We start from the raw sequence: 70552 nt of genomic DNA, 5'->3' as shown, positions 1-70552 counted from the left end.
TTTCACAGCAACTACACAGTAGTCATGGACATGGCCCATGACAGCATCTGCACCCAGAATACCTGCTGGCAGGACTGGACAGCACCTGTACAACAAGAGGGGAAGCTGCTGCACTCTGATTGATATCAGGGCTCTAGGAGAGCTTAGTGAGGGGCCCAATGACCTGGGAAGCAGAAAGCAGCACATTCCCTTCCCTAATATGGTTCCTGCCATTGTTCCTGCCTAACATTGTCATCTTTTCGTCAAATGTGTCTCCAGAATTCAACCATTTCTTACAAAAGTTATGGTCATGCAGGGATTTCAGCCACTGGTGGCAAACCTCTAGCTCTTCATACAGAATTCCCAGTTCAGTCACCAAGAGACTGTCATTACCTGGCTAGGCAGGGTGATGTCCTGGCTCAGCATGAAGAAGACATAGAAAGCTGGCCTTCCTGCCTCAAGTGTCCACAAAGCGGGGGATGAAACCTTGTGAAGGAGGAGATGATGTGAGCCAGCAGAAAGTAGCTGCCAGTCCCACACCAAGTACCCTTGACCTCCCTCCACATCAGCCCAGCAAGGCTGCAGGCTTGGCACATCTACCCTCCACCGTGTACCTGGACCCCACTATGCCTGAGACACAACGATCCCTTGCCTGGAGAGACTACATATATGCTTCAAACCTGCAGGAAAACATTACAGCATCCCTGAGATTAAAAAAAAAAAAAGCAGGAGGGGTGGGACACAGAGGCAAACTCCACCTGCATCTGAATGTTCAGCTAGGGCGCCACTCCCAGTTCCATAAAAGGCTGCCCACACTCACAGCAGAGTGTGCTCCATCCCTATAAATGAATCTGCACACAGGATACACACTTGCACAGCATGCCCTGCTTTTGCCACGCAGAACTGGAAGTCTCAACAGCAACTGGACAAGAAAAGGAAATGAAAGGTATCACACCGAACTGAAAAAAAAAAAAAGAAAAATGTATCTAGCAGCAGGTAACATGATTCTACACAGATAAACGTCCACAGAACAAGCACGCAAACAAACAGAAATCCACAAACTCAAATATTCACAGTGCAAGATCAACACTCAAAAATTAGTTGTGTTATCTATGCCTCCCATAAATCTAAAAATGAACGTTAAAAAGCAATTCCACCTATAATATCATCTGAGAGCACTGAAATAAAGTGAAAGACATGTGCTCTGAAACTGCATGAAGAAATTAAGGAGATAAATACATGGGAAAATATCCCATGTTTATGGACTGGAAGGCTTACTCTTGCTAATACAGAAACACTCCCCAAAGGAATTGACAAAGGAACTTCAAAAAGTCTATGGAAAAGTGCAATTAAAAGGTAAGATTGTTTTTGGTGCAAAAAAAAAAATGTAAAATCTATGCATAGTTTTTCCATAATGTGTATTTCCCATGAAATTTCAAAGACACCCTCATACATTTTTCAGCACTGTCTCAAATTTTCAAGGCTTTTTTTTTTTAACAAAAATGAAAATTTTGATCCTCAAATCCACATAGAACTGCAAGGAGTCCATGACAGCCAGAATAAAGTAGAGCACCTGTACTTCCCATTTTAACAGCTAGCTGCCAATCCACAGTGGTCAGAACAGTGCGGTGCCAGCATTGAGAGACACACAGCCCTAAGTGGGTGGCCAAATGCACACATGTAGTGCCAGTGACGCCCATGCCACATTACTGCCTCTTCCACCAGTTGTGAAGGACAACTGAAGAGTTAAATCCCCACCTCACTCCACATGCAGAGGCTCACCTAGACAGTGCAAGGACCTGCAGATAATAACTCAAACTGGAACTTTTCAGAGAAAGTGTACAGGGAAAACTTCTTATATTTTCTAAGAAATTCTTAGCTTTGACACAAACAGAAGAAACAATAAAAGAAAGATAAATGTGGCTTCATAAAATTTTAACCAAATATCAATTACATCATGAATAAAGTGAAGAAATCTATAGAATGAGAGAACATATTTACAAAATTATTTACTTGATAAAGGTTTAATTTCCAGAGCAAACAAGAAACTCTTAAACCTCAGCAGCAAAAAAAAAAAAAAAAAAAAAAAAACAATCTATAATGAGCAAAGATTCTACAGACATTCCTCCCAAGAAGATACAGCAATGGCCCACAAGCATCACTAAGGAAATGCAAATCAAACTGTGCAAGATGCTGCTTCCTGCCTGCTGCGGGACTTTAGTCAAGAAAAATGTTCAGGGGCTGGCATTGTGGCGTAAATACCACATGGACACTGGTTCCTATCTCAGTGGCTCCACTTCCCATCCAGCCCCCTGATAATATTCTGAGAAAACCAGGGGAAGGTGGGAAATACTTGGCCCTTGCCACACCCAAGGGGGAGGGGGGTCCAGATGAAGCTGTGGCACGTGACTTTGGCCTGGCCTAGCCCTGGTCATTACAGCCATTCAGGGAGTGAACCAGTGGATAGAAGACCTCTCCCCAACTCCTTCTCTGTCAGTAACTATGTCAAATAAATGCATCTTTATAAGAAAGGGGAAGGGCCCGGCGCGATAAAGTAGTGGTTAAAGTCCTCGCCTTGAATGCACCAGGATCCCATATGGGCACCAATTCTAACCCCAGTTGCCCCACTTTCCATCCAGCTCCCTGCTTGTGGCCTGGGAAAGCAGTAGAAAGTGGCCCAAAGCTTTGGGACCCTGCACCCACTTGGGAGACCTGAAAGAAGCTCCTGGTTCCCGGGTTCAGATTGGCTCAGCTCCAGCCATTGTGGCCGCTTGGGGAGTGAACCATCAGATGGAAGATCTTCCTCTCTGTCTCTCTTCCTCTCTGTATATCTGCCTTTCCAATAAAAATAAATAAATCTTTATAAAAAAAAAAAGAAGGAAAAATGTAAAGGAAGCTGTGGCGAAGTAGGAATCCACACAGCTGAGAATGTTGCATTGGGTTGTAGAGAACATTCTGGAGCACCTCAGAAGCCTCAGCATGAAGTATCATGTGACTCACTAGTGCCTGTCCAGCCACCTGCCCAAGAGCAATGAGAAAATGCGTCCATGGGACATAAGTGTGTCCAGTCGACACAGTCAGGACAGCCAGAAGGCAGAGATCCACGAGAGACGAACAGAGAAAAGAATGGGTTGTAGTGTCAGCCTGCCATGACATTTGTGCAGCCATGAAAAGAGTGACATGCTAATGAGTGCTGTGCTCGGTGGCCCTGACAGCACAGGGAGCAGGCGCCCTTCTGCCTGGGATGTGCGCCCGCGGAGACAGCGAGTGGGAGTGGGAAGTGAGTGGGAAGGCTCATCCTCATCCCTTCGCCTTTAGCTCTAGCTTCCCAGAGATGTCTTCAGTGCTTTCCAATTCTTTTTGTCACATGCTGTTAACTCCAAGAGTTTGCCTCTGTCACCTGCCGTTCCTGAGAATTTGCTTCCCTTCATGGTTGGTACCACTTGCAGTTTCCTGCAGAACATTGATAAGCTTGCTAGTTTTCTTCTGCTTGCGATGTTTTTAAATTTATATATTTTCAAGTTGTTTACTTTGTTCTCTCTTTCCTTTCCTCTCTTTTCTACTGTATCCAGTGTCCTCTTCGAATTAGAAGAGGGACGAGGCCCCTACAGTCATGTCCCAGGTAAGCCCCAGCCACTCACACACTCAAGATGGCTGCAACACCACGAGAGTCTATTTCTTGGGACCTCACACACTGCCAGTGACATCACCCATGGTCCCAACCTCACCCTGCTACAACCGGTGCCTCAAAGGCGGCACTAGTGAGGGCTCTGAGTCTGACAGCCTCCCTGCTCCTCTTGGGCCATCTCCAGGCCAGACGGGGTAAGCACGGTCTGCCCCTCCTCCGTGGAGACTGGTGACCTGCACAGCAGCATCAGCAGACACTCCCTCTTTCCCTAGCCTTGGTCTTACCCCAGCACACCCAACAGGGAGCCCAGGATCTCTGTCCCAGGTAGCTGAGTTGCAGCTGCTAAAGGAGAAAAATGCACATTTAATCTTTCAAAAGTGATTGGGATGGCAGAGAGCTGGAAGGGTGAACAGCAAGGGTGTCCGCTGTGCCAAGTCACTGGTTCAGGGTCAGCCAAGCCCTTCCCATGCTCTCTATCCAACCCCTTCTTAGAACAATCTGGCAATGTACAAATCGCAGGCAAGCACCTGCAATAAGAAACAGCATAAGGAAATGTCTAATTGTGTGTAAAACGTAAAATGCATAAAAGCAGCTTTGGAGTCCGGGTGTAACGTCCCACAGAAGTAATTCTGTGGGTTCACATCGGTACTCCCACTTCACACAGTGTCCAGTGAAGGCTGGACTGAGGACATGTCGCCCTTTGCCCTTTGTTCCCAGTTCCAGTAAATGGGGGAGGGGGACCTCAGCTCCAGTGCAGAGAACGGGTACAGCAGAGCTCCTGAGAGCGACAGATTGTGTATCCAAAGCAATTATATTTTTAAATATGTGCAACGTTATTTTTAACCTTTTATAGTCCTCTTCAATTTTTCCTCTGCACAGGCTATTTTAAATCTTTCCCTTCTTAATGAAAGTTGGAGAACCAGGGAAGGGCGTCTATGGCAGCTTGTGAATGAAAGAGTCACGGCCCTGACCAAGCAGGGCAGGTCTGCCTGAACCAGCAGGGTATCTCCTCCAGGCAGACACGGGATCCAGGGAGAAAAAGGAACAAGTCCTGCTAACAAGCCCCGTGTCTACCGCCAGCCCTCTAAGGCCTCCATGGGCCACTGCCCCCACCTCTCCTGCCAGGGCTCCCACTGTGTGCTGGCCTTGCTAGGTCTGTCCGCAGTAAGGGTCCCTGTGACGGGGCCAACAGGCTGTACCCTTTACAGTCCCCAACTCTTCAGGCCCTTTGCAATGTGGACACCTGGCTTCTGAAGGGGCCTTTCAGGCATCCCGTGCCAGGCAAAGCAGTGCTGTGTCCCCTTCTTGCGATGACAGCTGTGGACAAGCGTCCCCCACACAGACAAGCCTCTTCTACACAGACAGGCGTCCCCCACACAGACAGGCTTCTCCCAAGTGGACATCATCCCCCACATAGACAAGTCTCTCCCACACAGGTGTGTCCTATGTGCACAGGCCTCTCCAAATAGATAGGTGTCGCCCACATGGACAGGTGTCCCCCTAGCAGACACCTTCCCCGAAAGTCCATGGTCCTCCTGGGTCTCTTGTCCTTCTGCTGTCTTTCCATGTTTGGGCCTTGGTTGCTGTCTCAAACCCTCTCCCCTGAAGAAGCCACTTCTTCCAGCTCCTACCGGCCCACTCTGGCACCCATTGCTCTCCACAGCTGAGCGCCAAGGACCTGGACGTCACAGCAGCACAGAATAGCCAGCGGTGAGGCTGCATGGACGCCCAGCTACACAGGCACAGGAGACATGGACAGGGACATGAGTACCCCAAGGGGAACCCCTCTGTCCTTGAGACTAAGCGCCCCAAGATTTCCCCAGGTCCATGGACCTTGCCAAGACCAGGAACCAAAAAGGCATGGGAGTAGCTGAGCACCCTCGGAAGGGGCACATTAAGTGTCCTGGACTTCCATGGTGCATGAGCGTGTGCAAGCCAGTGCATGCGTGTAGATGTGTGTGCCAGTGGACAAGCATGTGCACATGTGTTCACTTGTTTATGTTCACATGTGTATGTGTGTTCCTCTCTGCCCTCAGTGCTGAGCCAGGATCCATTTCTTTTTAGTTCCTGGGTTGTGTGAGTGACTTAAATTTTCACTGTACGAACCTAAGTGGTATGTGGTATTTTCGCAGTCTACCACTGCACGCAACCATCACCCCACACGTCATGGGCTTCTCCACTTAGCGGGATGTCCCCGGGGGCCCGCCCTGCTACTGGGCACTGTCCTACCCAGCAAGGTCACACAGCCTTTCCTACAGGTGCTGTGGTGTCCCAACCTCTGTCTCTCAGGGCTGGGCTGGTCTGAAGCTAGGAACCTCTTCTGGGTCTCCCATGTAGGTACAGAGGCCAAGGCACTTGAGCCATCCTCCACTGCTTTTCCAGGCCATTAGCAGGAAGCTGGATGGGAAGTGGAACAGCCAGACTCAAACTAGCTCCTGCATGGGGTGATGTAACTGCAGTGGGCAGGTTAGACCAAAGGCCACTTCTGCAGGCTTCCCCTGCATGTGTCTACAATCCTCCGTTTTCATCACTGGGCCCAGGACAGCTCTGAGACCAATGGGCTCTTCCTGTCTTCATCTTTCCCATTGACTGCATCTGGGTCTTTCCCATTTCCACATAAATCTTAAAATTATCTTGTAATTGTCTTCAACAGCAGCCAGCTGAGGTCTTCATTAGAGCTTGTTCAGAATTCAAACACCCACCAGTGGATACTTGAACCTGGAACAAGCCGAGTCTTCAATAAAATCTCTCCAGTGGCTTTGGTGGTGAACATCACTGTACACCTAGCTGTTTCTGTGAAAGATGCTCCTAATTGTTTCAGATGTTTTGCTATATTATCAAGTTTTAGTTCATTTTGCACTTGATGGATGCTAGTATATAGAAGCACAGTTAGTTTGCAATTTACCTTGTTCTCACGGCCTTGCTATCTCCTGAGGTTCTGTGTGTATTCCTCAGCATTTTCTGCTCTCCCAGTCCCTGCTCCTTCCTTCTCCCATTTGCCTCACTGCACAGGCTCAGCACCAGGGAGGCACAGCCTGGAGCCAACAGCAGGATCCCTCACCCTCTCCCTGTCCTCAGGGTCTGTATTCTATCATCCAGGGATGCCAGCCCAGGAAGAGCTTCTTGTCCCCACACTCCTGGCATATGGCTGGGGACGTCAGGTGACATTCTCGGGGAGCACCAGGCTGCATGCTTCTCTGAGGACTCCTGTTGGGGGTTGGTAGCAGGGTGGCCCCAGGACGTATTGGAAAGTTGTGCTGTGCCCTCAAGCACTGTGAGGGTCTGGACCTCTGCGACCATCCCCATCATCATTTTGATCCTTCCGAGCTCACAGCATCTCTTTGGAGAGGTCTTTAAGAAACTTCAACATCCTTCAGTAAAAGGACCAAGAGCTGAATCAGACACACAATCTCTCAACTGCTTCATTTCTCGAATTTCTTCACTTCCTCTGACTCATCAAACCTGTTGTAGCTTTGTTCCTAAGAATTTTCACAATTCTCTACATTAGGTAGAAATTATTGGTAACCTTTCAGTTCTGACTTTAGCAATTTGTATTATCTTTTTTTATTAATTTGTGGAGGTGCGTACATTTTATTGTCCTTTTAAATTACCAAGTTAAAGCACTTTAAATTGTTTTTACCATTTACCATTTTCTGCTTACTTATTTTTATCTTTTCCTTCATTCTCTTTGAGTTGAATCTACATCAGATGTCCAGTTTTTTAGGTAAAAACAGAACAAGTTTATTCTTCTTTTATATCACACAAAGCTACAGGTTTCCCTCCAAACATGCTGTCTACTTTCCTAGAGTTAAAATATTTTCTAATTTTCATGCTGTTTCATTCTTATAAGTAATTTACTGTTTAATTTCCAATGGTTTGGATGTTTTCTACACTTTCTTGGTTCTTCAGTTGTTAAGGGTGTTAAAATCCACTAAGTTTCATAGTTCTCTATTTTCCATTTCCTTCAGCTCTATCAAAGGGTTTCTTTTTAATTTTTCCTGTGCTCCATGGTAAGATTTTTTGTCATTGTCAGTGATATTGTATCTTTCAGAAACTTTGGTACTTTTTAAAAAAGATTTATTTATTTTTATTGGAAAGTCAGATATACAGAGAGGAGAGACAGAGAGGAAGATCTTCCATTCACTGACTCACTCCCCACGTGGCCGCAACGGCCAGAGCTGCACCCATCCAAAACCAGGAGGCAGGAGCTTCTTCCGGGTCACGTGGGTGCAGGGTCCCAGGGTTTTGGGCCGTCCTCGACTGCTTTCCCAGGCCACAAGCAGGGAGCTGGATGGGAAGTGGGGCAACTGGGATTAGAACCCGCCCAAGAGGGGTCCTGGTGTGTGCAAGGTGAGGACTTTAGCCACTAGGCTACCACGCCAGGCCCAAACTTTAGTTCTTTTATTGTTAAGTTCCCACTCTATCTTTCATAACAACTTTGTCGTTAAAACAGAATTGTTTGGCAAGAATGTAGCTGTAACCACTTTATCGCACTGACGGCCTGATGCATTTTCCCGTATTTTACTTTCAACTTTTGTTTATATATATATATATATATATATATATTTTGGAAGAGTTTCTATAGGTAGCATATAGTTGAACTTCAGTTTATATTCACCTTGGAATCTCACATCCTTCACACGCCACATGGTCATTATAAGCAAGATTTCCTTCAGGATAAATCCCAAAGCCTGCTTACAGATGAGGCCAAGGTATCTTGACAAGTGAAACCAAAAAACCTCAGCTGTCAATCATCTAGGCCTGGCCACCAGTAGCTTTCCAACTGCCTATGTGTCCTCTAACCCATAGAAATGCCCCCTAAGCAAAGTGACCACTGTCTTCACTGCTGACCCTTAGCAACACTTGTTACACAGGCACAATTAGCATATTATCTCACTGACTATTGCTTTTTTTAAAATTTTTAACTGCCCACAATGGTCAGGGATAAGCCAGGTCCATGCAGGTCTCCCCTGTGGTGACTGGAATCTAATGCTTAAGCTACCACTGCGACCTTCCAGGATCCACACTAACAGAAAGTTAGAGTCAAACCCAGGCATTGTGGGAGTGGCATGTTGCCTCCCATGACTACTGTTGAGAGCATCTATTCCTCTAAGCACACTCCTTCCAAGAACCCCACTTCCAAGTCAGTCCCAATCCTTCCCCTGAAGCTTTTGCCACCGTATGGGTGTGTTAGCTCTCCAGGAAGGCCGCTTCTCACTAACAACAGCCCTTGCTGAACATCCTTTGGTGCATAGCCTTGAAGCCCTCTTGACTTCTAAGGACTCCGTCCACATTCTAAAGACTATCCAGACCCAGGGACATCTTCCTGTTAGCTTTTGGCTCTATTGACTCATTCTTGGCCTTTCCCTTCTTTCAAAAACACAAAGATCTTCAAATTTCGGTCAATCACAGCATCTTTAGTGGGTAACCAAAACCTTCACCCATGCCTTCTCTTCACTCCGTGAGTAGAGGCTGAGATGCCTGAAAAGTTACTGGTGTTCAGGTCAGAATATCTGGAATTGTGTTGGTTCTGGACGGACTGCAGGATGAGAACAGTTCCCATGAGAAGCATGGCTGGCCAGCAGCCCACAGGTATGTCCTGATTGCAGTCTGTGGACGAACCTCATGGATCCACCATCAGAAGGCTGTGAGTGGCCAGTGGTCAGGGCCCAGGCTTGTGATCCAGTGCCCACAGTGCCAGCAGCAAGCCCCATGACCTTGCAGATTGCATCGCAGACAAGACCTGAACAGAAATATCTGCAACATTTCATGGTAAATATAGCAGCCCAGGACCCTGAGTAGTAAAAAGCCTGGAGTCTAGAGTATTAGGTACTGCCATTAGCTGACGGGTATTTGTTTTTGTGCCCTCACATTCTCAAAGCACAACGTTTTATTTATGGGAACTCTATATAAAACTTGGAAAATTAAACAAAAACAAACGGAGATGGTTTGCATTTGAGCTGTGAGAGTTGAGAAGTTCCCAGCTCAGCCTTGTGTCTTTGGGATCCCCACGACTCACCTTATCTTCAACAACACCAATTGGACCAGACAGCCCTCCACACCAACACACCTCCTCAGACACATGGTGTTGCCTGTGGACACAGGCTAGCGCTTTCCCAGCTCAGCAGGTGTCCCCAGGATGTGGCAGGGAGCTGGCTTCTGATCCTGATGTACAAACCATGCCAAGGCTGCATGTGGAAGATGTGAGCCACGTGTTGCTTTTCAAAGCCCTCTACCACCTCTACTCCCAGCAGCTGCCACACCAGGGTTGAAGCCCAGGTTGATGATCAGAGAGCTCCGGGCTCCAAAATGCTCAGCACATGCTGTTAGAGTATTTCCACCACCCCATAAAGCCTTGAGATAGTACAAAAAGGACCCAAGACCACCCACTCACTTCCCCTGGTGGGCTGAGCCTGGCTCCAGGGAGTGCAGGAACCATGCTCAGCCACACTCAGCCATGCAAACATCCACACCTTCTGAAGGAAATGCTGCCAAGATGGCAAGCACTGCTGCTCCAGGAGTGACCAGCCCCCAAGGCAAGCGAGTGTTCCCCTACACACACACACACAAATGCACAAACATAAACTACACAAACATGCATATACAGACACATGCAAGCACACACAGCATGCAAATACAAACATACACATGCATGTAACACATACAAATGTGCATATGCATGTACAAGCACATATACCCACAGATGTGCACAGACATACACATACATGCACACATTTACATATGTAAATGCACACTCAAACACACAGACACATGAACATATGCATATCCCCATGCTCTAAAACCAAGCAGTGAGCAATTTTTGTTTTTTCTGCTCAGCTGTTAATATTGCATTCTTGCAGATTGTCCTGTCTGGGGACTAGAGCAGAGCACCTGGCTGGGGTCACGAGGTGTGATGGCTTTCTCAGCACACACAGTCAGTGCAGTCTGTAATAGACACTGTCACTGTCCCACACATGGTCATGGAAAATGCACACAGGCCATAAGGCAGCTGTGGGAAAGGGCAAAATTCTGACTGGAAGTTGGGGCCTCAGACTTCAAGTGCTGGGTCTATGAGGTAAACTGAGTCCCACTAGGGATGGAAAGGGTCTCTGCAGCACTGGACTCCAGAGATAACAGCGCAGATCCTGCTAGGATGGCGGTCAGAAATGGTCTGCATGGGAGTTTCTAGAAGTTTCTAGATCAGGAGCATACAGCGTCCTCTACACTAACACCAGCACACACCATCCTCTATACGCTAACACCCATAACACACCATCCTACACACACACACACACACACAGCACACCATCCTCCACTCACACACTCACACCAGCATACAACATCCTCCACTCACACACAGCACACACCATCCTCCACTCACACACTCACACCAGCATACAACATCCTCCACTCACACACACAAACACAGAGAACACACTATCCTCCACTCATACACTCACACCCAGCACACACCATCCTCCTCAGACACAATCACACCAGCACACACCATCCTCCACTCACACACTCACACTAGCACACACCGTCCTCCACTCACACACTCACACCAGCACACACCATCCTCCACTCACACACAGCACATTAGCAACACACCATCCTACACACACACACACACACACACACACAGCACACCATCCTCCACTCACACACTCACACCAGCACACACCATCCTCCACTCACACACTCACACTAGCACACACCGTCCTCCACTCACACACTCACACACAGCACACACCATCCTCTACTCACACACTCACACTAGCAACACACCATCCTACACACACACACACACACACACAAACACAGAGAACACACTATCCTCCACTCATACACTCACACCCAGCACACACCATCCTCCTCAGACACAATCACACCAGCACACACCATCCTCCACTCACACACTCACACTAGCACACACCGTCCTCCACTCACACACTCACACTCAGCACACACCATCCTCCTCAGACACAATCACACCAGCACACACCATCCTCCACTCACACACACCAGAATATATCACCTTCCATACTCACTCCTCATGGCAGGAAACAGAAAATGGAAGTGACTGAGTCTTATTTGCACAGACACTCTGTATCCATGTGGGAACTGGGATCCCACTTTCCTGAGCTGTGCACACTTTTTTCACATTAATAAAAATACCACACATGTTTAAAGCTGCAGATAGCACAGAGAATGCTATGTGTGGAAGCCTGGGTCTTCACACAGCTCAGCTTCTTATACTGCCCCCTCCAAGGACCCATCCTGACCAGGAGAGCCATCTGTTCCCTGGGACTTGCCAAGGTTCCCTGGTTCACTCACACACACACACACACACACACACACAGAGTGTCACCACCTCCATCTTACGGGCCCTCAACATTCTAGCACATGTCTGCTCTGCCTTTCCCAAGTGTGGCCAGTGGAGTGTGGGGCGCCGGCCGAGCCCAGGCCGGGCTGGCTGCCCTCCAAGCTCCCTGCATGCCTGGCTCCACTGTTTATATCTTGCTGCTTTCCCTGTCACTTCCTAAGCCACCACGGGAAGGATGAAAAATGGTAGCCCTGGTGCTGCCTAAGTCGTTGGCTGGAGGCCAGGCGTGTGGCCACAGTGTGCAGAGCGCATGGCAGGCATTGCCTTTATTTGGCAGCCAGAGGAAGGCAAGGAGCTCGTAAGAGGGGTCAAGAGTGTCCTTGGTCACTGAAAGCCAAGCGTACCTAGGTTGGAGTGACTGGGGTTCGTGCTTGTCCTTGGGTGCTGGAACATACCCAGTGGCTCCTGTTCCCACACAGGGTGGTGAGCCCATTGCTGTAACTGGGTTACCGAATCACCATTCCCTGAACAGGGACATATAAGGAAGATAGCACCAGGCACTCATGCACTTGGCTAGGCTGGGGTCGTGCAGGATGAGGGTGTCCCCACTGCCCTGTTGCTGGTCACTTGCAGGGGAAGGGAGCATGCATCGTAGTTCTGCTGTTGGGAGCCAGCTGGCTGTGTGGCTAACACCAGTGTCTACAGGCATATGGTTGTGGTTCCATTCTGAAAACACTTTGGAAATTAGGTTTCTTTGTCTTACATTGTCTTCATGTTGCCACAATGGCAACCACAACTTGGATTTGAAGCTCATGCTTTTCTGAATTTCAGGGTTTCTCTCTTGTCAAACAAAGCCAATGCATTGCAGGGCAGCTGGAAATCTGAGTCCTAGAGCATTATCAGCCAAAAATAAATAAACAAATAATGTGGGTTTGGGTTTTTTTTTTTTGTTTCTTTTGTTTTTGTTTTTTCTTTTCACAAAGATGGGAAAACTTTCGCCAGAATGAGAGGCAGTCTCCCGGAACTGACAAGGGTTTAGGTGCCAATCTGATGCAACTTCCTGTCTGACTCGTCAACCATTCCAATGAGATTCTCCCATTGGAAAGAAAACATGAGGAGGTAATGCAAAGGTGATGTTGAGAAACTGGGGGCTGAGAAACTGGCAGTGGTTGCAGGGGGTGGGCGGTTCTGCCAGGCATCCCAGAAGCTGTGGCCATTGCAAGGTGTCACTCCAGGCAGCTCCACACAAGCCATGGGCCCCCAGCCAGGCCAGGCCAAAAATGGGACTTTGCAGAGATCAGCTCCATTCAGGCTCCCAGCCCTATAACAGCATCTCATAGTTGAAGAACCTGCCCCACACGGCCAGGACTGGCTTCTCTTCCATCCCTACAAGACATTCACTAAACCCTGGGTGGGTGGACAGCTCTGACCACACAACCCAAGGAAACACTGCTGCAGATGAAAGGTCACCTATGAGTGCAATGAGTTAGCCCAGCCACCACATGCGTGTGCAGGAGCTCATGTGCTAAGGCAGGGCCCAGGAGACAAGTGGTTGCCCAAGGTCAGGAGCTGTGGGTGCACAGCTAAAATGAGGACCCTACTCTGCCCACCTCCCAGCACTCTGCACCACATGTGGCTCTGAAGTTCTGAACTCACTGGGCTCAATCTTCTTGCTATTTGGGAATTTAAACTAAAGCATCTTTCAGTGCTATCAAGCCAGCCAACAGCAGGAATTCTACATAGCCCCACTGTAGTGGGCAGGGCACTGAGTCAACCCCTTGAGCAGCCTCTGCCACATTCTTCTGTTCCCAAGAGGCCAGGGACCCCCGGAGCTGTTAAACAACCTCCAGAACACAGACAGACACTGTGGCCTGCAGTGTTGGGCCTGGTAGAACATTCTGGAACAGCAGGGTGTCAGCAGACGTCGTGGGGCGCCACTGAGTGTATAAAGGCAGCTGCACAGCCCGTGCAGTTTCTGCCACATGCAGGTGTCGTCTTCCTCAGTCACAGGCTGTAAGCAATGGCAAATTTGTTGTGGCAGGCATCAGGCATACTCCATGGTGTGTGCACAGAACAAAATGCATTTTCTGTCCACAGTTCAGAGACACCCTTTTCAGTAACCCTGGGGGAGGAAGTGAGGAAGCCAGCAAAATGTTACAGCAGTGTGCCAAGGAGCTGACAGCTCCAGCCCCACACTGCAGCAGCTCCCGTGGTCCACGGTGCAGGTGAGTTGGCCAGAGGGCAAGGGGAAGTAGCAGTCCAGCCATGGGTGGCCCTGGCCTAGGACACAGAGCTGCCCTCAAGGCTGTGAATAAAGAGGCCACCCCACCCATTCATCAGGAAGACCCTGGACAGCAACCACTGCTCTGGACCTCTCTGGGAAGGCTCAGGTGAGCAAGGCAGACCTGGGCAGGAGAGGAGGCAGGAGTCGCCCCCCTGCTTGGCTGCTGCCCCAGGGAACAGGGGGCATCTTCATCTTGCCTTCAGAGGCCCCAGGACCTGGAGCGGCACCTTGCATTCCTCCTGTTTTCTTTGGCCTCCCCGAAGAGCAGGGTTGCTGTGTGGTTTTGAGCTGCTGCTAAATGCTACTTCTCCCAGTAACAACCCTCCCAGGATTAACAGATGCAGGGAAGCCAAATGGCTGACAAGCTCCCAAATTAAAACAGACCTGCATGCATGCTCCCCTCCTCCACTGTCTCTGCTCTTCTCCCTGAATTAAACTCCAGATGTTTACAAGCACAAAGGACCTTCTTAGTGCTCTTGTCGGAAACGCTGTGCTGTTTGTGTCAGAGCCCAGATACGAGCCACAGGCATTTACAGGCTGGCTTAACCCAGACATAGAAATCCAAAAACAGCATCTGCACATGAGGACCAGGCCAGTACTCCTGAGGTCACTGGGGCACTGGGGCTCAGGCGCTTGTTGATGCCTTCTCTTCACTCCCTCCTGATCTTCTTCATTCGGTGTTTTTAGATGCCAGATGTCCCAACAGGCCTATAGAACTGAATCTCTATTCTGAGCCTTAGTACTTAGTCCAGCATGATGACCCATGTAGACGGTGACCACAGCCTCCATGTGAAACCCAAGCCCATGGCTGGCCCCACTGAAGTCTCAGCAACTGGTCCGACTCATGTCGCTTTCTAGAATTGCACAAATCCGCTGTCCTCTGCCACCCTAAACACATTCCAAAGAGAGCTTCTGAAAAGTTTCCTGCACCTGTATCGAGGCAGACCAGCACTTGTTCTCAGTCCTGCAGGGGATTGGCATTGCATTGGCCGCCCAACCATGTCACTGTCCAGCTGTGCTCGGTGGACACTCTGAAATCATCACAATCATATTAGTGGCTCATGATCTCCAGAGAGTACAGGAAATTTTACCAGAGAAAAAAACTTCTGAGTGGACTCGGGTAGGTGGCCTCAGCACACACACGCTTTTTCCGGCCACGCACCCTAGTCCTACCTCGCACAGTCATTTGGCCGCACACGCTCCCTCGGCCGAGTATGTCCCTCTTACTGCCCATACTCACCCAGCCACAGGATGCTCTTATTACTTTGCTGCACTTACTCTTGTTCCTGTGCTTGCTCACGTGGCCATGCATGCATGCCAGTGGAAGGCACCTTGAGCACACGCTGCGTGTGTGGAGGGCAGTAGGCCAGCCACTAGGCGCCAGCCCCTGCAGGACATGTGAGCTTAATTCTGGCTGATAACAGATATTTCTACAGCTCCATGCCTTCCCTCAGTTTCTTTTCTGATTGCTAAAGTCTGCACAGGAGCCATGAACACTGTCACCACGTGCTCACAGCGTAGATCTACTTCTGTGTCCAGAATAAGGGGACAGTGTATCTGATCCTGATTTACAAAGTCACACTGCTGGCTTCCTTGCCCAGGTGAGTACTCATGACAGCTCCACACAGGTTTAATACACATCTGAAGTACCCAGAGCTCTTGAAGGATGGTAGGTAGGTCCTTCACCATGGGTGGGCTGAGCCTGAAGAGGCATAGGGTATCCTGTCCTCACCCTTATCAGGGCTAGGCACCAAATGTGGACCTTAGCTCACTGTTTAGATCACTGGCTTACCTCCGCTAAGACTGCCGTGCATGCTTTGTTTTTAATTACTTAATTTCAATTTTATTTGAAAGGCAGAGACAGAGAAGTCTTTCAGCCACTACTTTACACCCCAAATTTCCTGCAACAGTAGGCTGGGCCAGGTCAAAGTTAGGAGCCCAGATCTCCTCCAAGGCTCCCAGGTGGTTGGCAGGGACCCAAGTACTTGAACCATCACTGCAGCCTCCCAGGGCACACAGAGCAAGCACTTGAAACCAGACACTCAGATGCAGGGGGCAGGGACCCTGAGTGGCAGCTCAGCCATGTGTCTGCACTACCACTCCTCACTTACCCTAAGCTTTCCCTTTCCAGCTTTGCAGGCCTGGGCTACCATGCGTGTGCTGAGAACAGGTGCCATCTGTAAGCACAGCATTCTGAAGGATAGCAGGAGGCGAAACCAACCCTTGTCCTGGCTGTTGAGCACTGCAGGGTCCCCAGTCCCCACCCCTTGTTCAGACCCACAGAATTCAATGAGCTGGCTCATAGTGAGTCATTAACACATTTCTCATTATTTTGAAGTTTTTATGGGATTGTCTTGGGAGAAATTAGGCCTGTAGAGGAGTGAAATCCTGTGCATCAAAGATGTGTTTCCCAACTGAGTGATGCCTTGCAGCTACCATAGATTTCAAACCAGGGTCTGAGCCACAGCCTCTAACAGATATATATATGCATAAAGTGTGCAGTGGGAACATGGAAAGGAGATGCATCTCTCTCTGTTAAAGATCCATCAGAGCCAGGAGCTGGTGCTTGGTAGAAAGGACAGATAGAGAGAGAAAGTAAGGAGAGAGAGCTGTGTCCCCACCGTCCAGATGCATGGCCAATGCAGACACCATAGGGAACTCCAGGCTATTCACGAAGCCATTGGGGGGTGGGGCAGGGAACAGGTCCTGATTTATCCTGTGTAAGTACAAATCCAGTGCTCTTCTCCAGAGAAAACACACTCTCTGGGCTGTTGGCAATACCCAATGAAGCATGAAAAGGAAGACTACCACAATGAACTCTCTGAGGTATAGCTTAAGCGAAGTTTGACCACACTCACAGCTGCTGTTACAAAACGGAAAACTACAAGCAGGGAAAATGGCTACCACTCCCATTGCTACTTTTCCCAGAGGAGGAGCTGACTGAAATTCCCAGATCATGTTCACGGTTAGCAGAGACGGAGATGTAATGCCAGGTAAACCTGGGTTTAGTGGGAAGGGTGGGCTGACCAAGTGTTGCCTTAGCAACACAAGGTACTCCCTTTGTGGCTACACTGAATGCATTGATTTTGATCCATCGTTCAGAGCCCTGCCTCTCAAAGAGACTGGGCCACTTGGACCAAGGCACTGTCAAACTACTCAGAAGTGCACATATGGAGACTAAAACAAGCAGCACCGATTGAGCATGGATTGTGTCAAGCAATGGCTTACAAGCTCACTCCCATCACATGAGATGAAAGATGACGAGCCCGGGAATGTCCCAGCTCCTTTCCTCCTGCAGCACAGGCTCAGTGGCACACTGAGACCTTTAGCTCTTCCTCCTGCTCCTTCCAGAAGGTCTGAGAGCCGCTGTGCAGCCCCCTCACACATTGGACCCAACTGGATCCTGAGAGCACTGTCATACTCCATGCCCACCTCAGAGCCCTCCTACCATGATGCCATTCATCAGCATGTTTACCTGGGTCCCCAACCGTGTTGGAAGAAGATTGACAGGAGGGGACATTGGTATAGATCTCTCACAACATTCTGTCTTAGGTCTGACCAAACATGTCAGCGTTTTGGGGAATAATAGTGTGAATTGAGGGAGAACAATCTGGAAGTGGTCTCTGACCCCCAGTGGAGACTTTACCAAAGGAATGACGATGCAGACTGAGCAGGTTGCTTAAGACCATGTCTTGTTCTTCTGGGGTAACCTTAGGAGCTGCTGCCCAAGCTCGGGGCTGGCAGGAACCCCTGCCTGGCATTACTGAGGTTCAGAACTACAAAATCCCACAGCAATAAACACAGCATCCATGTTGCTAGGTAGCCATTAAAACTTACTAACATTCAAATAACTACAATAAGCTACTGTCAGAGCAGGCGTGGGTGCAGTGGTCAGCACACAGTGTGAGACACTCATTTCCCACTGCTCTGATCCTGAGCTTGCATCCCTCCTGGTAGGAGCCCTGGGTTGAGTTTCAGAAACCTGGCTTGGGGCCCAGCCCAGCCCTAGCTATTATAGGCATCTGGGAAGTAAACTGGCAGATGGGCAACCAGTCATTGTCTCTGTCTCTCTCTGCCTTTCAAATAAATAAAAATAAATTTGAAGAGATAAATAGAATAAATTTTTCAAAAATGCACAACATCCACAATTTAAACATCCACAAATTATTGTCAATCCATTTCTATGTAATGACACAAAGAGATCAGACTTTGTAACAAACACCATAATGAGCATAATGAGTGCTTTCCTTCGGAAGCACTTCCTTCCTTTAAAAATGAATTCACAAGGCCTCTCCACAACAAACATCCTTAACATGTGTGAGATCCAGCTCCACCTAAATGTCAACCCTGTTCTTGAGTATGCTACAGGTAGATCTGGGGGCCGCTCTACAGAGAAGCCCTGTGGGGCACATCGCCTGACAGCATTTCATTTCCATGAAAGTCGAACACCCTGCGTGTCTGGGTGAAGGGCCCCAGTGCTGCCCGTCTGGGGGGTTCTAACCGTCCTGCTGGCCAAAGCGGCTTGGGTGGATTTCAGGGTGGACACACAGAGGGAAGCCCAGAGGCACACCAACTTTTCACCTCTCCGCAGCCCAAACTGTGAGTCACCACAGCTGGTTCTGAGTAAGACTGCCACATAGGCTTACGGAGGTGGCCATCAGCATGGGCCCCAGAACTGTGCTTGACCCTGCTACACAGCTGTCACACCAGGCTACAGGGCAGACAGCTGAAGAAAACGCTGCTCCCAGCAAGTCAGATGCCGAAAAGAACACTCAGGAGTGCGCTGGGGCCAAGTCAACTAAATCATACACAATGTGAAAAGGCAGTACCTGCTGCTGCTTCGTTTAGACAGAACATTCATCTCTACTGCTGTACTAATCCCTTGAATAGAGTCGAGACACCAAAAACAGAGGGGTAGCAGCCGTCTTTTGCCAGGGAGAAGTTACCAGGCAGGACTGAGGGACAAGTCTGAGCCACTGGGCCATGGCAGAGCAGGACTGAGACGCCACCACCCAGCTCTACTGGCTACTAAAAGTGCCACCCATGCTCTCAGCCCACACACCTAGCTGCCTCCCAAAGGTTCTGCCATATAAGGTCAAAGAGAAAACCTCCAAGTCATGTTTAGCCTAAATTAGAGCATGAATAAAGAAAGCACCATACACTGAGCTGTGGAATCTGAGACCAGAGAGGTGGCAGGTCTGAACAATCAAGGACCAGGGGGTGAGAACCAGCACCTCGATCTTGTGAGGTGGACAGCAAGAAAGACACACAGTTTGTCCTACTGTAGGTGGCTGTCCCACTGCTGCAGGTGTCCACTGCTGCTTCCCACGGGGCCTCGTTCTCTCAGGACTCTCTAATCACCTGTTTCTGCAACAGCTTCTGCTTGATCAACACAGATGGCCTCAGGAGGAGCCTAGCGCCCTTGATTTAGGGCACCCAGTCACCACCTCTCAACTCCAACAATGCATGAGCTTCGCAAAGCAGACAGGTACTAAGGCTTTTTGGTTTATTCTACAAAGCTTTTACTAAATACTGAAAATGTGCAACCTTTCGAGTATCATTCTGGGGATGAAGCAACAAAGAAAAAATATTTTCTGATAAAAAACAATGTTCTACACTGTGCATATTAAACCTCTATTCATTTCTCCACTCTCACCTCCACCACATCTCCACTCCACACTCTCACCTCCACCACAGCTCCACTCTGCACTCACCTCCACCACATCTCCACTCCACACTCTCACCTCTACCACATCTCCACTCCACACTCTCACCTCCACCACAGCTCCACTCCACACTCTCACCTCCACCACAGCTCCACTACCCACTCTCACCTCCACCACAGCTCCACTCTGCACTCACCTCCACCACATCTCCACTCTGCACTCACCTCCACCACATCTCCACTCCACACTCTCACCTCCACCACATCTCCACTCCACACTCTCACCTCCACCACAGCTCCACTCCACACTCACACCTCCACCACATCTCCACTCTGCACTCACCTCCACCACATCTCCACTCTGCACTCACCTCCACCACATCTCCACTCCACACTCTCACCTCCACCACATCTCCACTCCACACTCTCACCTCCACCACAGCTCCACTCCACACTCTCACCTCCACCACAGCTCCACTCCACACTCTCACCTCCACCACAGCTCCACTCCACACTCTCACCTCCACCACATCTCCACTCCACACTCTCACCTCCACCACATCTCCGCTCCACACTCTCACCTCCACCACAGCTCCACTCCACACTCACACCTCCACCACATCTCCACTCCACACTCTCACCTCCACCACAGCTCCACTCCACACTCACACCTCCACCACATCTCCACTACGCACTCTCACCTCCACCACATCTCCACTTCGAGCTCTCACCTCCACCACAGCTCCACTCCACACTCTCACCTCCACCACATCTCCGTTCCACACTCTCACCTCCACCACAGCTCCACTCCACACTCTCACCTCCACATCTCCACTACGCACTCTCACCTCCACCACATCTCCACTTCGAGCTCTCACCTCCACCACATCTCTGCCCCACACTCTCACCTCCACTATATCTCCACTCCACACTCTCACCTCTACCCACTTTTACATTCTCACCTCCACTCACTTCTACATTCTCACCTCCACCCACTTCTACATTCTGTACTCTCACCTCCACCCACTTCTATACTCACCTCACCCAGTTCACTCTGCATTCTCACCTTCACCCACTTCTCTGCTCTCCACTCTCACCCCCACCCACGTCTCCACTTTTTCTTCTCATCTGCACCTCATTCTGGATTTGCAAAATACATCCTGTGCATTTCTTGAAAGTTGCTCCTTTTAGTCTATTTCTAGAACCATTTTCTCCAACGACCGCCACCCCTCTTTATAATAAATGTTGACTCATTCCATCTAGATTTTCCAGGGCTTTTTCTTCCTTCATTTAACTTTGCTCTTTCTGACATACTTTGTAACATCTGTTTAGTTAAGTATTCTGATATTCTACCTCTTACGCAACTGCACCATCAAAGCAGAGTTTGTCATGTCACAGCACCTGATAGAGCCCTTCACCCATAGAATACTCAACAATTCATTCAGTAACAGTCTGTAATGGCAGGAAAGAACAGACAGATTGATGCATGGGACCTGCAAAGAAAGGTGGATATGTAGTGCACAGATGGGAGGATCTTGGAGGGTTAGTTTTGGAGAGTGGGTCTTATATGATTGGTCTTGTAGGGTGGGTCATGGAGGGTTGGTCTTACAGGGTGGGTCACGGAAGGTTGGTCTTATAGGGTGGGTCACGGAGGGTTGGTCTTGGAGGGTGGGTCACGGAGGGTTGGTCTTGGAGGGTAGGTCATGGAAGGTTGGTCTTGGAGGGTAAATCATGGCAGGTGGGTCATGAATGGTGGGTTCTGGAGGGCAGGTCACATAGGGTGAATCACATAGAATGGGTCATGAAGGGTGAGTCATGTAAGATGGGTAATGAAGGTGGTCATGGAGGGTAGGTCTTGGAAGGTGGGTCACCAAGGGTGGGTCATAAAGGGTTGGTCATGGAGTGTGATCATGAAGTGTGATCAAGGAGGATGCTCAAGGAGGGTGGTCATAGAGGATGAATTATGGAGGGTGGTTCATGGAGGGTAAGTTTTGGAGGGTGGGTCATGCAAGGTGGGTTATGAAGCATAGTCATCGAGGATGGGTATGGAGAGTGAGTCATGGGGGTATTCAGGCAGTGTGGGTACCAGAGGGTGGTAATGGAGTATGGATCATGGAGGGTTGATGTTGGATGGTGGTCGTGGAGGGTGGCCATGGAGAATGAGTCATGGAGGGTGGGTTATGGAGGGTGGGTCACAGAGGGTAGTCACAGAGGGTGGGTATGGAGTGTGGGTCATGGAGAGTTGTCATGGAGGGTGGGTCATGGAGGGTGGTTTGAAAGCTACTTAGTCATAGTACTTTGTTCTAGCAGTCCATGTACTATAACATGGCTTCCACATGCTCTTTGCCTAAACCCTGCTGTGACATTGGTGAGCTCCCTGCTTGTCAGTCAGGGTAGGCAAGCACAAGGCTATTCTCCTGAGTGTGTACTCCTGGCATATCTGTGGCTCAGACACTCACCTGGGTGACAACTGCCTCTTGATGGCAGCACTCTTCTGGTCTGCACACCCCACCTCCCATCAGACTACTGGCTGGACATGTGAACACATGGCGACTCAGGACATTCCGGTGTCCTCTCCAACAACAGGGGTGAACAAGTCCCAGACATTACAGGTTTTGTGCTATGTCCTGATGTGACACAGGAAATGAAACACGAGAAGAGAACTTTCACACAAACCAGACTATGCAAGGCTCAGTAACAGTTTTAAATTATTTACCACTTACTTATTAAAAAAAAAAAAAAAACTTTGAAACACCAATCAAAAGCTAACCAATCTGACTTATGTCCACAACTCTCTGAGGTGATACAAACATTAGAAACAACTTAAAGATGTTGTACAGGCTGAGAGCAAGGACTAGGGCCCAAGACCCTGCCACCTCTGTGCTCCATGCCCTGCCCTCCGGAAAGCCCACTCCAACTGTACCGCACCCTTGTCCAGTCCATGGGCTGCCTTTCCAGCCCCACCTCTGAGGCTCTGTCCTCCACGCCAGGGGTCCTCCTGACACTCCACTGCCCTGTCTGCAGCAGGCTGGCAACTGCCTCGGTCAAGGCACCTCAAATGTCACCTTCCCACCAACTCCAGTTGAATAGCATCCCTGGTGACAAACAGTACATCAGTTGGTGCTTGGGACACATGCCTTTTGAAGGGGGCTTACAGCAGATCTCAGAATCCTGCAATGTGGAGCACCACAGAGGAGCTGTCCAGTAAATGGTGTTAAAGACTTGTTTATTGTTTTGCTGATGTATTTAAAAGGCAAAGTGGCAGACACAGGGAGAGAGCTTCAAGACCCAGATTCACTCCCCAAATGGTTGCAACTGTTGGACCTGAGCCAGGCCAGAACCTGCTGCTGCCTGGGCACATGAGCAGGGAGTGGGTGGCAAAGAGCAGCATCTCGGCATGTGGCTGTGTACTCTGGCAGGACACAGTGTCCACTCTTCAACTGACAGCTCTGACCTGTGAGAATCTGTAGGTAAAACCCAGAGCAACAGCAAGTTTACTCACCATTTCTTTGCATTTACTCTGGGACCAGAGATGTGGTACACTCAATGAAGTCACCATCTGTGACACCAGCACACCTCAGCAGTTCCAACTGGAGTCCTAACTGCCCCTTGACTCACCCAGCTCCCTGCTAACACACCTGGGAAAGCAATGAGAGACACCCTACACCACATTGGAGCAGAGATACCAGGGAGAACTGCCCAGTCTCCCTGGTCAGAGAGCTGCCACTGGCTCATGCTCCCCTTCACCAGTGGTCCACTGCAGGCCAATGTCCAGGCTCGAGGCCAACACTTAGGAATGGTTTATTACTGGATTGCTTAAAGGGAAGGAAAACATCCTAACAAGTATTAGTTTTCTGCAGAAAGCTAATTCCTCTAAACCATGCTGGCTTTAACCCTGCCCATCATAAAGAACAGCCTGGAAGGTTTATGCCAGAGAGCACTGGAGCTGAGAGCTGGCCAAGGAAGTGAGGGGGAGAAGACAGCACCTCTCCAGGTGCATCTGTGAGTCCCTCAGGGACACCCAAGGCATGGGGAAGGAAAGGGGCCAAGAGTGGGCACTGCTAGGCAGGTACCAGACTCACCCTTCACAAAGGTAACAACAAATAAGGTGGGCTTGGTGAGAACCCTTCAAACCCCTAGCCTCTGTCACACCATAGCACTTCTGATCCAGGAGCTGGCCTCACAGAAGGCCACATGTGATTACAGCCATGCCAGAGGAACAGGACCGTTGGCACCAAAGGCAATGCGCTCATTCAAATCTCTTCTTACACCAAAATCCACACTTTCTAAACAGAAGTCGGAGCAGAGAGCTGAAGTCTCTTCCTGCAGAATGTCAGGTGGACATTCCCTATAGCCTCTCTCCAAGGACATTCCTTCTTCCCTGGCACCTCGGCACACACATTGTGGAGTCCCTTAACACCCAGCCCCATAGGGAGCACCAAGGGTGCATGCAGCACCCAGCCCTGTGGGGAGCACTCAGCCCTGTGTCATCAACACACATGTGGAACCCCTGAGCACCCAGAACCATGGGGAGCACCCAGCCCTGTAGGGAGCACTCAACCCTGTGTCCTCAGCATTGAGCCCCATGGGGAGCACCTAGTCTCCTGTAATGAGCACCCAGTCCATATCCTGAACATTCAACACATGGAAAGCACCCAGCCCATATCCTAAGCACCCAGCCCTGTGGGAAGCACCCAGGGTATGTGCAGCACCCAGCCTGTGTCCTCAGCACCCAGCCCCACGTCCTGAACACCCAGCCCTGTGTCCTGAGCATCCAGCCGCATGTTCTGAGTACCCAATGCCTTGAGGAGCACCTAACCCCATGTCCTAAATGCCCCAAGGATCTCCAAGCTGTTCATGTTCATCTAAAATTAACTATCCACCTTTAGGGAAAAGTCAGAAGTAATGGCAGGTAACTGGAGCTGGGATGTTTACCCAATTTGGCCCACATCTACACTGTCAGTGAATAAAAGTAGATCAAACAGGACCTTTCCTGTCTGCTCAGTTCTCTTCCTGGGTAGCTTCCTCAATGAAAAATTACTAAATCCACTCTTGCTGAAGCAATCAGTGCTGGCCAGATCCTCCAATGCAGCTTATGCTGCTCATAATGCTTCCGAGATGGGGGGACAGGACAGAGTTACACAGTGGTCTCAGAGCGTCCCCACTGCCTGAGACAGAGAGAGGGGTGAGTGCAAGTGAAAGGTCCTAGATTTGTTTTTGTTTTTGTTTTTAAGATTTTATTTATTTTTACTGGAAAGTCAGATATATATAGAGGAGAGACAGAGAAGAAGATCGTCCATCCCATTATTCACTCCCCTAGTGACCGCAACAGCCGATGCTGTGCTGACCCGAAGCCAGGAGCCAGGAACCTCCTCCAGCTCTCCCATGCGGGTGCAGGGTCCCAAGGCTTTGGGCTGTCTTCGACTGCTTTCCCAGGCCATAGGCAGGGAGCTGGATAGGAGGTGGAGCTGCCGGGATTAGAACCGGCACCCTTATGGGATCCCAGCGTGTTCAGGGCAAGGACTTTAGCCACTAGTCCTCGCCGCTGGACCTGGTCCTAGATTTGTAACGACATAGCCTGCTGTTTTTACCAGGCTATTGTGGCAACAGCCCCAGGATCTACTTTAGAAGTCGAGAGACACAGCAAACCACTTCATTCTGCACTAAAAGAAAAACAGTGACTCGCATGTGTCAGTGTGACCTCATGCATCCGTGGACCACTCACCACATGTCGATGTGAACTCAACAGCACATGGCACCCTCCTGAGTCGCAGGTCAGGTAAAACTTTTACTTCACCAGAGAGACCCTGGGGTTACCTCAGCAGGAGGCCTGTGGCTAGAGACGTGAGCACACTTGGGCCTTGCACACCTGGTAAGGGGAGTGGCCTTGCTTGCATACCTAAAAGGGTGAGCACTCTCGGGCCTTGAACTCCTAGAGGGGTGAGCACCCTCAGGCCTTGCACACTTGGTAAGGTGAGCACCCATGGGCCTGCACACCCGGCTGGGTGAGCACCCATGGGCCTTGCTTACCTGGGGTGAATGTTCTTAGGTCTTGCACACCTGGCTGGGTGAGTGCCCTGGGATTGGACCAGCACCTCCAGTTCAGGCCTTGTTGTTACTCCTCTGTAGGAGACTGGGGAGCAGTAAGTGCCACTTCTGAGTCCACTGGGAGTCCTTCAAGTGCGGAGAGCGAAGTGGGGACGGGGATGACTGGTGTTTCCTGCAAGTTTTGTTTTGATTTTGTGAAATATTACCTGATAAGTCACTTTAAACCTTAAAATAATATGTCGCTAGACTAAAAAAAAAAAAGTTTTAGCTGTACCAACATTTTCTCAAGAACTTTTTCAGGCAGAAACAGTACTTGGGAGTGGACACCTAGGCACCTGTGGGCCAGACACGGGGTTGGGCCGGGGACCTCGCTAGGCGGCGCTCTGGGCGCCACAGCAACCCCTCACTCAGCTCCCACTCCCCACCTCCACACACTTCGAAGGGAAACCGCTCTGGCTGCCTGGGATCTGCGGAACATGAATGGAAGCTTGCACGTGTCAGTCTCAACCGCACGAGGAAAGCAATACCAAACTCTCACTGGGAAACCCGGCCTTTTGCTTCTAAGAAGAGCGGAGATGACAGCACACAGGCGGCAAGGGAGTCAGCGGCGGGGACGTTTAGAGCCCACGACACTGCCTTGGCCACCGCTGCCTCCGAGGAGGAGGAGGCAAGGGATGAAAAGGCAACGTTGGAGACGCAAAGGACGAAGCAAGAAGAGATAAAGGGCAGAGAGAAAAGATACCGCATGAGACAGAGACTGGCAGAGTGCACTGGCACACCTGGGGAGCCCGCCACAGCTGACCAGTCCCCGCCCAGCACCCGCAAGCTCCCCGCTCTTAGGACGCGCTCCTGGAGGAGACGGTCAGGTGTGGCGCTCCCTCCCCAGCCACGCGGCCGGCTTGGAAGGTGTCCAGCTCCTGCCCAGAAAGCCCCGGCAAAATGGGAAAGTGCGCAACTGACGAAAAATGCGATTTACAAGAAGAAATCCGGGAGGCGGACCGCTGCAATTCGCGGCCGAGGGCGCAAACTTTCTCCAGGACGCGGACTGGGGTCTGCCGCGGCTCTTCCGAGACGGCCGGGGTACCCGCCACCGCGTGCGGAGCCAGGGGTCTACATGTGGGCAGCGCCGGCAAGTTCCTGGTAAAGGCGTTCCGGGCGATCCTGTCACCAGGGACGGTGATGGAGGGGACGCAGGGGGGCCGGGCGCGGGGCGGGGCGGAGAGGAAGGAGCGGGGACCGGGAAGTGGGGGACGGGGCGGGGGCGGGGGTCTGACGAATCTGCACGCCGGTGCGGGCGCTCCAGCGGCTTCTAATTAAAGCCGGCCGGGAGCCCTCGGGGACCCGCCTGACGTTGGCGAGCGTGGGGATAAGAGGCGCCCCGACTCGGCTGCGGGAGTCGGCGCGGGCGTACCCAGGGAGGCTGGGCCACCTCGGAGCGGCGACTCCCGCATCCCGCGTGCCCTGCGCCCCGCAAGCCGGGCGCGCCGGGCATGGAGTAGCTCTGAACTCAGGCTGGGGCGCACGGACTCGAGGTACACTAGCTCGGGGCGCAGGCACAGGCGCCCCAGACATTGCAGCTCCGGGCGCGGGCTCAGGTAACCCAACTCTGCTCAGGTGCTCAGGTGGTCCCTGCGGGTGGCACAGGGCTAGGGTTAAGGGTCTTTCCGGGCGGCCAAGCGCGGGTTTGGCGTCAGAGTCCGGGCGCGGCTGGGGACCTCGTACCAGGGAAGCTCCCGGCGCACAAAGGCGACGAGAGACCAGGCCCCGCGTTCCGCGCTGCCGTGGCGGAGGTGTGGGTCTCTCGCAGGAGCCTTTCCAAAGGTGACGGAAAGTTGGGCAGTGCAGGCTCCATGGTGTCCCGGCCCACCATGCAATGCGTAGGGAAGCTGGACCGGCGGGCACACCGAGGACCCCCGCAGTCGCCGCTGTCACCCGTTCCGGGTGGGACGTGGGGCGGTTCCTCGTGGACTGCGCCTCTGACCCCGACCTGCGTCCCAGGCCACACTGCGCAGGGCGCCCTTTTGCGGGGGTGCGGGGCTCCAGGAAAGAGGGGGCCCTGGGGCCCAAGGCTGCCGGGCGCCGAGGGTCTCAAGGAGCTGGATCCGGGAATCTGAGCGTGCGGGGCTCAGTGTTGGAAGGGAGGTGCAGGGTCCGGTCCCCTGCGGCCTGGCGTGCCCGCCCTCTCCCGACTTGGCTTCTAGCCCGCTGACCGTCCTCCCTGCCCCCGTCCCTTCTCCCAGCCAGCCGAACTCCGAGAGCGCGCGGAATCCGCCGGCCGCGCCCGAGCTGCGATGCGCGGGCCCGGGCGCCCCCTCCTCCTGGGGCTGCTGCTCGTGTTGGGGGCGACGAGGCCCGGCCGAGGGGGCGCGGAGCCCCGGGAGCCCGCGGACAAGCAGACGCTGCTGCGCCTCATGGTGGAGATCGTCCAGGAACTCAGGAAATATCACTCGGGGGACCCCAAGAGGCTGCGGGTCCTCGGCGCGCAGGATGACGCCCTGCGCCTGGGGGAAGCATACTATGGCACAGACCCGGAGGAGCAGAGAGTGGGTGAGGGTCCCGGCAGGGTGTGGACGGGAGCGGAGCGGGCCGGAGCGAGTGAGGGTCCCCGGTGTGAACCCAGAGGACAGGGAACAGGAGAGAATCTCAAGCCCAGTGTGAACGGAAGCCCTGCAGTGTGGACAGTGTTGTCCCCGTGCCTCAGGGCCTGCGTGTCAGAGAACACTCAGGATTTGTATTTGCTTGGAGGGAGAATTGTCTTTGAGAATTATTATTATTGTTGTTGTTGTTGTTGTTATTAAACCTATTTTGATTTATTGCTTTAGGAAAGAATTTTTGCTTTAGGAGAAACCAAATGGCAGAAACAGGAGGCCTGAGGTCTCAGGATAGCAGGTCTAGGCTGCCCTTAGGTCCTGTAGCTGCCTGCCGTCTGGGTCTGCTGTGTGGCTCGCCTCTTGGTGCAGAATCCGCTCAGGACGAGCCGGAGACCGCACTGGCCGGGGATGACAAGGAGTCCTAGTGATGCCCAGGCACGGTGGGGATCCCCGAGGAAGGGCTGTGGAAAAGAGAGAGGCCACGGAGGGAGGAGAGCTGGCTTGGGAAGGACTCTGGTCGAACCTGCCTTTTTGGAAGCCAGGGTAATGCTGTCTCCATTCCTTTGAGCCAGTCTTACCAACAGGTGGTTTTAAATGCATTTAATTCTATTTTAGAAAAGGATTTTTTAAAAAAAATCAGGTTTTCTTTTCAGAGTTTGAAACACTGTGGAGTTTGAGTCCCAAGTACTTGAAAATCAAGGTTTCTACAAATAACTTTTTAAAAAAATAAAAGGACAATTCTTAGGTCTTATCCCTGCTGCTTTATGGCCTCTGCCTCCATCCTGGCACTGGGTACATGGCTCATGTTGGGTACCATGGGCTGCAGATCCCATGTTGGGTGCTGTGGGCATCAGGGCCTGTGTTGGGAGCTGTGGGTGGCAGAATGCATGCTGGGCACAGAGGGCAGTAGGACCCACGTTTGACATGGTAGATGGGAGGGTCCATGTCAGGCACCGTGGGTGGCAGACCTGTGTCAAATAGAGTGGGCAGCAGGACCCATGTTGGGCACCGGTGGGTGGCAGGGCTGCGTGTCCATCAGTCGGGTGCTCAGGTTACTTTACTAGAATGTCAGGGTTCAGGCAGTCGTCCTCAGTGCTCACCCCAGGCCACATCTGTGAGAACGCTTCCCTCCACATATGATAACGACTCTTTTCCCTCACACAGAAATCGTTCCTAGAGACCTCAGGATGAAAGACAAGTTTCTGAAACACCTCACAGGTGGGTTCCTCCACATCCCTCACCTGGTCTGGAACCTGCACAGCCTCCATGCCTTCACCAGCTCTTTTCTTCTTCCTTTCTAGGTCCACTCTACTTTAGTCCGAAGTGCAGCAAACACTTCCACAGACTTTACCACAACACCAGGGACTGCACAGTCCCTGCATGTAAGTGGCAGCACCCCAGATCCACCCCCAGACCTCCTTTTGCCCTCTGAGTCTCCTGTCTACTGGGACGTGACCCTTCCTAACACTGGAGTTATAACTGGGATGACCAGACCACTGGAGATCATTCAGTCCCCCCCGGCTAACGCCAAGCAGAAAATCATGTCTGGAACTCACTGGAATTGATCAGTCCTTGGAATGGCCTGGAAGCCTCCTGGGTTCACACACCCCATTCTGATTGTAACTCCCCTCTTTGTCACCACTGGGCCATGACCATTCCTGAGAAAGGGCATTGCTGCAGGAGCACTGCCCGGGCTGGGCCTGGGTCCCAGGGTCAGCACACCTGGCACACTCTGGGCTCAGCACTGGATCAGAGGCTTGCTCCCTGCCCCCCCACAGCTGCAACCTCATCCCCCAGGAATGCTGCTGCCTGCCCTGCCGTTCCAAGCTGCCCGTCTTTTGGGCGCTCAGCTGTGTGGCTCACTCTCCCATGGCTGTTTCTTTACGTTCTCTTCATACTTCTGGTTGCTTTTCCATAACAAAACATATTTTTCCCCAGAAGAGGATCCTTGCCTTCTTCATAAAAGCATTGATTTTTTAAATTGGGACTACAACTTTGATTTCATGTGAAGCTCACGAAAGAGTAATTGGGCGGAAACAAGAGGAATCTGCTCAGGGCCACAGCAACTGCCCTGAGAGCAGCCTTCCCGGCTGGGGCAGAACAGCAGGAAGAAAGCCAGGCAACCAGCAGGAACAAAGCACCAGAAGAGGAAACACAGAAGGCAATTTGTGTAAAGGAGAGGTGTTCTTCCCTTGGCCTCGCCAGGAGTTACTCATTATTAAGAGTAACTTACTATTAAAAGTATGTCTGAGGCACATCCCCAAACATTCAACCAGCAAGTCTCAGGCAGCCCTGCAGGTGGCTCCTCCGCAGCACTGGCCAAAGCCAGGCGCAGGATGCTGGCCTCGTGACAAGGTCTACCTGGCCAGCTTCAGTGGCTCCTGCATGTAGCAGCACCCAGGTCAGTGCACAGGGCTCCTAGGGTGCTGCGGTGGTTATTTCCAGGCACTGTGCCCAGCCCGTTCCCCTCACTGTGTGCTGCTGTTCTCGACACAGGTCTGAGAAGCACACACCTGGGCCCCAGAGCCAGGGAACATGGCTCAGATGTATACACATTTTGTGTTAAATATCACCTGAAAATAGCAGGATCTTGGATTCTAACATGGAAACTGACCTTCAGGTCTATGCCACCAGTCCATACCATGTCTGCCAGGTGCCCTGACTCTGCAGAGGGGGCTGGTAGATCTATGTGCCAAGTGCAGCTGGCACCTGTTGGAGAGCTGAAGAGGGCCATTTCCAGGCTGCCCTAGCTGTGCAAGAGAAAAATCCCTGAGACCTGAGTCAGAACCCTAGAACCTTGGTATCCTCACATACCTGACTCACAAAATTAGCACCCTAGTGCCAACCCCCAGGCTCCCATGCCCTACAGGATGCTAAGCCAGAAAGGTAGGTCCATGCCAGCCTGCCACAGATCACAGGGGAATGCCCAGGGAGCAGTTCTTGGCGAGTGCAGTCGGCTTTTGGGAGGCCACATGGCCAGAACCAGGTAGTGGGCGCGGCTGCCAGCTGTTAGATAAGCTTTCTCCTTTGAACTTAAACAGACCCACCCTGGATGCCTGCAGCGTTAGCTGTCTCCTGGGCCCTACAGGACAACTGCTGTGAATTCAATCTGGTGCACCAATTTCGTTGAGTGTGAAGCTTATTTTCAAGTGAGACTGGGCCGCTCCTGAAAAATTCAAATTAGGAAGCTATGGACTCTGTGGTCACAGCCCCTCCCCGCAGGCAGCAATGGACAAAGCAGTGCCCTGGTGCTTCCTGTGGATTCACTTTCCTCAGGGCTGTAAGGTAGAACCCGGGAGAGCTCAGTCAGCTTAGCACCAAATAACGCAAGTGGTGGGCAGACACCGGCTGCTGTCACAGCACTGGGGGTCTTCCCGCTGCTCAGGAGAGGACACCGCGGGAAGGCAGCCTGCCAGGGCCCATCCTGCTCCCCTCACGTGATCTGCTTCCGCCTTCCCAAGCTCCAGACCCAATAGTCACATCACAGCTCAGAGTCCGCGGCGACAGACGGGCCACTTGTTCCCGAGGGATCCGGGAGGTCGGGGGGGTGGGGGGGGGGGGCTTTGGCCCTGAGCAGCCTCAGTGGCGCGGGCTGACCGCCTTGTGCTGCTTTCCTTGCAGACTACAAGCGATGCGCGCGGCTCCTTACCCGGCTGGCCGTCAGCCCCGTGTGCGCCGAGGGATGAGGTAAGCTCCCGGGCTTCCCCACACCTCCGCGGCCCCGCGGCCCCGGGACATCCCTGGGCTTACCGCAACCCGAAACACCCCCTGCTGCCCTGACACAGGTTGGGGCGGCCCACCTGCAGCGAGGTGGGCTCGACCCCAGCATCCGCCATAGATCCGTGGTGCCCCCTGCTGGCCGGCCCGCGGAGCCGGGGGCACAAGCTTCCAGCTTGAACCCCTCCTAGGCTCCCTCACTTGGACCTGTCAGGATGACAACAGGCGCGGCGCTCTTGGACCTGCCACGAGATCTCCCATCGCCCCACGCAAACACAGGTGTCCCGAGTCATTTCCTGCCCTGACCCAGACCATCATCGGCAGCGTCATCTTGTGGCTGTCTATAACATGAGGCACTGTTCTACCAAGTCCCTGGGGTTTACAGCCCTGCAAGCACCCTCCAGAAGACCTGTTCACCTTCTGTGCTTGTCATAACCCTTAGTGGTCAGTACAAGAGTCCATGACACAGACACTTGGCTTGGCTCCTGGGGGCTTATCAGCTATGCAGTTAACACACACAGGACCCAGGATTCAACTCTTGTTGGTGGCAACACAACATTCAATCTCACCAGCTGGCCTGTGGTTGCCTTGTGGGTGGGCACCCAGCACACAAGAGGAGACATGCCCCACTTGGGAAACATCAGGAAGAAGCAAATCACCATGTCCAGTTCACACCAGACACGAGTGTTCAGGCAGTAGCAGAAGGCGGGTGCTGGGACCAGCGCTGCAAGCGATCAGGATGGTATGTGTGGCCTGGCCTCACTCATACCCAGCACCCTAGGCCTCCCCATCAGAAGCAAGAGGAGGGACATGCCTGAAGTGGGCAGGTGATGCAGAGCTCCACAGTCACTGGGGGAAGATGCAGCTCCTTCCCCTCCCCCCATGGCAGAAGTCTTCATTTCACAGTGATAAATAGGTGATGTTGCTGTTGGTCTCCCTAGGAGACGTGCTGTAGGTGGGAATGGCACTCAATGTTGCCTTAGAGTGAAGCCACCACTGTCCGCAGGGAGGGGGCCAGGTATATACCTGCAGAAGTTCCCACTGTCTACATGTGAGGCTACCAGCTGACCAGGACCATGCTGGCATGTGTCTACCAGCACCTGACTAGTTGCCTCGCCCAGCTGCTGCAGGCACAGGCTATGCAGCTCAGCAGCAGTTGGAGCTCATGGTCACTCCTACTCCAGGTCCAAATACATGGCCTCATCCCTTCTTCAGTCCTCCAGCCTGGACCCCAGACCAGACCCGTTGGGTGACCGAGTGGGGAGCAGCTGTTCCCTCTGCAGTTGTGCCAATTTAACTGGGTTCATTTTGGACAAGAACTGGATGAAGCTTAAAGCACAAATATTCCAGTTAAAGTGTTTCATTTTGTTGACCCCTGTCCAAGGAGAGGACTAGGGCCACGGAGCTACTTCCTGGGATGGTCACAAGTTGTGACCCACCATGGCTAGGCTTCTTGAGGCCCTCACAGGACTGGGCACTCTCCCCCTGAACTTCCATAAGTATTGACAAGCTTTTTAAGTCACTGCAGAACTAAGCTGTTTTCCCAAATAACTCCATCTTGTGGAACGCAGGGTCATCTGCATGCATGCTGAGCTGCCTCATTCATACACAACATCGCCCTGTGATCATGGCTTTGCTAGACATGACAAGGTGTGTCGCTGTAACCAAATGCTTTTCTCAGCAGTGAGCAGAGCAGCGAGGCAACACCAGGACCACAAGAAGTGCCTTGGACAGCAAGAGAAGCGGCGCTGTCATTGTGAACAAGAGATTTATTTTTGCAGACAGACCCTCTACATCCCGTGCCCCCAGGTGCAGGTTCGTGTTCCACAGGGCAGCACACTTGCTAGTGCGAGCTCAGCCACTCCTTACAGAACCAGAGAACACCCCATGTGACTTTGTTGTATGGTAACACCAGACTTCATGTTCCTGATTAGGTGAAACCCCCAAGATTATTTTAGAAATATAGGCAGAATCTCAAACTCTATTTTCATATAGCATAAAGTATGATTTGATATTTTCTATTACTTTTTGAATTAAACTCCCAGAGTATTATTTGGTATTGCATGAAAAATTTAAAAACAAGAAACACTCTAGTTGTTTTGGAGACAGTGGAATGTAAATCTGTGAATATATAACAAATTCCTTGTTCTCTGTATAATAGATGTAAAATAGTATTCCAGCTATTATGCAATATGTAAATACTGTAAATAAAGACATAATAAATGAAGCATTTGTTATAATGGAGGGTCTCCAGAGTTGGTCTTCCAAGTTTCGATAGACATCTTGTGTGACAAGCTCATCCTTGGGGATTTGTGATTACAAATCCACCAAAGGATCATTTGCTGGCAGAATGTCACAGAATTTAAAACGGGCCAATGTGGTAGCTCAACAGGCTAATCCTCCACCTTGCAGTGCTAGCATCTCATGTGGGCACCAGTTCAAGTCCTGGCTCCTCTACTTTCAATCCAATTCCGTTAATGGCCTCACAAAGTTGAAAGGGATGGTCCAAAGCTTTGGGACCCTGCACCCACGTGGGAGAGCCAGAAGAAGCTCCTGGCTCCTGGCTTTGGATCAGTCCAGCTTGCAGTCATTTGGGGAGTAAGCCAGAAGAAGGAAGATCTGTCTCTCTCTGTAAATCTGCCTTTCAAATAAAATAAATAGGCTTTAAAAAAAATGGGGGGGGCATAAGTAAATGAAACTAAAGCTGGGAATCCCCATGGGATAATTCAGTTATCTTTTTAATAGCAGAAGCTACTGCATACTAGTGACATAATTTCACAAGGCAACGTCTGATTTCACAGCAACCATCCCAAGGAATGCAGAATCCACTATTTCCTATAAAACTGTTACAAGGAAAACACTGCATAAGTTTTCTAAGCAGTCCCAGGTTTTCATCAGATTTTAAACATCCCGTCTGCATGAAACAAGTCAACCGTGGTGTCTGAGGACCTGCCACAAGGGGGAGCATTTAGAAGATCCACTAGCAGACAGCAGTGTTTAGATCCGGAGTCTAACCTCGGAAACATCCCTATCTGACCCCTTTCTAGCCATCATCACGCTCCCAGTCCACCGAGTCCTGTGGCTAGCACAGCCTCCTGGGGCGCAACATCAGCAGGGGTACCCAGCTGCCAGGACCTATGGACAAGGCCAGGAGGAAAGGCCCACATCCCAGAAGGCCTGCCAAGGTGTGAAGTCACAGCTGTGCACAAAGGGTCAAGATGGAGGGAGGTGCCAACCCAGCACAGTGACAGGGCTGCTGCCAGGGCCACCCCGCTCCCAGGCCCAACCTTTTACTCATGTTGCCCTGGAGCACTGATGCATGACTCATGCATGTGGGAGGATTGCATGGAATTCCTGGCTGCTCCATAGCCCAGCCTTGGCTATGGCAGACATCTGGGGAGCAAAGCAGCAGGAAGACCTTTCTCATAAGATGGAAATTAAAACTCAAACAAAAGATAAGACAGGGAGAGGGCAAACTAGCACCTGCTAGCTAGGCAGAGGATGATGGGAAAGGAAATTCCGGCTGCAGGGACCCGAGCCCTCAATCAGATCTAACTGGTAGCAGTGAGCTGGACACTGAAGGCAAACATGCACACACATCACAGGCCCGGTGACAAAGGCCATGGCTTTATGCAAGCATCCACGGAAAAGCACAAAGACACGACATCCACATCTCACTGGTATTTCTGTAACTCCCCAGTTTATTTTGAACACAATCCTTTCTGGCATACAACCATGTAAGTTTGGGATTAGTTATCTGAAGGACAGAAACAACCTACACTTTTATACATTGATTAAAAGCTACCAAGGAAATACTTGTCAGTATACCAATACTTAGCATAGCAACTACATTGTCTTCCAACGTTTTGAATGTTTTCCCACCTAAACCAATTTGCATGTGGCACGCAGACAACGGCGTATGTCAAAACAGACCACAAAATGAGCTGGCATTCAAGCTTTCCTCTTCTGGATATAATTACATTTCAGAGACAAAGTGGCTCAAGTGGAGGAAATAAGCTGAGCTCCTCAAAAGATAAAGAGAAATCAGTGCTGACTCAATAAGCCCATTGTGTCTTTCCTGTCCTCCCAGCACACACATGTGCACTCAGGTGTGTGAACCAAAACTCTGCTCTCAGGGCAGATCCATGGGGGCTGTGGGGAAGGAGGGAACAGCTGGACCAGCAGAGCAGCCTCCCAAACCCACCGCCGGCCCTGCGCTGGCTGGGGAGTCACATTTCACTACCACACTTGTTCTGGGCTGTGGTGCCTGTTGGCAAATGGGGCAAAAGGGAAGACTTTCGGATTTTTATTTATTCTTCTGCATGTACAATTGTTTTCCATCAACAATTATTCTTAATAGAAACAATCAATGGAAGACAGACGAAGGCCCCTCGAGAGGCCCTAGCTGGCTTTATCCAGAAAGGCCCTGCAGCACCGCATACACTGCTGGTATACAGTCTCGAAGTCTGCGTCGTTCCCCTGAAATGACAGCCAGAGCAAAGATGACACCCTGCACAGTGCGCGTTCCTGGCCCCCACGCCCCCAGCTCCACTTCAGCCACAGGTGAGCTGCACTTACGTAATAGGGATCTTCAATAATGAGTTGTTTTTGTGGATCATAGCTCCCAAGCAGTTCAATTTTAGCCTTGCAGTTTTTAACTTGATTACTTTTTCTATTCAAATCTCTGTAAAATTGAAACATGAACTTAGTTTTCTGATCTGTGGTTTCAAGTTAAACAGGGACATCTGCTCAGGGTTTATGAGACAACCATATCAAAATCCAGCAAAAGTGACCTGATTTGAAATGAAACCGAAGACGCAGCAGATCTGTCTGACCCTTCCCGCAGCTGCGCGGCACAGCTCCGTCTCCTGGACAAGACAGCCTGCAACCACAGCGTAATCCCACTGCTTTGTCACACAAAATAGCTTCTCTAAGTCAGACAGCAATTATGTATGTTTTCTCCTGTGAAATGCATTCTCAGACAATCAAAAAGACATTGTTTGAGAGATAAACAAAGGTGACAGGAAGGAACTCAACAAGCCCACGTGCGAGAGCCGCAGCAGGCAGCATGTCTCACACTCAGCTCGCTGCTGGTGGGCTCTCCTTCCTCACGTTCCTCAGACTTTTACCCCTCAGCTCTCACACTCCATGCGCATCTGAGTCAGGCTTCCTGGGGACGGCCAATGTTTGCATGTGGCAAGGCAACAGCCACGAGTACTCACAATTGAAAGTGAACAAGGTGAATGGCTCAAGAGGCCAGCCAGAGAAGCACAGGCACCTCACAGCCCAAGGCACAGAGCAGTTTCCACAAAGACATGGACCTAATCAGGCCCAAGACACAGCAAAGAGCATGGGTATGCTATTCCACCCACATGAGGCTGGTTGTGGGCCTGCACCAGCCACAGATGAGAGCTACAGTGCAGGCCAAAAAACCCAAAACACAAAACCAGAAACCTATGGTTTTAATGGAGGGTCTTAATGAATGAAAAGTGCAAAACCATTACATTCACATCTGTTCACTTTTTTTATCAAAAACACAGAGTATTTATGAAGCAGACGTGACGCAGTCAGAGAATTCTTGCTGGGGCCAGTGGACCTGGGGAAGGAGCCTAAAATCCACCTCCCCAAAGCCCTCCACAGATAAGGCCATGGGCAGAGCCCAGAATCCAGAACCAACTGCTGCCTCAGGGTGAGTCACCGTTACCCAATGCTCGCTACAGTTTTTAACATCAATTAGAGACTTAGATGGGTCGGCGGGGACAGGGGTGGGGGTCAGCGGGGACAAGGGTGGGGGTCAGTGGGGAGAGTTATGATGGGGGAGCAAAATGAGAACCAGAACACACATCCTGCCTGTGAATCATCACTGTGGTAAGGCTATCAGCTGGACCAGGAGCATCGATGACCCATCTAGCAACAGTGCACCTGCTGGGAGACGCCCCTGCAGCAACTTGAGATCACACTATTGAGTTTCATGCTAGGCCCAAGGGACATTCTGTACACTGTGACCAATACTGTTAAAAATGTTAAGAGAAAAGTCACTTTGGACACAAACAACTTGACCTGCCAATGAATTGAGAGCTGAACAAAAACACTCCTCACCCAGATTACCTCAGATTGCTCTCGTCCATGCACAGGATGTAATCAAACGTGGCAAAGTCCTCTTTGGTAACCTAAAATTGAAAAAGAAGTCAAGATGTAGTGTTTGTCATTTAAGGCAGCAGGCTCAAAAGAGGTTCTAAAACAAAACCAAAAACTCATATTATATTTATGTCTGTCAACAATATAATGAAATGAACTCAGGATCCTTTCAGGTTGGAATACAGTTAACTACTTTCCCAAACGTCTGAAGCCATTTCATAGCCTTGAGCACTGCGAGATCACCACAGACAGCACGATGCTGCTGGGGTTGCCTGCCAAACACCTGCTTGCCCAGTTCACTCTGCTCAGCACACAGGAGATGGGCACTCTGCCCGGCCATCCGCAGTGCGGCGTGGGGATACCAAGGGTGGGTGTAGAACCTGACTGCTGGGGTTGGTCCCAGGGGTTCATCTGCTCATGCCCACATACAGTGATGGGCTAGTCCATACTTCATCCATTAGAAACAATGAGAGCAGGAAGGAGAAAGCAGACACACGGAGAGGGCTCCTCAGAGGATACCCCACACCGTTACATGGAGACCACCAGCCTGGCCCAGCGAAGCATCCTAGGCTCTCGCCCCTCCCACCTATGCACAACTCCAGGTCGCCCACAGGACAACTCCGGCTACACACACCACACACACAGACACAAACACCACACACACAGAGTTCTCCAGCAGCACTTCTATACAGTTTTCATCATTAGGAGAAACCCTATCATGTTAACATTTCCAAAGCATTTACTTCAAATGATATGGAACAATTATAATAACATTATTTCTCTAAATTACATGTGAAAAATGTACCACAATTCAATATTACAGTGTCTAATTTTAGACTGTAATTTATCTTTTTTTGTTTTTAAGATTTATTTTAGTTATTTTAAAGAGTTACAGAGAGAGGAAGAGACACAAATAGCCATCTTCCATCCAGTGGTTCACTCCACAAATGGCTACAACTGTCAGGGTGGGTCCAGGCCAGAACTGTGAGGAGCTTAGAGAGAGCACAGGACAGAGAAGGGTGGGATGCTTTGCCCAGCAACACCAATCCCCCAGAAAAAAATCAGCCCCAAGCACCTAACTTAAACAACACTATCTTCCAAGTCTGTGTCTTTTGATTTATATTACCAACAGGAAGCCACTCTCACCTCAAACTGGTGGGCTCAGCCTCTACCTTGCTAGACCTCAAACCTGAGTGCAGCATGAAGGACTGGCCCTGTGGGCCATGTCATCGGGCCACTGGGTTTCCCGGACACACATGCATGTATGTCACGTGTCTCGTGATTCCAGCAAAGCATTTGTGACAGAAGCAGAACAGCCCCATGACTGTGGGTCCAAACAAATCCCATGCATGATGTCCCGTGGGCCCAAGGGCAGGTTGGTGGGGTGGCTGCAGACAGAATGGGCCCAAGGGCAGGTTGGTGGGGTGGCTACAGAGGCAGAATGGAACCATGAGCAAGCAGCTGCTGGCCATCCCCCTTGTTAGGTAAAGTCACATGCAGTAACTTCTACAAGTACATAACAAACTCTGAGATGAACAGTGGAGCTAGAGGCCAAATGAAAGGGCCTGACCATGAGTTTCCAAGTGTGGCCAGACCTCCCAGGACTGCCCTTGGCACAGAGCCCTAAACGTCAGAAATCAAACAAGAGCTCATCTACCTGGCGTGCCCTATGGGCTGTGCTAATGCCATGATTTCCCAGGCAGCTTGTGGCTCTTGGGTCTGGGGACCGGCCTACATTCCAGTTGGAAACCGCGGCGCTGTCAATGCCCCACTGAAACACAAAGCACAAGTCTTCACGTCAAGTACGGTACCTGCCGGGCCACATGGCTCATGGGCACGCCGTGCCTCCTCATGCAATTCTGTCCACGGTAGTCAGGGGGGTTTCCTATCTCATAGGTGGATGTGGCCGCACTGTCTATCCTCCACTGCAGCAGAAAAGAGAGAGAGGTTTTTGTCCAGCAGTTTCGCACCTGGAGGCCTGGGGGATGGGCTCAGGACCCAGAACAGCACTCACCTTGTCAGAAAGGTTCTGATCAGTCACGAGCTTCCTGAAAACTGCCTCTGCAATGGGGGACCGGCAAATGTTACCTACAAAGGGGACACAGAACACGTGAGGCCAAGGGAGGACAAGTTCTGCTCCACGCCCTGGACACATAGCCGCCTGCCCTCAGGCCCAAGGGACAGAACTGGAGAAGGTCAGCTCAAATCAAACCCATCACTCAGGTTGCTACTCAACACAAGTGAGCTGTGTTACAACAGGTTTGTTTTAACTACGGGCAACCACCACTCATCCTTTCAAATCTATCACACACAATAAGGACAAATACTGCTTCCTGGAACACAGACCCAGGCAAATCCAACCTCACCACCTCCAAGTGGGAGGGTCACATGCCCAGCTCCACACCTGGAGGACTAGGAAGGACTCAGCCAACCCAAGGACCCCCAGGGTCAGGTTAGCGAGAGCAGATGACACAGTGTCTGGGGGGTGGTGGGGCAGAACACAGTGAGGACAGCAAGAGGGGAAGTGGGGAGACAGGATGCAGTGAGAACAGGTGTGACATGGGGAACAGGATGTAGTGAGGACAGCAGGAGGGACGTGGGGGACAGAACGCAGAGTGAGGACAACAGGAGGACGTGGGGGACAGAATGCAGAGTGAGGACAGCAGGAGGGACATGGGAACAGGACACAGAGTGAGGAAGGAGGTTTTAGTTCCAAGGCAAATGAAGACTATACAGCAGCCATGGCAGGCCAGGGCAGCTGACCCAGCATGACCATCAGCTCTGAGCCCTCCTACTCCTGAGCATAGGTAGGGTCCTCTGCCATGCAGGTCTACAGAAGCTACGAGAGTAACTATGCAACCATTTTTGTTGTTTTGTTTTGTTTTACTGCAAAGTCAGATATACAGAGAGGAAGATCATCAATTCATTGATTCACTCCCCAAGCAGCCACAATAACTGAGCTGCGCCGATCCGAAACCAGGAGCAAGGAGTCTCTTCCAGGTCTCATGGCTGCATGGTCCCAAAGCTCTGGGCTGTCCTCGACTGTTTTCCCAGGCCACAAGCAGAGAGCTAGATGGGAAGCAGGGCCGCAGGGATCCTAGCATGTTCAAGGCAAGGACTTTAGCTGCTAGGCTACTGCGCTGGGCCCAGTCACTGGTTTTGCGTGCAAGGAGGATGAGCCACTGTTCAGGCCTATAATGTGAGCACTGGGCATATACAACACAGTGCTGTGGGGCATCATGTCCTAGACACCAACACCAGGAACCGCCTAACGGTGGCAGGAAACGACAAAGGATGGGACAGAGAAACTTTTAGGACAGCTCCAATCCCAGTTGTGTGCCACAGAACCTTCCAGAAACAAACTGTTAGAACTCACAGCCCACGCTATTAGAACTAGAACCTTCTAGCATGTGCAGAACACAGCTGGCTCACTCCCCCATGTACACCACGAGACCAGGGCCACAGGGCAGTGAATCCTCTCCAGGATTCACCTGGAAGCCCCTACACTGCTCTATGCTACAAGGCTTCCCCACCACATCCAAGTGCTTAGTTTTTAAAACACGTGTGTCAGCCACACTTCATTTAGTTCAATGCAGAGAGACAACAAGAGCGCAATCTCACTCCCTGGTCTCTCCCTAAATGTCCTCAATATCGATGGCGGGGCCACGCTGAACCCAGGACCCGAGAATGCTAGCCAGGTCTCCCATGTGGCTGGCGAGTCCCAGGGCTTGGATCAGTGGGGTTTGATACTGAAAGGTGGCTGGAGGCCGGCAGCCTGTGGCCTGTGACTGTTTCCCTGCCTGTGCTCTATTCCACACAGGCAATGGTCACCTTGAGGGGTCTCTAAAAGCAGTAACACACAGTTACTACCTCACAAACACCCCACTCCTGTCCCAGCCTTCTTCCACATCACATTCCCACAACAATACAGAGGTTAAACTACCTAACCCCAGACGCCAAGTTCCCAGAGTACACAGTGAATTCACCTGCACCCTGGAATCCCACCTCCACAACAAGGGGGGGTGGGATCCAACCCTGACTTTGCTTCCTACTAACACATCTGAGAGCAGCTGAGAAGGGTGCAAGTCCACGGGTCCCACTGCCCTCGTGGGCGACTTGGGTGAAGTCCCAACCTTTGGCTTAGGCCTGGCCCAGCCCCAGATGGTGCCAGCATTTGGGGAGTAAACCAGTAGACAAAGATTCTGTCCATCTGCATTTCATATTAAATGATGAACAATTTAGAAAAAATTTTAAAAATCACTAATCATATAATCAACAGGAAGGAAATTCAAACAAGAGCAACTTGTGCCTGCAGAGCACTGGGTCATCAGCTAACGCAGAACAAGTCCTGGAGACGGTCCGCATCACTGTTAACTGCACCAAACAGTTGGCAGGTCTGGTCCTATCTCACAAGAGCAGGCACAGCCCCCACCCCTGCCTCTTTCTCTCGGCCTGCGACCTTTGTGCCCCACCTGCAGAGCTCCAGGACTGTTTCCAAGCAGCTCCGTCATCTTGTGAAAAGGGACAAGGACAGGTTCTGCCTGCAGGTGAAGTTCGACTGAAACTAAGTCCTGCACAGCCAATAAAGCAGCAGCCTTGCTCTCAGTGGGGAGAGGGAAGGACACGGGGGGGGGGGGGGGGGGGACGGGACACCCAGCCAAGGCGGGAGCTGCCTCACTGGACTAAGCCGCCGCAGCCTCAGGTGGAAATAAACTTCACTTGGAGCAGGGGTGGGTCCATGCTGAACAGCTCAAAACCAGCTGAAACCAGAAGGGCCTGCAAACCTTTCTCCATCCACGCACAGAAGGCGACACCTAGGGCTGGGACCCAGGTGACACATAGGTCTGCACACAGAGGTGCACCTGGCTCAGACTTCTCCGCCTGAAAGGAAGGTGGGCGACACCCCAAGACCACCACACAGCGGAATGTCTCCTTGAGCCGCGGTTTGCTTCTTCCCAGGCGCACCAGCCTCAGCGGGGAGCCGAAGAAGCGGGACTCCAACGGGCACTCATGTAGGGCGCCAGGGCCCTCTCAGCTCAGCTCATAACCAAGAGACGGAGAAAGGCAGCACCTTGTCCCGTAGCATGGGCCTCGGGGACCCCAACGGGGTCCCACCAACCCCCGCAGGTGCAAAGGGAAGGAGCCTGGCTCGTAGAGATGTGGCCGCAGGTGCCAAGGCGGCATGCGTGTGGCAGCGCGGGGACCCCGCTGTGGAGCTGTGCCCATCTATCTCCCTGCAGGCCCAGGGACGAGGGCCGGTCACACGGGCGCTCAGCGGCTCAGTCCTTCGGGGCGTCCGAGAATCCGAACAGACTTGAGCTCCCTCCCTGCGCAATGCACGCGCCCCGGAGGCTCAGTCACCTCGCGCAACTGCAGGGCGCACTCCGTGGCGGGTGTGGAACAGGAATTCCTCCAGTGAGTTCTGGGGTGTTCCATAGTAAAAAGACGGCACGGGGCCGGGCAGGTGCTAGGTGCCGCCGCCGCATGAGACCGATACGGTTCGCGGCCACTTACAAGGGCCCCCCGCCACTCGCAGGATGCACCTGAGCAGGGCTCAGTCAGCCCCCTCTTACCCAGACATACAAACAGGACCGACTTGGACGCCGGCTCGGCCATCTTCCGCGCGCGCACGACACTCCGCGAACACGTCGGTTCCGGGCCCAGGCTGCGCAAGCGCACGGCGAACCCCGCCTCGCGCGCCTGCGCAGTTTAGACACAGCGCCAACCAGCCGCGAAACCCTGCGCCTGCACAGAGGTGGGGCTGCGCCCGCGGTAACAGCCGGGGGTGGAGCCACAAGTCACCTGGAGGACGGGGGCGGGGCCTGAAGGCGCCCGGGGCGGGACGGGGGGCGGGGGCCAGGCTGCGAGGGCGAGGCCAGGAAGCGCCAGGGCAGGGGCGTGGCCGGGGCCGGGCTGCGAGGGCGGGGACGGGCCGGGCTGCGGGGGCGGGCCGGGCTGCGGGGGCGGGGCCGGGGCCGGGCCACGGGCTCGCGCACCTCAGTGCCGGCGCGGCGGGGCGGGGCCTGAGGCGCCCGGGGCGGGGACGTGGCCGGGCTGCGGGGGCGGGGCGGGGCCGGGCCGCGGGTTCGCACACCTGAGTGCGCGGCGGGGCGGGACCTGAGGCGCCCGGGGCGGGGGCGGGGCCAGGCTGCGGGGGCGGGGCCAGGGCCGGGCTGCGGGGGGCCGGGGGCGGGGCCGGGCCGCGGGCTCAGGTGCCCGGCGCGGCGGGGCGGGGCTTGGGCGCCACAGCCGACGGGCGCGGCGGAGCGACGACCCCGAGTCCCGCGGCCAGGTGCACGGGCCCGCCCTCGCGCACCCCTGCCGGACCGGTCGCTCGTTTCTAGAAACACCGTGTGGGCCGGGGCCAGGCGTGCGGAGGCGGCCCTGCGGGACGCGGGTACAAGTGGGAGTCGTCTACCTGCTCACCTGGCTCTGGGGAGCTGGGCGGAGCCGAGCGGGGCTCGCGCTTCCTCTTCCTGCTCTGGGCGCGGAGCTCCCGGGCGCGGTGCCGGCGGCGCGGGGCGAGAGTGAGTGAGGGGCGGCGGGGGCGTGGTCGGGAGGCGCGGGAGGGCATCTGCCTCTGCGCGGAGGGAGAGGAGAGTGCGGGAGGCTGCGTCCTGCGCCAGGAAACTCGCGGCTAGGGTCGCTGGGGGTCCATCCTCCTCTGCGGGAGACACATCTTGAAGGTCGCCCTCTAGGGGAGCCTGTTCGGAGGTGGGAGTGAAGATCTGGGTTTGGGGATCAAGGACAGGACTGGGATCACAGGGAGGGCGGTGCTGGCTGAGGTGACCACTGACCGCTGCTTAGAGTCAGGTCCTAGTGCTTCGCGAGCACAGCTGGGCCTCCGAGACTCCAGATGTGGGAGTCTCCTGCTCTTCGTGGGAGGAGCCCCATGTTGACCAAGGTGGCAGCAGCATGGCGGGAAGTGATGCTGGGAGCAGGCTTCTGGACAGCAGGTGTGCCTCCAGGATTTCCTGACCCTCCTGCTCATAGCCATCCAGCAGTCCCAAGAGAAAGGCCACAGGAGTGCCTTTGGGTGTAAAGTTCTTTTTAGGTTTCCCAGGAAGATACTTGATTGAACTAGGAAAATGAGGGCTCAGCTTAGTGTTCACGAAGTGGGATCTAACCAAAATCTTGTCACCCTTCTGTCACAGTGTGTGAGCTAGTGGACACCTTGTCAGGTGCTGTCACAGTGTGAGCTAGTGGACACCTTGTCAGGTGCTGTCACAGTGTGAGCTAGTGGACACCTTGTCAGGTGCTGTCACAGTGTGAGCTAGTGGACACCTTGTCAGGTGCTGTCACAGTGTGAGCTAGTGGACACCTTGTCAGGTGCTGTCACAGTGTGAGCTAGTGGACACCTTGTCAGGTGCTGTCACAGTGTGAGCTAGTGGACACCTTGTCAGGTGCTGTCACAGTGTGAGCTAGTGGACACCTTGTCAGGTGCTGTCACAGTGTGAGCTAGTGGACACCTTGTCAGGTGCTGTCACAGTGTGAGCTAGTGGACACCTTGTCAGGTGCTTGTAGTGATATGTACGAATCAGGCAACTTTGCATACGTACGTTTCTTTTGTTGACTGGAGCCCAGTGCACTTAGCCCAAGTACTGCGTGTCCTCTGCAACATCTAGTGAATTGGCATCTATTTCATATAAATTATGTAAGTTAATGATGTCATTAATGTCTAATGAATGAAAATATGATCGCTTTTCTAAACTTTCCTTTCCTGATGGTTTTCTATCATACCTTTGAGGAGAGTGGTACAGTGGATGGTAGTCCTGGGGGGTAGTTGCGTTCCCTGAGCTTGGGCTAGCTTGGGGAGTTCAGCAGGGAGGGCTTTAGTATGTCCTTTGCTTCTGACCCTTGTTAGAGAGCTACACTGATAACAATTGACTGCAAGTCACTGCTGGCCCCAGTGACCCTAACCCTCATTTGAATCACCTGCAATGTGTTGTAAAATCATTTCCAAATAGTAACAGCTATGGCCATTTCCAAGGGGTGGGGGGAATCTCAATAGTCTATAAACCTTCAATTAAAAAAAAAAGAGCATCCTGGTGTGCAAATTGTCAAATATTTTGTTTACTTTTACAGGGAACTTTACATGTAAATGTTTCTCAACTTGAGATTTAGCACTTAGGGAAAAACTCAAATATTTACAGAGAATTTGCTCAACTTGGACTCGAGACTTGTCAGGCTTTTATTTTTTTTTTTTTTAAATTTTAAGGATTTTAAAGTTTTCTTTATGTGAAAGGCAAAATTAGAGGGAGACATACAGTGAAGCTTGCCATCTACTTCTTTACTCCCCAGATGATCACAAAGACAAGGCTGGACCAGGCCGAAGCCGGGCGCCTAGGTTTCCACCCAGATCTCCAACTTGGGTGGCCTGGGCCAAGGGCTTGAGCCGTGAAATGCTGCTTTCCCAGAAACATTAACAGGGAACTGGTTTGGAAGTAGAGCAGGCAAGACTTGAAATATCACTCATATGTGATGCTGGCTTAGCAGGTGGTGGCTTAACCTGATGCACTACAATGCTGAGCCCTAATTTTTTAAAATTTTTAGATATTTTCATTTTATTTGAAAGGCACAATAACAGAAATCTTCCTTCTGCTGGTTTATCCTCCAGATGCCTGCAGCATCCAGATCTGGGTTAGCCCAAAGCCAAGAGCCTAAACTCCATCTGGGTCACCCTCATGGGTTCTTGAGTTCTCACCTCATGCATCCTGGATGTGCAGCAGCGGGGATCTGGCTCCAGATAGGAATTGCTGGGACCAGAGCAGGCCCTCGCATATGGGATGCAAGGAGCTGGCTCTGGACAGGAAACATTGTGACAAGAGCAGGCCCTCTCGTATGGGATGCCGGCAGTCCAGGTGGGGAGGGACCAGTGTCAGTGTGTACTTTTGACAGAGAAAGTCTGTGTAACTATGAGCAGGAATGTGACTTATGGAGAATTCATAGGATGAGAAATCTGATAGGCTGACAGTTGTACCATCTGCCTACCTAGTCCCAGCCCAGTAGCCTCCTTCCTGTGTTTATAGAGCCGTCTGTGATCTTGCACTAATGCAGGATGTTTAAAATAACAACTCTTGACTGTGGCATTTGCTAATTATACCAGATAGATACTGCTTGCTTGAGAGTTCAAGGCAGAAGGTCTTTTGCCAGGACATGGTTTACACATTATTTACTCAGCTTTCATTGCACATGTGGGAAAATCTGGTCTGAAGTGACTTTAACAGAAAGTCCTGAGCTTGGCCAGGACTCACTCACTCCCTTCTGCCATGTGCTCCCTTGGTTTGACCCTGGGACTGCGCTTGTGCGGACAGAATCCTCTTGGCCACTGGGACCTGCCTTGGACCAGCTGGTTCTGCCAGCTCCCACAGGAGGCTCTGGCTGGGTGCTGGGCTTGAACCAGCCTTGCTGGGAAGCTCTGCTGGGCAGGAGTGCCTGGGCTTGACTGCGATCCAGATGCACTGACCCTCAGCAGGTGCCTGGGCCACAGACCAGCCCTACTGCTGCTGAAATAAAGTGGCTCCAACACTCAGCAGCAGGAAGAACCAGTTTCCACTGCAGGTCACCAGTCTAGCTCCCCAGAGCCTACTGAGCCTCTAGGCATTCTGTTCTGACCTGTCAGGATTGAGTGGCTCAGATTCAGATTGAGTGGCTCAGAAAGAGATGTCAAAGTGCTGCTGGCACCCTCGTGTCCATCCTCACCCCGTGAGCAGTCATTTTGGGGATGGGAGTTGCTTGGGTCTGAAGGAGAGGAACAAAAATGGGAACAAAGAACAGCTGCGTGTGGCCACAGTGCTTACTGTGTAGCCAAGCACTGGTACGATGTTGTTTGAGGAAATGGCCATATGTGTTGAAAGCCAGGAACAGGGGCAAGATGGAGCTGTGTTCTGGTGTTTCAGGAAGGTTTGTTTTCCCATGGGGTTGACTGGGTTGGCCTAGGTGCTGAGCTCCAGCTCTTGAAAGCTGGTGGCAGAGAAGTTGCAGAGCAGGTCATGCAGCCTGCAGCCTAAGGGGTGGCGTTTGAGAGACCTTGGGGAATGCAGAGGCAAAAGGAGACAGGGCCTGTGGCTGTGGCTGCAGCCCTGACTGCCCCTACTTGGAGGCAAGGTCCAGTGAGCCTCCATCCCCGTCAGGGGCAGAAAGTACGCCAAGCAGCAAAACAGCAAATGCAAGTGGACAAGAAAAAAAAATTTATCCCTCTTGTCGTCTTTCTGATGTGCCTCACCAGCAGTGAATGTGTTACTTTGTTTTTAAGATTTCTGTACATGTTTGAATGATGAGTTAGCATATTTTCATCCGATTCACTCCCTAAATAGCCACAATGGCCAGGGATAGGCCAGGTCAAAGGCAGGAACCAGGAGTTTCATTCTGGTCTCCGGCATGGGAGCAGGTGCCAGAACCATTCAGAGCCTCAGAGTTTACCCATTGGAGAGACTAGCCAGCAGCCACATCAAACAAGAACAGCCAGATGTGGTAAATCCACCATTCCTGATCACAGACAATTATAAAATCACATCTCTTATCAAGTTTTAAAAACTTATTTGTATGAAGGCACATTAACTACAGGGAGAAGATTGAATGTGGCAGTTAGGCCAGATTTTGCTTAAAATATTTTACAGTCCTTGGATTTTATGATTTCTGAGGTGTTAAGTCTTTAGAGTTTCCAAACTTCAGAGTAGATTTGGAAAAATATCTGTAAAATGGAAATAACTGAAAACTTTCAAGTTTGTTTCCTCTGCTTTGTAGAATACACATTTTTTTAAATTTATTTTTATTGGAAAGGCAGATCAAATTTAGGGAGAGGAGGAGAGACAGAGAGAGAAAGATCTTCCATTTGCTAGTTCACTCCCCAAAGGGCCACAACAGCCAGAGCTGAGCCAATCCAAAGCCAGAAGCCAGGAACTTCCTGCAGGTCTCCCACGCGAGTGCAGGATCTCAAGGCCTTGGGTCAACCTCGACTGCTTTTCGAGGCTACAAGCAGGCAGCTGGTTGGAAAGTGGAGCAGCCAGGACATGAATTGGTGCTCATATGGGATCCTGGTGCTTGTAAGGCAAGGATTTAGCCACTGAGACAATGCAAGGAGCCCTTTGTAAAATACAGTTTGTTAGTGTGGGAAATGTGAGAAAATGAAGTTGCAATAAATTTCTAACTTCTGTTTAGTAGATGTTTTATTAAAATACCTTCTTTTTGTCTTTTAGTGAATAATCCTATACCTTCCGATTTGAAGTCAGAAGCAAAGAAGGCTGCTAAAATACTAAGAGAATTCACAGAAATAACATCCGGAAATGGGCCTGATAAGATTATTCCTGGTAGGTAAATTGCTCAGTATGTGTGGTTGTCTTAAGTCATGCCCTGCCTTCCTTTTTGTTTTTTTAATATTTTTTATTATTAATATTGTTTTTTAATAATTTTACTTAGTTGATTAGGGTACAAAGGGTCAAGGGCTACAGGGTGAAAGTGGGTGATACCATTGTTTCCACACTAATATTATCATTTTTTCCCTGTATCTGGGGTCAGGGGAGAAACAAAGGGAAAAGCCCCACCCAGCCCTGCCTTCCTTTAGTCTTACTGCTGGCTGGCAGCTGAACCAGGGACACCACAGGAGATATTTACATTCTGTGGCAGATTAAGAAAGAATTATCCAAGGATTCCCAGCACAGCTGCAGGTGTTCAGGTTGTTCAGAATGGCCCCTGAACCTTTCACACTGAGGATCAGACTCAGCCTGGGACAACAAAGCAGGTTTCAGCAGATTCCTATTGATGGCGACCCAGGGAGCTGGTCCACACAGCCTGCCAAAGTGTGACCCTGGGAACCACTCCCTGCTCAGTTCACCTGTGTGTGTGTCAGTGTCTGTGTGTGGGTCAGGTGGCAAAGCTTGCAGCATAGTAAGCAGGGAGGAATGGAGAGGCCCCGGGCTCCGTCTGTTCATTACCCATTGCATCTCCCTGACCCTGTGCCCCAACTGACTCTGTCGTCCTTAGGCTTGATTAGCATAAACTCACATTCCTGCCACTCTTTTTATCTGCAGCCCATGTGATTGCCAAGGCCAAAGGTCTTGCCATTCTCTCTGTGGTCAAAGCTGGGTTTCTAGTGACCGCTAGAGGAGGCAGTGGGATTGTGCTAGCACGGCGACCAGATGGAAGTAAGTACATGTGGGCTCGTGGCATGGGCATGCAACAACCCTGATACTGCCTTCTGCCTCTCCCTCAGATACCTTCAAGGGAAGGCTGCAGGGTGCCCCCTGGTCCCCTACTGCCCAGAGGAGAGCCTCCATGTGGGAGTCAGGACACAAGAGAGATGTGGCCTCTCTGGTGCCCTTCCCCCGAACTGGTAGGGAGATCTGACTCCTGTCTGTGTGTGAAGCCCTCTTGCCACAGCTCTGCGCTGTGGGGTTGTGTCTGTCCCATGAGCTTGCTCTCATCCTGTAAATGGCAGTGTCACGTCAAGGGCAGGATAACTGGGTGTCACTTTCTAGGGTAAAACCTTTATGTTTCACAGATGAAATCCCAAGCACCAATACTTACATTAACATTTAGAACGTTAGTAGGTGCCGTGACTAGTGGCACCACCTTTTACAAGGTATAACACTTCCCTTCTGTCCTATAAGGCAGCACATGGTTCTAACAGCCATTTAGTGAGTAGCATCCACTTGCAACAGAGGCAGGCATCCATGGAGCAGCTGGCCGTGTCACTGTTGCCTGTCCAGGTACCTGCAGCTCCCAGGAACCCTGTGCCTCATAGCCCTCATGTGGCTGCTGGGCAGAAGCCACAGAAGTCCCTCATTCTTGGGCAGACTTGCGTCCCCAGGGTCTGTCGGGATCTCCACTGTGCCGCCTATCCGCAGGTTTCTGGACCTGAATTTCTCCCTCCCTTTTGCAGAGGTTGATTTCAAACCTATCCAGGTCAGGCCCATCAGTCCCAGAAAGACTTCAAAAATGGATGTGCACATCCCTGTTGCTGGTAGGACTGGTCACTGTGGCTGGGCCAGTCCCTACCTCAACCTGAGAGCCAGCCCAGGATTGCCATGCTGGGGTGTGGCAGCCAGCAGAAAAGGGATAAAAAAGCTTCACCTGCACTCACAGCTGCCCTGCCATGCTGACTGCTGCAATGGCAGGAGATACTGGTTCCCAGCAGGCCCCAGTGCTGTGTGTCAAGGCAGGCGGGGTGGTCATACTCTTTTCCAGCGTCAGGAAATTCATCTTTCTGGAATTCTAATGGGCTTGATTAACAGCCCCAATCCTGGGCTGCCATCAGGCATGGAAGGTGTCAAGAGTTTTATACCCTCAAAAATCTATAGTAGAAACAATTTAGTGTCATTACCCTGGAGATGTGCTTACAAAAACTATGTGTGTAATCTTACTAGTGACTATAGCTACAGCTAAATTATTTTATAACAATGTCCACAGTGGAAATCATCAAATGCTGTGGGTGTCTCGGTGGTTTGGTTTCCTGCATGTTGGAAGGCAGAGGTTGGAAAACATGGCCTTGTGAATCTGGCAGTCAGCTGGTGCCTGTCAAACCGGGGCTTCTTAACAAAGGAAAATCGTGTCTGGTTGTTTTCAAAGTAACGCCATCTATGTCTCACCATGTCATTCCTGTGTGTGATTCCATGTTGGAACAACGTGTATGTTTCAGCATGGTCTGCACCCTCAGCCATCGGGATAGCTGGGCTCGGCGGAGGATTTGAAATAGGAATAGAGGTAAGTGCCTGCTTGGTGTACAAAGGTCCAAAGTCATGGCCATTCCCATGCTGACTTTGCCATGGATGCCTGTGAGAGACAGCCATCATCTGTGTTCCTCCGAAGCTGCCCATGGCTCAGTGGCTCCCTGCCTGCCCTCAAGGGAAGGGTCTTTCCATTCAGCCTGCCTTCCTCCACCCACCCTCCTTGCCATCTTGGGCATGACTTCCTGTGCTATTTGCTTCACTTTCTACATCTCCATATGCTATCATCACAACAATAAATGATACAGTAGTTAGTCGAAGAGAGAGTTGAGAGCAGAAAGCGTTTATTTACAGTTTTGGTTCAGTTCAGTGGATTTGGATTGCAAAGCCTCACTCAGAGAAAGGCTTCATTCCACTGTTATGAATGTGACATTGGATATGTTACATTCCTCAGGTATGCACTGAATAACATTATTACACTGTACAAATTATTCATGGTTCATTTTAAAGCTGTTAAGAAAGAAGAAATGTAAGCAGAGACTGCTGCTCATGTGCACAGGCCAAGCACTGTACATGCTATGTGACGGTCACTGTGCCACGGCCAGTGCTGTGGCCTGCCCGTCTGTTGCTTATCCTGTAGAAACTCTCAGTCTGCCTCCAGCCCATGGAGTCGCATGTTATGCTGCCTCTTGTGAATGGAGCATCCTTTATCATATGGTGTTCCACTTTTAATCTGCAGGGCTGCCTGTGACAGTTAAAGTCATGGGCCCCTGTGAGATTTGGATGAGTTCCAGGCTCTAGGCTCCAGGCTGCAGCCTGGCTCAGCCTGTCCTTGTGGCCATTTGGTGAGTGAGCCAGTGATTGGCATCTTGTTTTGTCTCCATTGCTGTGTCTTCAGATCAACAATATTAAATCTTCTCTTGCTGAGTTCCTCACCCAGTGGCACTGCAGCCACCTGAGTCTGGGACTGCGCTCCTGTGTTCTACCCGCCCTCCCCACCCAGACCTTCCCAGGAGCATCTGAAATTCCCCCAGCTGTGCATGGCCTCTGAGCTCAGAGAGCAGGTGCCTATCATGAGCCTGACTGCTTAGTGATTGCTCTGGACTGTTCCAGTGAAGTCTGCTCCCATTTCCCTTACAGCGCTGCAGCTCTTTGGAGGGTCAGTCTTGATCTGGCTGTACCCCAAGCATAGTGGCCCTTATTCAGGGCTGGCACCTGTGCCGCTGCCTGGCACGGGTCTGTTCTCCTTGCTGAGCCCCCTCGTTCAGGGGTCTCCTCTTGCTGCTTTTCTGACTTCCTGCCAAGGGTTCAGCCTGTAGCTCATTGATGTGCCATCCTCCTGTCACTTGGCTCACCAGCCCTGTATATCCACACCACTCTTGTACTTCTCCACTCTGTTCCCTCCAGGAGGGCTTGAGAGACACTGTTCTCACTCATGCATCTTTCCCCAAGTTGGAGGTGGGTGTAGGGGCCCTGTCCTCCTGAGGCTCCCCTTCCCCCCCAGGATGGTGAATGAGGCCAACACAGTTGGCATCCTGGGGGTTCTTGAGAGGTGAATAGGCACTCCAGACCTGTCACCTGGAAGCACACTCCCTCCCACAGCTGGGAGCTGTGGGGCTCCTTAGCTTCACCTTCTGGCCAGGAGTGCTTCAGGCTGGCCTGGGGGTGAGGGTGGGGCTGCCCTGGTCCTTGCCTGGTGCCTGCCTACACTGCAGCTTCCCTGTGTTGAGTGTGTGTGTATGTGCACACATGTGCACATGCCAGCATTTACTAATTTAAACTTGACTGTAACTGTTTCTGAACAAGTGTGTTTCCACCTCTTAGGTCTCAGACCTGGTGATAATCCTGAACTATGACCGGGCAGTGGAAGCTTTTGCAAAGGGCGGGAACCTGACGCTGGGAGGGAACCTCACTGTGGCCGTGGGGCCCCTGGGGAGGTGAGTTGTGGCTCAAATGAAAGGTAAATGGAAATGAAGGCGTCTGTGACTTTTACATGCCCGAGGATCCAGGTTCCTCACAGGCAAAAACACAACTGGTGTGTGTCATACGTTCCAACTATTTTTAGAAGCAGTAAATGTTCTGAGGTTCTTGGTGTAGGAAGAATCTGAGGGCTCTGGGTCTCGTGCTGCATCCCCCACATCCCAAGAGTGTCCATCCAGGCTGCGGGGAAAGGGCCGAACTAGCAGGAGGACATGTGGACAGGAGGCCACTGCTCAGTCGCCAACATCCCTGCAGGAACCTGGAGGGAAACGTCGCTCTGCGGAGTCCAGCGGCCGTCTTCACCTACTGCAAGTCCAGAGGGCTCTTTGCTGGCGTCTCTCTGGAAGGCAGCTGTTTGATTGAAAGGAAAGAAACCAATCGAAAGTAAGTTCAAGCTACAGTGGAAAGAAAGTGTGAAGGGACAATACCACTGAAAAACTGATGTACTTCTGAGATCCGTGAGCACATGTGTCTATTAAAACATGCATTTTGTTTCTTTGAAAGACAGTGACAGGACAGTAGAGTCAGAGAGGTCTTCCATGCACTGGCCCATTCCCCAAGTGGCCAGGCCAAAGCCAGGAACAGGAGTTCCACCTGGTGTCCCACCAGGGCCGCAGGGTTCCAGCCCATGGGCCATCTTCTGACGCATTTCCAGCTGCAGCCGCAGGGAGCTGGATCAGAAATGGGGCAGCCGGGCTCAAACATGGTTGTTCTGTGTGGTCCAGCATCATAACCCATTGCACTGCAACACCATCCTGCCCCCTGACTCTGTTTAATACAACAGCATGGAGCCCCAAAGGCATGTGTTTAGAATTTGGGTTAGGGGCTGGTGGTGGGTGCAGCAGTTACAAAGCTGCTGGTGTCACCTCTGGGCTTAGATCCCAGTTCCATCATGCATTCTAGCCTCCTGCTGGTGTACACATGGCAGGGCAGTGCGTGGAGCCTCAAGTGGAGGCCCCCAGCTTCAGTCTGGCCTGTCCTGATTAAGGCAGGTATTTCTGTCTTTCAGATAAACAGTGCCTAAATTCATGTAAAAGTAATACATCCTCACAGAAAATAACAGCTTTTGACTTCTCTACGATGAACATGGTTCCCTCTTTTCTTTGTTGTCTTCCAATACTTTTATGAGACAGTTTCTTGCCAGACCTGTTCAGTGGTACATGCTGTCTTGCACATGTAGCATGAGTCTGGGAGTGGAGGCTGGAGGTTGTGCTGCACTGTGTCCACCATGCTAGAGGTTGGGGTGCCCCCATCATAACCTGCACCCCTCACTACTAAGGCTCTCTTTTACTCTGCCTTTTTCTGCTGTGTCTAAGACAAGTTCTAATGAACAGTACAGTTTGATTTCAAAAAAGAGAGTTGGAAACGGCCTAAGAGATGAAGTAAAGCTGTGTTTGCTGGTGGCATCTGGGTCATTTTTCCCAAAGTCTCAGAAACTGCCGTAAGATTTGTGAAGGCCCAGGAGAGGGCAGGACTGAGCCTGAGAGAATGGATCACCTGGAGCCAGCAAAACCCCCTGCAATCTGGCAGGCCTTGGGCCTCGGCTTCTGGAGATGCTCAGAGTGCAGGGGTTTGTGCTCTGGTGGTTTGAAATGCAAACCAAGAAACAGAAAGCAGGGGGATGGTGAAGATGGTGAACCCTTCACCCTACAGAATCAAGAGCCGTGTTTGTTTTCATGGCTGAGTTATTAATTTGAGAAACGTAACTTAAGAATGCTTTTAAGGGCTCTCATTGTAGACCTCTGGCAGACTTTCCCACTAAAGGTCAATTGAACACTGAATAAACTAAGATAAATATAATGTTAATGAATCGCAGACCTTCCAAACATGTAAGGAAAATCTTTCTTTTAATTTTAGTAAAAGTAAACATTTGAAGGAAATTACATACAAAGCCATATACATAGATACCTTTCTTGAAAAATGTAATAAGTAAATGCCATAAAAATGTATGTACTTGTATATAAAACATTGTCCCTGGAAGTGTCCATGTGGGTGCATGTGTAAGGATTGGTCATTGTGAGTGTATGTGTAAGTATTGTATGTGCATGTGTGAGGATTGGTATGTGTGTAAGGATTGGGAGATTGTAAGTGTTGGCTGTGAACATGTGTAAAGATTGTGTGTAAGGACTGGTATGTGTGTAAGGATTGTGTTTGTAAGGACTATGTGTATAAGGATTATGTGTGAAGATTGGTGTGTGTGTAAGGATTGGAGTGTGTGTAAGCGTTGGTTGTGAACATGTGTAAAGATTGTGTGTAAGGATTGGTGTGTGTGTATAAGAATTGTGTGTAAGGATTGCTGTGTGTGTATAAGAATTGGTGTGTGTGAGGATTGGTGTGTGTGCGAGGACTGTGTTTGTGTGTAAGGATTGGTGTGTGTAAGGGTTGTGAAAATGTAAGGATTGTGTGTGAGGATTGGTGTGTGTGCGAGGACTGTGTGTGTAAGGATTGGTGTGTGTAAGGGTTGTGAAAATGTAAGGATTGTGTGTGAGGATTGGTGTGTGTGTGAGGATTGTGTTTGTGTGTAAGGATTGGTGTGTGTGTAAGGATTGTGTGAGGATTGGTGAGTGTAAGGGTTGTGAAAATGTGTAAGGATTGTGTGTGAGGATTGGGGTGTGTGTGTAAAGATTGTTTTTGTGTGTAAGGACTATGTATAAGGATTGTGTGAAGATTGGTGTGTGTGTGTAAGGATCGGTGTATATGGATGTAGAAGTATTGGGGTGTGTGCCTATGTGAACGTGTGTGCATATTTTAGTATTTTGTGGGGAGATATGCTTTTGTATTACTAATGGACAACTCACCAACACTGTTGCTGTTATTGCCTCTTGGAGTGAACTTGGGGTGGACTTAGAAGTTGAATGTGAGATGTGGCCTTGATTGTTAAAGGTTACGACAAGGCATGTGTGAAATGCTAAACATGAGTGATCATGCAGGTGTGTGTGCTGCTTTTCACTCCAGAGAAGATCCTTGTGTGTTGAAGAAATATTTGTGTTTCCGGCTAGATTCTATTGCCAGGACATCCGTGCCTACGACATCCTGTTTGGAGAGATGCAGCCACCAGCCCAGGCAGATGGTCTCTACGAGATCCTCAACTCCTTCACTGAGAAGTATGAGAGTGCTGAACAGCGAGCCAATGCCAGGAGAGCAGCACGGGAGCAGCAGCGGCAGGAGGCCTCGGTAGGCCCATCTCTACCCTCATTGTCACAGGGTCACCCTGGTCACTTCCTGCTAGCCCCTTGACAATCAAGCACACCTTCCATGTGCTGTCTGAACAAGAGCTGTGAGGCAGAACCTGGAATGCTGACTGATGTACCAGTAGCATCTGCGACCTAGCAGCCATGCTGTCAGGCCACAGCACCCTGCATGGGATGCCTGGAAGCCCACAGCTTGGGCCAATACTGCAGTTCTCTGCTTGCCAGCTGCTGTCACAGATTCTTGGGATGGGCACGAGGCACCCTAGCTTAGGCTTGTGGTTCCCTCACACTGGATCCAGTGCAGGGCATGGAAGCCCCTCATTGGGAGCACCCAGCATGCGCCCTGCAGGGGAACCTTCCACAGAGATGGCTTGAACCTCGTTTGTGTTTGTTCCATTCAGGCTAGAAATGTACCTCCCAAGCCAGCAAGCAGACCCCAACAACCACCCGTGCCAGGGCAGCTGAGCTCCGACTCCCACAGTAAGTTGGAGTAATTGTTGTTAATAACTATGGAAACTTTAAACTATATTGTTAAACTTGAGACCCCAAAAGAACTGTGTTTAAAAAGAAAATCTGACATGTTCAGGCTCTTCTGTGTACACCAGATTCTCTGCTATAATTTCTGAAGACATCTCCTTCATAAATAATTTATCTTTGAAGTTTTTCTCATTCATTTTGTCATTTTTTCTGAAGATTGTGATTGTATTGATTTGAAATGAGAACATGACTGTCACTCATATGTGGAAATTCATGTTTCTGAGTGCTAATTTTACCACACTGTGCTGGAGTCCAAAGGTTGTTTATGGGGTGGTTTTAGCCAGATGGATTTGAGGAAGTGTCAGGCTGTGGTCTTACCCACCTTCCATTTCTCATTTCTGGATCAATAACTTTAATTTTATGTGTGAAGTTTAAAAGTTATTGATTGCTGTACACAGGAGCTTATAAAGGAAGTGATCTTAACATGACAGCCAGCTGCTGGACACGGGTGCAGCAAGTTCACTGTCGGCCCCTCCCCGAGGACTCTGTCCAGGCAGAGGAGTTCTCAGCTGAAGAGCACCCTCTCTGCTGCCTACACGGGTCTGTGGTCTGGACTCACCAAGAGCTGGTCCCGCCACTTTCGGCCACCTGCCCTGTCCCTGGCCCTGCCCTCACGGCCAGGCTGAGGGTGAATCTGCTCAGGTTCTTGTGAGGAACCCCTAGTTCCTCCACACAGCACTGCTCAGAGTATAAGCCAGAGCCAGGCTGAAGTACAGGGCCAGGGAGAGACTGGTGAGCCCCAAACCTTCTCACGGACGAGGGACTGTGCAACCTGATGATGGGCAGTTCAGAATTCCCAGCAGTCCTGGAGCAGGAGGCAGACTTCTGTGCACCTGTATGCTGGGTACTTCACCCACCACACGTTTGGAGGGCCTCCTGATGGGGGACACCCCTGTGAGTCTGGAAGTGGTGACACTTCCCATCGATCCTGATAGGTGACACCCCCATGGGTCCTAATGACACCACCATGGGTCTTGACAGGTGACACTCCTCATGGGTGCTGATAGGTGATGTTTCCCTGGGTCCTGACGGGTGACACTCCCCTGGATATTGATGGGTGATGTCCCCCTGACACTCCCATCCATCTCTGGGATCTAACACCTTTGCGTGGCCAGGACAGGACTTGGCATCATCCTCTGTTTTGTGTATGCTAGAACCTTCCCTCATCTTTTGCTTCTTTGCAGGTAACATGAACAGACGCAGGCTCTATCCTGAGCTCCCCAGCTGTCAGGACAAAGCAGGTGAGTGGACTCAGTCCAGTGCCTCTGACAGCCACACACACTCAGTGATGGACAGGGTGCAGCCTCCAAGGGAACCCTGTAATTTCCTCTGTTGGTTCTCCAACCTGCTGGGGATGGCTGCTGCCCAGGACACCTGCTCCAAGGGCCTGCCTGAAGGAAGGAACTGTCAGGACCCTGTCATCCCACAGCTCTGAGGGTCAGGCCAAGCCTGTTTGTTTTGACACAACTGTATCCAAGTTGCATTCCCTCTAGGCTTGGTCCCCAGTAGTTTCCTGAGTTTCAAGAATTAATATTTTCATCAAATGCTTTGCTGTTATCACTTCTTAAAATGCCATGATTTCTGCTGGTAAAAAATGGTCCTTCAACTTGTGTCATGAAGATACTTTTTACAAATTGTTCTGGGAAGAAACAAATGGTTATTTGCCAGTGGAGGAAGTAGATGTTAACGCTTTTGTCCCTTTGTGACATCACCCCACAGAACTGGAGGAGGGGGCCTGTGTCCATGGAGTGATAACTGGCGCTGGTTCTCCTCAGTGATTGCCATGCAGGTCCAATGTGTGGCAGTGTCTCAGACACTGTGAGACTTGGGGCCATGCCCCTCCTCCCCTAACGCAGGACATGAGCTGTCAAGTGTGCCCAGGGCCCAATCCACCCGGTGCTGTGGTTCTGGGTGTGGGGCGGCACTGGGAGCTAACAGCAGGCCTCCCCGCTCGGGGCTCACGGCCGAGACCACCAGAGCTTGGGCCTGCAGGAGCGTTAGATGTTCATTCTCACATAAGCAGTTTCAGCCTGCGGACTTGGGTTCCAGTTTTCAGAGGGGTCCCTGAACTTGACCTGCTGGCAGAGTGCAGAGACTGAGGTCTGGGTCAGGCAGCAGGCAGGTGACAGTGGACTGTTCTGTCGGAAGTGACAAGACTCCAGCTCTGCATGGGCCCTGGAGAGGCAGCAGCGTCGGTCCCTGTGAGACTCCAGGCACCTGCTGCCGCTGTCGGTTTGTGTTTGCATGTCAGGGCAGGACAACTTAAGTCATATTCTCATCACAACCCAGGTCAAAGTTCATTTCTAAAATGACCCCACAGCCGCTCCCCATGGGCCCCTCCCATGCTGGTGAGGGTAGCTGAGCTGGCCCACAGCCATCTCTGCAACTTGCTCCAAGGGCAGAACTGACCCTGCTGTTGGGGCCCCAGCCTGGTCCCTCATCTTGCCCACTTAGCAGTGCCACTGGCTGCAGGTGCTGCCCACCTCAGCTGCAGAGCTGCGAATACTGACCCTCTGTGTGGCTGTGCATGCTGTCCCTGGGCCAAGGGAAATGTAACTTCGGTCTTTTTTATTTTAGGCCATTTGACTCAACCAGTAGAAGTGACAGCACTGTATTCCTTTGAAGGACAACAGCCAGGGGATCTGCACTTCCAAGCTGGAGACAGAATCACGGTTTTATCCAAAACAGATTCCAATTTTGACTGGTGGGAAGGAAAGCTCCGGGGCCAAACTGGCATTTTCCCAGCCAACTATGTCACCATGAACTGAGTTGGCCGCATTCTTTTCTGAGAATCACAATCGTTTTCCTCACTGACACATGATCTAATCAAGCAGTATCTGATGTTAGCTTAAAAGTACTTCGACATAATTTTAATCCAGTATGTAATAATTTTTCTGAATACTACTAATGAACTTTTTGCCCATCTTTAGATACTTCATACTAATTTTAAAATGCTGTTTAATAGCTGATACCCTGTGATCCATATGGGCATGGTGGTTTGGTGTTCATTTTTAAATGCTAAACATTGGATCTGGATATATATATATATGTATATATATATAGTGACTGATTAATGTCAGTTTATTTACACAGTAGACAGAGAAAAATCACTCTGACCAGGGCCCTCAGACTAACACCAGGCATGAACACGTAAACTCAAGCCTTCAGACACCGCAGTGTCCTGAGGCAGGCTTCTGCAGGCCCCTGTGGCACCCACATGTACTGCATGTTGTCCCAGAACAAAACGAGCACCCGGACATTCAGTCAATACGGTTGCTCTCATTTTCTTTTTGGTGGTGGACAGAGTGGCTGGCTGTCCCTCATCTGCCATCACAGACCCCTCCCTGGACACAGTTGGACTCTGGGTGTTCTCTGTTATAAGGCTGCCCCACTCCAGGCTCCCCACCGGATGGCCACCAGATGACACCTGCCTTCCTACCCTGCTTCCCACCCTCTCCCACTTCCCTCTGTCTCTGGCTGCCTTTCTCTCCTCTCTCTCTGTCTCCCTCTCTCTCTTCTTATCTCCCTTTCTCTCCATTTCTCTCAGTCTCTGTCTCCCTCTCTTCTCCCGCTGCCTCTCTCTCATGTCGCTCTCTCTGTCTCCCTTTCTCTCTGTACCCATCTCTCTCAGTCTCTCTCTTTTCTCTCCGTCTCTGTCTCCTTTCTTCTTTCTCCGGTTCTCCCCATCTTTTTCCCACACCGGTCTCCCGTGGTGTCTCGTGCCATCTGTGGACTCCCCTTGGCTCTGACTTGCTTCCAGGACACCCTCAGTAGCCTAGCCCCATGCACAGTCCTCGCAGCCCCACACTGTGAGCACATACCCGCACTCTGGTTACAGGATCCTTCAGACAGGAGACTAAAGACCTGCATGACAATCACCAGCAACAAGGAGACCATGATGTGTCCACAGATCCTGCAGTTGTCTCCTCCCCTGACTCAAGGACCCTGCATGAGCTTCCTGATCCCGCAGTGACCTTCCCAAGCCCACTGAGTGGATGTCATGCTCAGAATGAGACCATGTGAGGGCCAGGCCAGGAGCTGCCTTCTGGGGTTGTATGTGAAACACAGGAGCTGAAGTATAGGAAATCTGGATGGATGTCAGTGTGCAGGTCTCCCTACCCAGTCTCCCCTGGCTGAGGCTACGCTCGTATCCCAGCATCTCCATGGCCAGCTGACGCACCTGCTTGGGCAGGGCTTCATCCAGGCCTCCAAACCATGAGAAACGTCCTGCTTGTGTCATGCCTTGTTAGGCACAGACCCCACCCAAAAAGCATCAGACCTCAGGCCTCCAGAGTGAAGGAGTGAGGCCCTGCGGGACAGGGACAGCAGCACAGCTGAGTGAAGGGTGAGGGCCTGAGGAGATTGGGGGTACAGCAGCTGAGTGAAAGGGTGAGGGCACTAGCTTAAAATTCTGTGAGACCAACTGGGCCACTGCTGTGCTGGGCTGTGTGCTGGCACACTTGCTATGTGGTCTCATGATTGTGATTTCATTATCATCGGTGACAACAAAACTACCTTCACACACGAGACCCATAGAGCCCTTCGGCCAAGTAGCACAGGTGGAAGTTGCTACCTGAGGCACCTGTAGTCTTTGGCGTGCTGCGGGGAGCCCCCCCACCCAGACTGTGACGCCGGTTCAGAACACACCATCTGGGCCTTGAATACTGGCCCTCACCAGCACAGATCCAGCAGCAACAGTGGTCTGGTTACCACACGAGAATCTAGACTTCCTCTAGTTCTGGTGAATTCTCTGTTGCTGGTGTCATGCCTGCTTAGTGGATCCTGAATGTTCCTGCTGATAGAGTAAACCAGTGTGGTTTGTGTCGCTGAGAAAAATGTGATTGGTCAAAAGCAACAATAATACATGTTTAATTTTACATAATTTGTTAAAAACTGGCAAATGATTTTTTTTTTCCTTTTAACTTATAGAACACTCATCTTCTCATTTAAATGAAGAAAACTCAAACCTGTGCTTCTGCTCCTGACCTGCCAGTTCTTTCCAAACCTCCCATCATGTAGAGACCCGAGGGCTGATCGCTGCTGTACCCCAACCTCTCAGGCCCTCACCCTTCACTCAGCTGCTGTACTCCAACCCCAGTGGCTATCACCCCTTCACTCAATTGCTGTACTCTAACCCCTCAGGCCATCACTCCTTCACTCAGCTGCTGCACCCCCACATCTTACCCTCACCCTTCACTCAGCTGCTGTATCCCACCCCTCAGTCCCTCACCTTTCCCTCAGGCAGGTGTACGTGAACTGTGGGCTGGATGGTGGATTTGTGTAGCCAGGGGCTGAACAGTGGATCTGTGAGTCCTGTGAGCTGGACAGCAAGTCTTTGTGGTCCATGAGCTGGACAGCGGGTCTGAGTGGCCCATGAGGATGGCCAGGAGCAGACATTCCAAAGGACTGAACTCTCAAGGAAAATGCTGGTGTTTCACACAAACAGGCTTCATTTCTGAGTTAAAGTCTTAGCCAGTGATTTGAAGCCCACATACAGGCTCAGTTTGTAAAACAACTGGCTCAATATTATTTTAATTGTACTTGACAGGAATGCTGTACTCTAAATACCAAACTAAACATCTCTTTCTAGGTCACTTACAAATATTCCTAAAAAAAAAAAAAAAAAAAGCCTTCCCTACAATTGCTCTTGAATTTTGGCCTAAACACTTACTCCTTAAAAATGACACTAGGACCTGGCACAGTAGCCTAGTGGCTAAAGTACTTGCCTTGAACATGCTGGGATCCCATATGGGCACCAGTTCTAATTCTGGCGGCCCCACTTCCCATCCAGCTCCCTGCTTGTGGCCTGGGAAAGCAGTCAAGGATGGCCCAAAGCCTTGGGACCCTGCACCCATGTGGGAGACCTGGAAGAAGATCTGGCTCCTGGCTTCGGATCAGCGCAGCACCAGCTGTTGCGGCCACTTGGGGAGTAAATCGTTGGACGGAAGATCTTCCTCTCTGTCTCTCCTCGTATCTCTATATCTGCCTTTCCAATAAAAATAAATAAATCTTGAAAAAAAAACCTTGATTGATTTCCCCTTTCTGCCTACCATAGCAAGAGAAACGCATGGTTTCCCAGTTATCTAAGAAAGCTTGTGCATCCCCTTCGTGGCACTAATGATTAGAGAAAACATCAAAGACGCCAACGTCCTTTCCCTAGTAAGATAACAGATTGTATTTGTCACTGTGTAATTTCAGTGCAAACACACAACTATGATACTTTCACAGGGCACGCAGAACACTTGGGAGCAGGAGGAAGCCGTTGTATTAACTACTTCCATGAATTAAAAGGTGGTTGAGGTGATACCGTGCAATCTGGCCCTTACTTATTCAAGGGGAGAGGGAGAAAGAGAACTTGCCCAAGCTTGGGGTCACTCCCCAAATGGCCACAGCTGCCAGGGCTGGACTAGGCAGAAGTCAGAGCTGGGAGCTCCATGTGACTGCCCCATGAGAGTGACAAGGACCCAAGCACTTGGACTGTCATCCATAGCTTGCCCAGGCACATTATCAGGCAGCTGGATTGGAAGAGGAACAGCCAAGATCCTAACTGGCTTAGCTCATTATGCCACAACACAAGCCACATCAGTTTTTACTTTTAAAATGCTAGTTTTACTTCTTATCCATGAACATGTTGTGGAGTGTGCCATGTGAATCCCATGTGTTGAATAACTTCTCACTTTGTGCACATTATTTCCAGCCTTACTGCTGTCTGACTCTGGCATGAGCACATACATTCTGTGGCCGCTGTGACCACACCCTGCTCTCCTGAAAACACTCTGCAAATACTCAAGAGAGATCTACATGTCACCATGTTGCTCCCAGCAGACAAGATATATAGGCACCACCCAGAGGCTGCTTTGGAGCTTCAGTCACTCCAACTCTTCCAAGATCTGAATATCTTCGGGACTGGTGAGGTCCTTTCAAAAACTTAGATTAGGGTAGGGGCTTACTTGTACAACTGTATATCACCATGTACCTGTGTATCATTGTACACACACCTATAACCTTACACCCAGATACCACTCTACACTTGTGCATTTCTGTTTACCTGAGTACCAGTGGTGCTGGAGCAGGTTTAAACGTCAGTGGCTCTGCTTCTGTGGTCTACAGGGGTGTGACACTCTGAGTTCTCTGGGGTTTCCTGGCACTGGGAGGCAGAAGTGATATGCCCTGACTCCCGCGCCTCCAGTACGCTAGGGCTAGTCCACGCGGGGCTACTCCCACTAATGTGCAGATTGAATCCCCACAGGATCTTTCCTGCTCCCTAACTACTTCCTTCCCACCAGCGCCATCCCGGGGCTGGGCCAGACGTTGTTGAGAACCACAAACTCTCGCGAAGCAAGGCGTGGACAGGGACGTCAACATGCATGTGCTGAAATAAGTTTATCTTCTTTATCTGTTCCCACAGACGCTGTGAGGGCCCCCCGCCCAGCAGGTGTCCCAGCCCGCTGAGGACTACTGTGCCCAGCCAGTGGGGGATTCTCGCTCCGAACTGCTGAGCTTGAGCTCTGAGCAAGCGGGGACCGCCGTGACGGTTTTGGGGAGCCCCCTGGTGGCCGTATGCCCGAGGGGTGCGTTGAGGCGGATGTGTAGTTCTTAGGCAACCCAAGATCTTGAGAAGAAACCAGGGCTTTCCCCAAATCGGCCCGGTCTGCGGTCTGGCAGGGACGCAGCCCTGCTTGTCCAGCTGGGGGAGCACCACAGCGAGTGACTGCAGCTCTGGTCCTTAGGGTCCTTAATATCCAAGCCGTCCCTCTGCCTCAACGTGAAAGCTGACGCCTGCGGCCTCGCCTCAGAACAAGTTTGCTGATTTCCTCAGCGGTGAAGAGAGTAGCTACAGCCTCATCTTGGACCCAACTAGCACAGAATCTGACAAATGTCTCAAAAAAAAAAAAAAAAAAAAGGCAGCTACTATTGTCACTGAGTAAATTAATTCCAGTAAATTGACTTTAGGAGAATATTTTGTAGACAGGCTTGAAATCTAAGCATCCTGATAACATTCAGATTTTTAAGGATTTTGTTGCAGGATTGTGTTTGCATGTGGGAAAAACACACACGAGATGCAAAGAACTTGTAATGCATTAAGAAACCTTCAAACTTCTGGAAGAAAATATTGGAAACACCCTACAAGATTTAGGTGTAGGCCCTTCCTAAAAAAAACACCAAAAGCAATATCATTTAAGACCAAAATAAACAAATGGGACTACATCAAACTAAAAATCTTTTGTACAGCAAAGGAAACAATCAACAAAGTAAAAAAGCAACTCACAGAATGGGAGATCTTTGCACACTACATGGATGATAGAGGGCTAATCTCCAGAATATACAAAGATCTCCAGAACAACCAAAACACCAAAACAAACAAACCACTCAAGAAATGGGCATGGGAAATGGGCAGGCACTTCACAAAGGAACAAACCCAATGGCAAACAAACATGGAAAAATGCTCAAGCTCTCTCTCTGGCAATAAGGGAAATCCAAATTAAGACATCAATGAGGTACCACCTATCTCCAGTAAGAATGGCGCACATACAAAAAAACCACCAACAACAGTTGCTGGTGAGGATGCAGGGAAAAAGGAACGCTTCTCCACTGTTGGTGGAGCTGCAGGCTGGTACAGCCTCTATGGAAATCAGTACAGAGAACACTCAAACAACTAAAACTCTGCATACCATACGATCCAGCAATAGCTCTTCTAGGAATATACCCAAAACACCTGTTATACCAGAAACCAACATACACCCCTGTGTTCATAGCAGCACAATCAATAATTGCAAAAACTTGGAAGCAGTCAAAATGCCCATCAGCAGAAGACTGGATAAGAAAGCTATGGTTCATCTACTCCATGGAATACTACTCAGCTATTTTTAAAAATGAAATGCAGTTCTTTGTGGTCAAATGGGCCCAACTGGAAACCATAATGCTAAGGGAAATGAGCCAATCCCAAAGGTTAGATACCACGTTTGCCTTAATTTAAGATGAAATGATGTCAATCCGAAAAATAGTACCTGTAAATTGTAATATTATTTCAACCTCAAACAACCTGTACCACATGCAATAAGATAATGTGATGTAACCAATGAACCAACAATCAGTGCAAGTCAGACTGCTTATGATCTACATCAAAGAACTGTAAAACCTAATATGCTTTTTAATGCCCTATGTTACTCTGTAATGGGTCGGGAGAGCAGAGAAATCCTCCACGTTCTTGGAATGTGTGAGGAAGATGTTGAGTATAACTTATCAAGAATACAATAGGCCACTTATAGATAGCAGATTCGAATCGACATTAGACATTAACAAACTATAAAGACATATGGTGGGAATCAAGAGTGATCCTGACAGCCTCTTTTTTTTTTTTAAAGATTTATTTATTTTATTACAAAGTCAGATATACAGAGAGGAGAAGAGACAGAGAGGAAGATCTTTCATCCAATGATTCACTCCCCAAGTGAGCCATAATGGATGGTACTGCGCCGATCCGAAGCCAGGATCCAGGAACCTCTTCCAGGTTTCCCATACAGGTGCAGGGTCCCAAATTTTTGGGCCGTCCTTGACTGCTTTCCCAGGCCACAAGCAAGGAGTTGGATGGGAAGAGGAGCTGCCGGGATTAGAACCGGCGCCCATATGGGATCCCGGTGCGTTCAAGGCGAGGACTTTAGCCGTCAGGCCACGCTGCCGGGCCCCTGACAGCCTCTTAATAGAAGGTCATATGCACAGAGCAGGGGTGGACCCCAGAGTGGAGCAGGAGGACAGGAGGAGGCTTGTATCCCAACCCTGGAGACTCCCGGATCCTCACCTAGGACATCAGTATGGGCACCAAGTCAAGTGGATGACTCTGAGGTCATCCACTCACACAGAATGGAAGAAGCCCAGATCTTTCCTCACAGGATCTAATGTCATTGGAATAACAGCCGGGAGTCCTGAGCGGTCCTCAGAAACAAAACAATAAACCACCTTTGGGTCCCAGGAGAGGAGCTTTCTCTGGTCCTTACTTAGTTCCAACTTTGGATTCCCACCCTCTCTTGCAATGACCAGCAGGGTCTCTCCGGAACCCACTCCCTCCCCTTGCCGAAAAAGATTAGATAGACGGAGACCAATAAGGAAAGCTTAACAGACAAGAAGTGGTCAGCTTGGCCTCACATATACCTAACTAAGTAGGACACAAAGATTAGTTACTCCTCACTAAGGTATTGAAGATTTCTCTGCACACCCCACCTAAAACTGTTCTGCACCTCAATTGTCAACATATGCCTTATTAGAATTATAAGCCTGTTTGGACTATTCCTAAAATTCACCAAGTTCAGTTAACTCATGCTTCAATAATATAAGCTGCTAAATATGAAAATGAAAATAGACACGAGACAGCTGAATAGTACCCTATAGCCATTTTAAGGAGTACAGGAGCCAAATGTGTATCAACTAAAATTGAAATATCAATGAAGTAGTCACAGGATATGGTTAAGAACTTGCATTTTCGAACCTATTGGTCACTCAATACCATGTCAGTTATCATTGGAGGGGATGATATTCTGCCAACTCTACTTTCAGACTGGGGATGGTCTTTCAAGGAAACTGTTGAAATTATCTAGACAATAAGAGGCTGGACTCTATGCATGGTTAATGCTCACAATGAAGGAATCATGACTGGATATGAACTGTACTACTGCAACAATGTAGGGAATCCACCATGGCGGGAAGGCACAGGGAGGGGTGGGGGAAATCCCAGAGCCTACGAAACCATGTCATAAAACAACAACAACAAAAAAAAAGAATTCCCAGCATTTCATATAGGTTGCATTATTCCTTAGGATTTTCCTTTGAGTATTTTAGTCTATTACAGGTAAAACAGAATAGCAGTGTTTTAGCAATACCATAAAATGTTGCCACCCTATAACTTTGGTAAAATGCTTTTGTAATTAAGAAGGATTTATCTGCAGATGGCAGGGACAAGGGCCATGGAGCCAAATACAAAGTATGATTGATCTGTGGAGCATACAGAAAAACCACAGGACAAGGACAGATCAAGAGCACACGGACCCTGAGCCAGAAGGTAACAGAATACTGAGGGAGAAGACACAGGGTCCCTGAGCCAGAAAGAAAGAGAACGTTGATGGAGGAGACACAGGGTCCCTGAGTGGAAAGAAGGAGGACACTGAGGGAGGAGACACACAGACCCTAAGCAGAAGGGTTAGCACAAGGTTAGCAGAAGGCCCTAGTCATTGCCTGACTGGAGCCAGTCGTGTGAGATGCAGCCTCATTTGCCTCCTGGTCATAGACTGTAACACAATCTCCCAGCTCAATGCTTTGTTCTGAAGCAAAATTTAAGTGCCTGTCTATTGACTTTGGGCCTGTGTGGGAACACAGGAAGTTAGGCTACCCCATGCGATGCAGGCACCCATAGCAGACTGTACATTGAAGTCCTAGCTGATCTGCTTCCAGTCAGCAACCTGATGATGCTCCTGGGAAGCAGCAGCAGATGGCCCAAGTGTTTGGGCTCCTGCACCCACATAGGAGGCCTGATGGAGTCCAGGCTTCTGGTTCAGTCTGACCCAGCCTTGGCTATTGTGGTCATTTAGAGAGAGTGAACCAGTCCTTTGGGTGCAAGATCTCTCTCTCCTCCCGCCCTCTCTCCCTTACTTTCTCTGACATACCACCTTTCTTTCAAATACACTTAAAAAAAAAAAAAGCTGACTCTGGGTATGGCATTATGATATAAACAGGTTAGGCTGCCACCTGCAACACTGCATCCCACTTGGACACCAGTTCCAGTCCAGGCTGTACCACCTCTTTGTTAAAGACCAAGGAAAGCAGAAGATGAACCAAGTTCCTAGGACCCTGTACCCAAGTGGGAAATCCAGAAGAAGCTCCTGGCTCCTGACTTCGGCCTAGCCCAGCTGCAGCCATTGCAGTCATCTTGGGAGTAAACTAGTTAGATGATAAATTTCCTTCTCCCTCTCTAACTCTGCCCTAAAAATAAACAGAATAATTTTTTAGAATAACCCCAAGTGGATTATATATAGCCCTAAAAATAAAAGGCAAATTCATAGACTTCCAGCATAGAACACAGAGGAAACCTAGGTGACTCAAGTGATCGGCATTAGTAAAGTCAAAAACATGATACATGAAAATGATTATTGATATTCCAACAAAATCTGAAACTTTGAAACCACTTTCAAAATTAAAAATACAAGTTTGCCTTTTGTTTCTGTTTTTCTTCCAGTTCCCATGGCTCTTTACATTATGGCTACACCATAACCAAATCTATCCCAACCAAAAATAATGTCAGACTTCACTCAAGTAGTCCATTGATGCAGAAGGGACATTTGCAAATGTAAGAATGAGGTGTGTGATTGGATGTGGGGATTTGGAGCAAGGAAAGGGACAGGAGAAGTCAGGGCATCATAGGGTGTGGGTGAGAGAGTGCCGGGATGGGTCTCAGCCTACGCAGTCTATGTCAAGGACAGCAGGACTACGGCTTTGTTACATGCCTAGACTCAGGATTCCTTTGGTCTCAGCACATGCCTAGAGACCCTCATGGTCTTGGCGCCTAGAGGCCCTTACAGGCCTATGCAGTTGGCAGGGAGTCAGGGCCCTTGGGGGCATTTTTCTCCTCCTCTACCTCTTCTGGTCATTTGGGCACTTTCTAGTAACTGCATCTCCTCCCTCCATTCACCCTTACCCAAACCTGACTTGTGATGGTCTTGTGAGTGGGTTGCTTGATGCTGACCAGTGATGTACATTCTTGTTACACTGATTGGCTGAGCTTGTGATATGTAATAGAGGCTTGTACTCTATAGAAAT

General features: G+C 50.7%; 3 protein-coding genes across 4 annotated transcripts; 2 read left to right on the top strand and 1 right to left on the bottom strand.

The window, feature by feature from the left end:
• Positions 1-28221: 28221 nt before the first annotated feature.
• On the top strand, positions 28222-32207 carry ALKAL2 (ALK and LTK ligand 2). Its single transcript, XM_040994049.1, has 4 exons — positions 28222-28477; positions 29686-29739; positions 29823-29903; positions 32143-32207. The coding sequence occupies exons 1-4, from the start codon at positions 28222-28224 to the stop codon at positions 32205-32207; spliced, it is 456 nt and encodes a 151-aa protein (XP_040849983.1).
• A 3714-nt stretch (positions 32208-35921) lies between these two features.
• On the bottom strand, positions 35922-44085 carry ACP1 (acid phosphatase 1). Of its 2 annotated transcripts, none has more exons than XM_040992762.1 (6): positions 43950-44085; positions 40391-40464; positions 40034-40147; positions 38347-38408; positions 36817-36922; positions 35922-36717 (listed from the first exon to the last, which is right to left on the bottom strand). In XM_040992762.1, the coding sequence occupies exons 1-6, from the start codon at positions 43990-43992 to the stop codon at positions 36640-36642; spliced, it is 477 nt and encodes a 158-aa protein (XP_040848696.1). In that variant the 5' UTR covers positions 43993-44085; the 3' UTR covers positions 35922-36639. The 2 variants fall into 2 exon arrangements, with proteins under 2 accessions (XP_040848696.1, XP_040848695.1); XM_040992761.1 differs by lacking the exon at positions 40034-40147 and adding an exon at positions 40188-40301 and having other exon boundaries at positions 43950-44080.
• A 578-nt stretch (positions 44086-44663) lies between these two features.
• SH3YL1 (SH3 and SYLF domain containing 1) lies at positions 44664-60778 on the top strand. Its single transcript, XM_040993901.1, has 10 exons — positions 44664-44903; positions 49575-49685; positions 50406-50519; positions 52013-52077; positions 53865-53977; positions 54276-54404; positions 57020-57194; positions 57613-57691; positions 58933-58989; positions 60326-60778. Coding segments are annotated over exons 1-10 (1035 nt in total). The 5' UTR covers positions 44664-44902; the 3' UTR covers positions 60517-60778.
• The last annotated feature ends 9774 nt before the right edge of the window (positions 60779-70552 follow it).

Source organism: Ochotona curzoniae, unplaced genomic scaffold, assembly GCF_017591425.1.
Source record: "Ochotona curzoniae isolate NIBS_2020 unplaced genomic scaffold, NIBS_Ocur_1.0 contig_883, whole genome shotgun sequence".
Lineage (NCBI taxonomy): Eukaryota > Metazoa > Chordata > Mammalia > Lagomorpha > Ochotonidae > Ochotona > Ochotona curzoniae.
This window is presented reverse-complemented; position numbering and strand designations above follow the sequence as displayed.

Bases quoted from the DNA above. Each gene is read 5' to 3' on its own strand.
- ALKAL2 (XM_040994049.1), top strand. From the start codon at position 28,222: ATGCGCGGGCCCGGGCGCCCCCTCCTCCTGGGGCTGCTGCTCGTGTTG. The intron at 28,478-29,685 runs GTGAGGGTCCCG...TCCCTCACACAG, and splicing joins CCCGGAGGAGCAGAGAGTGG to AAATCGTTCCTAGAGACCTC. The intron at 29,740-29,822 runs GTGGGTTCCTCC...CTTCCTTTCTAG, and splicing joins GTTTCTGAAACACCTCACAG to GTCCACTCTACTTTAGTCCG.
- ACP1 (XM_040992762.1), bottom strand. From the start codon at position 43,992: ATGGCCGAGCCGGCGTCCAAGTCGGTCCTGTTTGTATGTCTGG. The intron at 40,465-43,949 runs GTAAGAGGGGGC...TCCCCTTTGTAG, and splicing joins GGTCCTGTTTGTATGTCTGG to GTAACATTTGCCGGTCCCCC. The intron at 40,148-40,390 runs GTGAGTGCTGTT...TTTGTGTTTCAG, and splicing joins ATCAGAACCTTTCTGACAAG to TGGGGCATTGACAGCGCCGC.
- SH3YL1 (XM_040993901.1), top strand. The intron at 49,686-50,405 runs GTAGGTAAATTG...TTTTATCTGCAG, and splicing joins GCCTGATAAGATTATTCCTG to CCCATGTGATTGCCAAGGCC. The intron at 57,195-57,612 runs GTAGGCCCATCT...TGTTCCATTCAG, and splicing joins AGCAGCGGCAGGAGGCCTCG to GCTAGAAATGTACCTCCCAA.